Source organism: Sorghum bicolor, chromosome 4, assembly GCF_000003195.3.
Source record: "Sorghum bicolor cultivar BTx623 chromosome 4, Sorghum_bicolor_NCBIv3, whole genome shotgun sequence".
Lineage (NCBI taxonomy): Eukaryota > Viridiplantae > Streptophyta > Magnoliopsida > Poales > Poaceae > Sorghum > Sorghum bicolor.
In genome coordinates this window covers 8,687,753-8,758,665 of record NC_012873.2, presented here as the reverse complement: position 1 = coordinate 8,758,665, position 70,913 = coordinate 8,687,753, and the positions used below count along the sequence as shown (strand labels likewise).

The 70,913-nt window shown below is 43.5% G+C and overlaps 6 protein-coding genes and 1 long non-coding RNA gene across 11 annotated transcripts; 3 read left to right on the top strand and 4 right to left on the bottom strand.

Annotated features, from left to right (window-relative positions):
- Positions 19,298-20,116, bottom strand: LOC8073796. Its single transcript, XM_002451768.1, has one exon. It carries the CDS (start codon positions 20,114-20,116, stop codon positions 19,298-19,300), a length of 819 nt encoding a protein of 272 aa, XP_002451813.1.
- On the bottom strand, positions 28,486-29,183 carry LOC110434695. The gene is made up of 2 exons (XR_002452335.1): positions 29,097-29,183; positions 28,486-28,823 (listed from the first exon to the last, which is right to left on the bottom strand). It is a non-coding gene; the product is annotated as an uncharacterized LOC110434695 (long non-coding RNA).
- On the top strand, positions 29,008-30,525 carry LOC8073795. Its single transcript, XM_002453513.2, has 2 exons — positions 29,008-29,317; positions 30,111-30,525. Exons 1-2 carry the CDS (start codon positions 29,082-29,084, stop codon positions 30,388-30,390), a joined length of 516 nt encoding a protein of 171 aa, XP_002453558.2. The 5' UTR covers positions 29,008-29,081; the 3' UTR covers positions 30,391-30,525.
- On the bottom strand, positions 30,574-36,918 carry LOC8085544. 2 transcript variants are annotated; one of them, XM_021459362.1, is made up of 13 exons: positions 36,378-36,911; positions 35,957-36,208; positions 35,777-35,872; positions 35,150-35,324; positions 34,981-35,061; positions 34,795-34,895; positions 34,014-34,106; positions 33,275-33,346; positions 32,526-32,645; positions 32,392-32,442; positions 31,402-31,587; positions 31,001-31,262; positions 30,574-30,907 (listed from the first exon to the last, which is right to left on the bottom strand). In XM_021459362.1, the coding sequence occupies exons 1-12, from the start codon at positions 36,900-36,902 to the stop codon at positions 31,212-31,214; spliced, it is 1,803 nt and encodes a 600-aa protein (XP_021315037.1). In that variant the 5' UTR covers positions 36,903-36,911; the 3' UTR covers positions 30,574-30,907; positions 31,001-31,211. The 2 variants fall into 2 exon arrangements, with proteins under 2 accessions (XP_021315037.1, XP_021315038.1); XM_021459363.1 differs by lacking the exons at positions 30,574-30,907; positions 31,001-31,262; positions 31,402-31,587 and adding an exon at positions 31,588-31,702 and having other exon boundaries at positions 36,378-36,918.
- On the top strand, positions 36,881-44,331 carry LOC8073794 (pentatricopeptide repeat-containing protein At1g51965, mitochondrial). 4 transcript variants are annotated; one of them, XR_002452334.1, is made up of 4 exons: positions 36,881-37,712; positions 39,462-40,909; positions 41,620-41,715; positions 44,077-44,331. XR_002452334.1 is itself a non-coding variant. In XM_021459361.1 (2 exons), exons 1-2 carry the CDS (start codon positions 37,014-37,016, stop codon positions 40,662-40,664), a joined length of 1,902 nt encoding a protein of 633 aa, XP_021315036.1. In that variant the 5' UTR covers positions 36,881-37,013; the 3' UTR covers positions 40,665-41,586. The 4 variants fall into 4 exon arrangements, 1 of the variants encoding a protein (XP_021315036.1); XR_002452333.1 differs by lacking the exon at positions 41,620-41,715 and having other exon boundaries at positions 44,080-44,331; XR_002452332.1 differs by lacking the exon at positions 41,620-41,715.
- On the bottom strand, positions 44,885-46,583 carry LOC8085543 (ABC transporter B family member 2). The gene is made up of 2 exons (XM_002451765.2): positions 45,880-46,583; positions 44,885-45,804 (listed from the first exon to the last, which is right to left on the bottom strand). Exons 1-2 carry the CDS (start codon positions 46,002-46,004, stop codon positions 44,997-44,999), a joined length of 933 nt encoding a protein of 310 aa, XP_002451810.2. The 5' UTR covers positions 46,005-46,583; the 3' UTR covers positions 44,885-44,996.
- On the top strand, positions 49,270-50,734 carry LOC8073793 (abscisic acid receptor PYL2). Its single transcript, XM_002453511.2, has one exon. It carries the CDS (start codon positions 49,329-49,331, stop codon positions 49,941-49,943), a length of 615 nt encoding a protein of 204 aa, XP_002453556.1. The 5' UTR covers positions 49,270-49,328; the 3' UTR covers positions 49,944-50,734.

Below are 70,913 nucleotides of genomic sequence, written 5' to 3'. Positions count from 1 at the left end.
TTAGGAGTACTCTCACCGAGATGAGGCAGACGCTCTCCGTTGCCCGCCTTTTGTCTGCACGTAGCTGCGATCCGATCGAACAACCTGCTGACTTCGCCTTTTACAGATGGTGAGCATATTGCATGTATTCTTGTCTCCTGCATCTACATTGCATCCCTCTGTCTTGCTACCGTTCATGCATCTGTATGCATGCTCATTATATACGTCCAGACTATTTTTTGTTTTACCTCAAATCTCTTGTGGCATTAGTTGCAGCTACTGCGCCAAGCTAGGGCCCTTGCATTTACTTCCCCACGGCCAAAGCTTCAACAGGCACGGGCTATGGAGGCCACGATCTGCACAGGCCATGGTAGAAGATGACGCAATTTACAGTTTTGCCACTGAGATGAAATTAGCCACCGTTTATTCGTTTGGACTCCGAGTTAGTTTGTTCTTATCGCGTTAGATTCTCGCCGATATAATCTACATGCTAGCAGTGATGTTTAACCTGTCTCATGACGTGTTTATAATTAAGATATTAATATTAGCTTGATTAATTTGCATGAAACTAGTTTGTAATAAAAGCAACAATTAATATATGTTTATACTTGGTGTAAAATACATAAATATTAATGTGATTAATTACTAACATAAATATATTTCTAAATTATAATCTGTCTAGATTAAAAACACATCATATACAATCCATTTAGATGCTTTTACATATTTATTTAATTTGCAATGATAATATTTAACTTGATTAAATTATATGATAATGTTTGTAAACTAAACATGAGTAGCTTCAGCCCAACTTTTGAATTAAATTATGTTTTAACTAATATGGTCTGAATAATTTATTTATATGGTTTTACCAAAATAAAATAACAAGCATATGAGCTTTTCTCTTTTATACAATATATATAAAAGTCTCAGTAGTCGTTTCTTTTTACCGCGCTCTAATTAGCATGTTTTTCTCACCTGTGTGTGTTCGTAGTAATATGTAGATTAGTTTTAAACTTTTTTATTGATTGGTGTACCGTTCTAATTTATTTCTATTGTTTGCTCGTGTATGATTGCTTGGATGTTTGTGTGGTGCTCTAGGATCTTGTCTAGTCGGTGAGAAAGTACGTTGGTGATCAGAAGGAGTTGGTAATCAAGAAGAAGTAATTCGGACTAGAAGAAGGATTGAGTTTAAGGCAAATATAGCATTTGAGTTTTATTTCTGTGATCATGATCTTGTGACTTGATTAATGTTTAAGCAATTAATTTGCAACAAGGAAATGATATACGCCATTGGGAGGGTCCCTCGTGGCCCTACTCATGCATCCGCCATCACCGACAAGAGGCCCCATGCTGCACTCGTTCATGCCCCCACCGCAACTGCCAGGGTGCTCTAACGTCGGACCATTGCTAGTTCCCCTAGTGTCGGAGGGAGAGTCTAGATCTGAGAGGGCTGAGAAAGAGCCGATTGAGAGACAGAGGAGCATCCAAAACCTAACTCATGTATATATACGTGAATATAGGTATAGGCCCTCAGGGCCTCTTAGGCTTTGGGCCTTTTTTCTAAGATAGATCTCTTAAGGGGCATTTCTTCGAAAATAAAGGCCAACTTCGAAAGCAGACCTCCGTTAATATATTTTGATAGATAGACTATTTTTATGCCTCCGTAAATCTATTTTGACAGAAAGGAAGTTTGTGAAAGCCTTCGTAATAAAATGATCGCCTCTGAAAATCCTTAGGTATTTTATAAACACCTAAATTGCGTGACCGCCTCTGTTAATGATTGGCTAATGTCTCGCAAAATCATGTATATAGTAGTGTATCAATAAGATTAAATGGTGATCCATCTATGAAAGATCCTTATTGCACCCAACCTCCCCTAGCCCTAGCCTGCCCCTTTTAATTGAAAAATGTACCTATTATCCTAGCTATTTTTTATCATTGCTAATTTTTCTTTACAAAAAGCAGGGAAAGAAACATATATCTAAACAAATCCTAAAACTTTTTTTTGTCAATCATGGAAGCATATTCCAACTGAAATACTGAGAAAAAAATTAAACTTTTTTTTTATAAGAGCAAAAGTAAACTTGTCCGTTTACTCAATCTGGTTCGTTAGTGATCAAAGTCTTGTCAATCATTTAAAAATTCAACGTGCTAAGTAGTGGGCATAACAGGTACTCCTCCCTAAACATCTGTCATTTTTGCTTCTCGAGAAATAACTTTGATTAAATATATCAAAAAATATTAATATTTGTGGTAAATAATTAGTATCCTTTTTATAAATCAAGTCAAATTTACGACATATACACCAATAATGATAGTTATTTAGGTACAGAGAGAGTACATGAAAAACTGATGTATAGATGTATCGAAGCATGCAAAATCTTTTTGTTCCCATCATCAGTGCTCAGTTTGTGGGGTGGGCAGAGCAAAACCATGTGTCACAACAATAATAGCAATACTTTAATTTGGCGTGCTAATTCCAACTGGGCTTGTTACCACATCAAGTTTAGATCACAAAATAAGGTCCAACAAGGCAACATAGTAATGGCATTAATGAACCCCATTACTGTTGCTAATATGTAAGTGGTTTTGACTACATACCTTGAGATCGACGCCAATCAGAATTACTATCTTGCCTGATGCCCATGCTGTGAGATATGCTAGGCAGCTCATGATCTGCAATTAAACAAACAAACAAATATGGAGAAACTCACTAGGTAGTGCGTCCAGGACAAACAAAAGCCACCAAGGGCAAATTCAGTCTCGAGCTAAGGGGGCTCATGCCCCACCCCCACCATAGGCTTCACGTGAAGGTGAGGAACACGTTGTACAAAGATTGGGGCATTTCTTATAGCGTAGCCCATGCATTTTCTTCTCTAGTTCACTGCGCGTGCTCAGGTGCCCAGATTTTCGTTAGGCCCTTCGCCATGTCTTAACGTGGAAGTTTGTTGTACTTGCTGATTTCAGAACTTGAAAGTAGGGGCATGCTGATGTTGAAAGTAACATAAGTTTCACATGGTAATATTGTTCAGATTGACATAGCGCTGCTAAATTCTTCGTCCTGTTCAACCCAAGTATGTTAGGTTATAACTGAAATACTAAATTAGGTTTTGCAGCGCTATGTAAATTTGTACTTAATATAATGGATTTTACATATGTTTTATAGATATGAAACTCAAACCATTTTACTACTATGTAATGATGATTCATCGGGAATAAAAAACGAGAAACACTCGACTTTTCTACTTATCAATACAGTCACCTTGAAACATCAGTTAGTGACATATCTAACTGAAGATGAGTACTAAATAAACATAAATGTTAGGTGACTAAAAACAGGAGGATTTTGTTTATTTACAGTAATGAAATTATTGCCCAATCAACAATACCTATCCACAGTGATTAAAAAATAATTGATTACAGATCTGCCATGCTACAGCAATCCATTGTGCAGAACTAAATTTCAGTCATTGTTTGTTGGAGAAAGTAGCTTGATGCTGTATATTCTTGACTAACAGTACTATAAGTTTGTTTCTTCATAGGTCTATAATCACAGCTCGGCCTACGATTAAAGATAGTTGCATCCAACTCTGTAGAGAGCAGTTATAGGCCTGTAGCACATGAGATTTTTTTCTTTTTGTGTGTGTGTATTTGGGGGACGGGGGCATTTGGAATAAATTTGCGTAGAATACTCACCACGATAATTTGCATTAGTAGAATTCAGATCTCTGAGTTGGTGGCTCATGCAATGTGGCAGGAAAAGAATTAAATCGATGATATCAGATTATACCTGTTAGTCTGCTAGTTCTGATCCTTTTCTAAATTTTGATACTATGATTCGTTAGCATTAGTAGAATTCAGATAAAATTCATTAACAATTGCAGAGTTGGTTTCTTGCCCACTCCAAACAACTGAACATTTTGACAAAAAATACAACATTAGATTTTGCCAGTTTTTCTTCTTGGATGCATTATAGGCATATCACTGCCGCTACCTTGGCATAGAACTACTCCAGTGTCCACTGTGTCCTGTGTTCAGAGTTCACACCATGTATGAGTCGTCCGAACTCTCAAGCCATGTGTGCATGCCACACAGACATATTAGCAGAGGCGGAGCCACGGGGTGCCAGCAGGGGCCACGGCCCCCTATGCGGCCAAATTTTTTTTGACAACCCCTGTGCAGCCAAGCCCAGCATGCAGCATGGAAAGTTTCTCCAAATCTTCATCCTGTGATTTCCGTTGGAATTGAAAGCAAACTAGAAGAGGAAACAACATGGACGACAGGAGACTTGCGTCGCATTGTATTCGCAGTTTCGCACCGTATTGAGATGGACTGGCTGCGTGCTCATGCTCGGCCTTGGCGGCACTGGTCGCGTCGGAGGATCCACGACCACCTCGCTCTCCAGGCTCCGCCCTGACCTCAACATCCTCGTCGGAGGCAGCTACCATAGGTGCGCAGGAGAGCAGCCTTTTCTGTTGGGGATGAAACAAATTGATGCCATTTACAGGTGTTGATGTCCTATTTTAATCATGGACTAACTAGCCTCAAAGATTCATCTCGCAAATTACAGGCAAACTGTATAATTAGTTATTGTTTTTATCTATATTTAATGCTCTATGTATGTACCGCAAGATTCGATGTGACGGAGAATCTAAAAAATTTGTCAATTTTTTTGGAACTAAACAAGGTGGGGGCAGTCTGAGTTCGTCCAAGTTGACACCAGCAATGTAGGCACGCCGGAGGAAGCACTACAGGGTCTATGTTTAACTGTTGTCTGCCCCCCCCTCCTTTTATCATTTCGCTGGCTCCGCCACTGCATATTAGTGTAGCTAGTGGGCATTTAGATGTCGGTTACAGATGACAGGTGCTACAGTTTAGTATGCTTTTTATGTACTGTTGTTAATGTTTGTTGTACTATTTTTAATTATCTCCATTGCTTCTTGTATGTGCTAATGTGTGGTCGATGACGTTTAGGAGGAGAGGAAGAGGTGGTTGGTCAGTCTTTTGACGAGCTTGGCCAGCAGCTGTAGGATTCGAAGGCAAGTGTTTCCTTGATCATGTTGAGAATCTTGTTCACACTTAATTACATATTGCATGCATGTGTCCCAAACTGAGCAACATAAGGACTTTGTAGACTGTATAGTTATCCTTGTTGTCTGGTGTTTATGAAAGGGTATTGATCCTTAGCTACTGTAACTTTTTTATTTACTATGTATTATGTTGTTTATACACTGTTTACACACTTGGATATATAATCGTGTATATTCCAAGTCTGAGATGGTTGACTGACTTTTGTGTCTACACAGTGACATGTACTACCATGGCACCATGTACTACATGATTATTTGGCCCCGCCGTGCTATCCAATTTAAGTGTTGCTGTGTAGTGATAGAATTAGATACACAACATGTGTGAAAATAGCTTATTTGTGTTTGAACATGGTGCTATCCAATTTAAGCTTATTTTTTTTAGAAAGTGTTGGGCGATATGCTTGCAAGCCACCCACAAGTCCACCCCCTGGACTTGCAGTTGCCAGCAGCGCCTGTGGGTCTGCCGCCGGGTGTGTTGGCAAAGGACCTGCCCGGGATGCTAGGGACGCCTGGCGGCCTGTTTCTGTACATGATGCAGATCGCCTTCGCCACGGTGTCCCTGTTGTTTCTTTCCTACAGTATGAGCTTCAACACCTTGAAAATCTTCTGGTACGTAATTGTTGTCGCTCTCTAGTCCATTGTACTAAATCATCTAGTAGTAGTACCTCCTTTTCTAACACATTGATGAGTTGCACTTTCTTTGAAGGTACCTAGTTGCAGCAAATATTCTGATCTGTACATGGAGCCTTTGCATAGGCATTCTTGACTCTTATGCAGTTCTTGTTAAGCGCTCGTTCCGAAGCTATTGGGCTCTTGCTTTCTTCGCAATCGGAGACGAGGTAATTATCATGTCCTATCTTACTACAAAAATTCACTAGTTCAGTAGCCCAAAATATTTTGTAAGGTTTACAGACTAGTACAGCTAGGAGTGCATTTGTCTTTTGGTTTCCTCTACTCTGTTTAGTGACCACGGTTTTGTTGATTGTATAGATTGCTTGGCTACTAACCTTCACAGGAGCAAGCGCTGTGGCAGGTATCAGCCACTTTGTCAACAGTGATATCACGATATGCTCGGACAAGTAAAACCATTGTGGATCAGAGGCGGAGCCAGGGGGTGCGGGGGCCACGGCCCCCCTATGTGGCCAATTTTTTTTGACAACCCCTGTGCAGCCAAGCCCAACATGCAGCATGTAACATGGAAAGTTTCTCCAAATCTTCATCCCCTGATTTCCGTTGGAATTGAAAGCAAACTAGAAGAGGAAACAACACGGACGAGAGAAGACTCGCATCGCATTGTATTCACAATTTTGCACCGTATCGAGATGGACTGGTTGCGTGCTCATGCTCGACCTTGGCGGCACTGGTCGTGTTGGAGGATCCACGACCACCTCGCTCTCTAGGCTCCGCCCTGACCTCGACATCCTCGTCGGAGGCAGCTACCATAGGTGCGCAAGAGAGCAGCCTTTTCTGTTGGGGATGAAACAAATTGATGCCATTTACAGGTGTTGCTGTCATATTTTAATCATAGACTAACTAGACTCAAAAGATTCATCTCGCAAATTACAGGCAAACTGTGTAATTATTTATTATTTTTATCTATATTTAATGCTCCATGCATGTACTACAAGATTCGATGTGACAAAGAATCTAAAAAATTTTGCCAAATTTTTTGGAGCTAAACAAGGTGGGGGCAGTCTGAGTTCGTCCAAGTTGACACTGGCAATGTGGGCACGCCGGAGGAAGCACTGCACGGTCTATGTTTAAGTGTTGTCTGCCCCCCCCCCCCTATCATTTCGCTGGCTCTGCCACTGCTGTGGATCCTTCAATATTGCGGTAATAATGACCTTTCTGTGGTTAATCTTCAACTGGTATTCGATCGCATCCATTCGTGTCTAGCTAAAAGCTGAACAGAAAAGGAGGGTAGAGCCTCATAGTATTAGAATTGGAAGACGCTGATGTATAGATATGATGAGGGTTATTGCTGTGAAACCATGCATGCAGTTGTACTTATTATCTATTTCCTGTACATAAAATGCTTGGAACTGTTTGCCTCCTGAACCTTGTATATTGGATAATAGAGGAGATGTAATGGTGCATGAAGAATTATATGTTTGTTGAATAGAGCATGAAGAATGCATGCACCATCTCTGTATGAGGGTACTCTCCATCCCTAAACAGTCAAAGAGCTAGCTAGATGCCATTAATTTGGAACAAAAACAACAAAGGTTTAGAAGTTGTGTTGAGTAAAGAGACGGATGTCAAAATGCAAGGGAACTCAAGGAATCACAATTAAGCTTCCTTACTGAGGGCTGCACATAATATAAAATACATCCTCTTATGTGTAATTTGGAGAGCCGATGTAAGGACATCGTGAATAGATGTGTGATGTACAATGAAGTTGGAGAGGATGGTGCCCACCTCTTTTTTGTCAAGTGTCGATAATTTGGAGCTGCCTGCCCCGGCATCGATCTGGCGAACGCCTCGCAGACATCGCCCAGCCGGGCCGCAGGCCAATTGAAGTCCAACAAGGCTTGGTGGCCTGCAGCCCACACGAGGGCCCAGTCGAACCCTCAAGGCCTTATCCTCTCAGCTCCATGCGTCATATTCTTTTTTTCTACAGTGTCCTACCTCAATAACTTAGAAGGCCAAGTCATCTTGTTTCTACAGGGTCCTACCTCAATAGCACTAGTAGATGCTCTTTCTAGAAAATTCCTATTCAATAATATTTTCTGTTACACAAAAAAAACATCTACGGTAAATTTCAATACTCCAATCCTGAATCGTTGCTGTAAAACAAGTAGTGATCATCTTGAGTTTTCATGTCCTCCTGCATTCTATGATTGATCTATCTCCAGACCAGGCCACCTCCTCCCTTCCTTGTTTGGATTGTATTGCGGCCTAGCACCACTACTACAAAGCTTTGCCGCGGGACAGCCAGTGTTGGATCTCGTTTGGAGATCAATAACGTTTTTTTTTTTCTGGGAAGCGGAGATTGTCTTGCTTAAGCCGTGGGCTGGAACTTAAATTTGATGGGCCCTGGAACTGATCTTCACTTTTATTAGAACGGTATAATGGTATTTTCATTTGGTAAACTCATCATACGCATAATGTGGCAGCATATTTATTAAAGAAAGATGCAGAAAAAATAAGACTCCAGATTTTAAAACCTTAATGGGAATGGACCATGAAAATGATATAATTTCTATTTATAATTTATCCTTTCTATAGAACTTGAAATTTATAATTTATTTTACGATGACTATGATATCCATAATATAACTTAGTGCTGCCATTAATATGACAATGTCTTATTAGACACAGAAAAAAGATTTAAATTAAATATTGAGCTATATGACTTTTATAAGACCCATAAAATGTTTAATTATAGTCTGCAAGGAGTTATTTGCCAACGTGTCGAGAATTGGTTTATGCGATAGTGATTATAACGAGAGACTTCTCTTGATTTTTTATATAGCAGTCGTCCATTGATGATTCTAGAAATACATTTATTTAGACGGGATTAGACAACAAACCGTAACAAAATTTATCAAGATTTAGTTCATGGACTGTTGATTGATTTAGATTTTAATGATGATGCGTAAATGGGTCCCATATTGTTTCAAGTGTAAAAAAATTGCATTGACTGGGTATAGAGGCAATAGTAATGCCAACTTTCTGATGAACCATAATGGCACAAGAATCGTAATAGATCCAAATTAACCCTACAAATTTGGGTATCAACGCGGCCTTCGCCCACGCCGGCGACGCCAGATTCGCTTGTCGTCCCTTGCCTCCAACTTCAAGATGATGAAGAACAAGAGGCGCAAGGTCACCTCCACCTTCACGACACTGTGGCCACTGCACACCACCGTTGACTCCCTTCCCGACGATGTAGTGGCATGTGTTAGCCCATATTCCCAATTCACCACATAGAGCTGTCCTGTCCAGTTGGTTCATCTTCTAGCTGTTGTCTGTCCATTCAGCATCACCAGCCGAAGCAAATGCCAACCTTAATCTGTTTTGCTATCAAAAAAAAGGCTAGAACTGTCAGATAATGAATCCAAATATTTATTTAGGCCAGATGGTCAAAAAATCAATAGTATTTAATGGTATAGCTTCTATTTCAGCCAGACTACACAAACACTCTTCTAAAGTCTAAACAACAAAGTCAATCTAAACTGAATGATCATGCCAATTCATGTAGTCGATTCTTGTGTAAGCAACCATAAAAATCAGGAAGATGGCACATCACGCGGAATAAGAAGATGCAGAAAAAGGAACTAAAAGGTACCACCCAAATGGCTCATCAACGCAAGGACTTAGTATTGGTTCATCACACAGTTTTGCAGGGAAGTGAGTCACTGCTTCTGATAGCTTGCCGTGCTCTAATCTGAATTTTCTCTCTAAGCAAATTTTTCTCTCTGAAACTTATCTCAAAACAAAGGTCTGAAGATCCAATTTTGTCCCAAGAATCTGAATAACATCCATTCACTTTCTTTCATAAATCATAACTATGTTAGGACCTGTTGTTTATCTGATGAAACTGAAAATTCTAAACATTGTCCATTCAGTAACCTAGAATAATGGATCAATTTCAGTACATATTATTTATCTGCTAATTAATTCAGCAATTCAATCATCCTATCTGATTCACACGTTCAATATCTCAAAATTATGCACAGTGAATCCGGTTAGCTAGAGCATGAAGCCTGCACCTGCCAGGACCGTGCGGCTGCCTGGAGCCTGGTGAGGTGATGCTGCAACGATGAGACTCGCCACTCGCTAGCCGCCAGGTGCCGCCATAGCCCACAACAGAGTGCTCAGGCCAGGGACTCGCGGTCGCCGTCTAGATGCGGCCCCGAGGGACTCGTGCCTCCAGGGGAAGTCGCGCCGCCAGGGGGAAGTCGAGCTGGAGCTTGGTGCTGGGCGTTAGGGGGAAGGTGACGCCGAGGAGTTGTGCGTCGGGGAGGAGATGCTGCCGGGGAATCTGCGCGACGGGTGGGGACGCTCGCGGTTGCGCTTAGAGAAGGGGCGCGGGCAATGAATGAGAGGAAGCTAGACGCGGACGGCTGACAGCCGACTCACCGACGCTGGGCGAGGGAGAGTGGAGGAGGAGGTCGCCGGGGGACAAGGATGGAGCAAGAGAGTTGCGGGAGTCACACTGTCGAGGCCTTGAGGGAGACGCAGGGGAGTCACGTGCGGGGATGGGGGCTGGGCGGGGCGAAAGATTGGTGTGAACGATTGCTTTTGATGTACGTCGAAGGTGCGGGGACGGGGGTTGAGCGGGGCGAAGGGCAGGCCGAGACGGGGCAGAAGAAAATTTCGGCAGACTGAAATTTTCACAATTTATTAGTAGGTATAGATATAGATTACCAAGAGAAACTAAAGATATTGTTGTGACATCATAGTGATGTCATCATGCTGGCAGCAGAGCAGAACTCGCGGCGGCCGTGGCTGTGCCACGCTCCGCCAGCCCGGCGCCATGCGGCGTGTTGACGGGAGGCATCCAGTTGCTTGCTGCTCTGCTATCTTCAGTGCTCGGAACTTGCAATTACAAGCATAGTTATTAGGACCGGACCGGACATCGAACCGCTCAAGCTTTCGGTTTATGGTTTGGTTGGTCCAACCGGTTGAATCGCCGGTTTAATCCGGTTCAAATAGAATGAGAAATATTAGTACAAGAATGAGAAATACTAGTACAACACAACTAGTGTTGTGGCATGGTGGTGGAGAACTCAGCCTCTAGCCCTGTAGACCAGGGTTTTAGCCCCGACTGCCCCACATTTTACATGGTTTTGCTTCATTTACTCTGCTCTCTCCCACCAATTCAGGATGCAACTCTAAGCCGGTCGGTTTTCACTGGTTCGCTAACCGGTTTTATACCGGTTCGATTGCTTACCGGTCTTATAAGGTGAACCGGATCGGTCAAGGCTCTGGTTCGATCTTTTACCGGTCGAACCGTCGGTCCGGTCTGGTTCAAATAACTATGATTGTAAGGCGTGGGCGTTGAGGCATGCCGACAGCTGATAGCCCAATACACAAACACGTACAACATGGCGAAGGCTCTAGAAAGACCCGATGCACCGCCTGCATAGCCCCATCAAAATCCGACGATTGGAGAAACGAGGCGACGTGGCCCAATGAGTGGCCAAAGCTAGAGATAGAGATAGGATATGGATTGCTTTGGATGCACACAGTGCCCACGAGACATAGTTCGTCCTCGCCGTTCGCCATGGCTGGACTATGGCGTGTTACCTCTAGAAGCGGCAGCTACCGTTTATACCTGAGCAACTTGAGCCCAGTCCACAAGCTGGTCTAGACTCGACGGGTTTTGGTCCGCCCACAAACCTTACTCGATAGAGCCTGGGCGCAGATACTTCTGTTTAAATTTTTTTCTTTGGCCCAAGCGTGACTCTAATAAACTCTTTTTAGCTATTTTACATTATAAAATACGCAGAGCCTAAGCCCATTCTAGAAAAAAATAGACCCGACTTGTCTAGTGGGACGGTTATGGATGAGACCTTTTTGGCCCGAAGTAATCGGCCTTCTTTTCGGCCTAGCCCATAAAATGCTCAGATCTAAAAGTGAGGGGACAAACCCTAAACCCAAAACTTACAGTTTAGTCCCGGTGGCATCACCAAGAATGATTTCCAACTTAGGCACTATAACAACTTAACAAAATTGGCATACCAGTTATTTAAATTTTAGTACTAATTATTAGGCTTTATTAGTTTTCTCCGCTTGGACCTTTCTATGCCTTATTCCAAAAGTGAAGGGACAAATTAAATAGATGATATTAGAGCATCTCCAAGGGTTTGTCAAATTATACTTGGCAAATCTTGCGATTTGCCAACTCCCAAAAATATATGACAAGTAAAAAAAAAATCAGTTTATCTTCAAGAGTTTGGTATTTTTGATTTGGTAAAATTAAAAAAAGGACCCACAAACTAATTTCTAATTTGCATAGAGTATCATTCAGGCTTTGTTTAGTTCGCAAAAATTTTCAAGATTCCCCATCACATCGAATCTTTGATCGTATGCATGGAGCATTAAATATCGACGAAAATAAAAACTAACTGCACAGTTTACCTGTAATTTGTGAGATGAATCTTTTGAACCTAGTTACTTCGTGCTTGGACAATGTTTGTCAAATAAAAACGAAATGCTACAGTAGCCAAAAACAAAAAATTTTGCGAACTAAAGAAGGCCTCACTTCGTTTACAAGTATCATTCAATTGCAGCAGGTAGTTAAAAAAGTAATCACAGTTCACGAGGCCAAACAACTTTCATGTCTTTTCAGCAGAGGAGCCGTCCCTGGCAACATGGAGCAGCAGCAGCAGGCGATACAGACCAGCAGCAGCAGGCGGTGATGCGACCAGCAGCAGCAGCAGGCGATGCCCAGCAGGCGACGCCCAACAGCAGCAGCAGGCGACGCCCAGCAGCAGCTTGTCACGGCGACCGGAGGACGATACACGCACATATTTACGCATTTGGAAAGAAAATATACCAACTTTCTATTTTGTCAAGTTAGGTACCAAATTGTTAAAGTATGTTTTTTTTATGTTTTGCCAAAAATTTATGGATGCCAAGTTAAAATAACATACTCTTGGAGATACTCTAAGAACCTAAAAAGAGGAATTTGACTCTAAAATGGAACTGTATGCTCTATGTTCTTTGAAAACATGATATTGTAGCATGGTATTTACCTATGCCTACTGTAAGACCTTGTTTGGATGTTATTAGATTCACATCAATCAATATATGTTAGGTGAATTAAAGTGAAATTTAGTTTAAATTCCACTCCAATCTACCCGGCATGTTCTTGCCGCTGGTTTTTGAAAAAAAATTGCTGACGATGGTGGTCGTTCCAGGAAAGTATCGAAACTCAAGTTGAATAACCACAGGGTAGAAGAGAAGAAGAAAGGCCGTGGCCGGAAGAGGAAAGCAAAGCCACAGTACAATGATGTGAGTATGGGCTTCATACATTGTTCTCCATATTTTGTAGTTTGTTACATGTGGTTGCTGCAGTTTAGGATCATCAGGTTTTATCATATCTGCCCTACTAGCCTTATGTAGGTAACCCGAGTAAATTGGCAGCTGAGAGGATTCTAGGATATTGATGTGTGTATTATTATTCTTACCTTATGGTTTGTTAGCCTTTTGATATAATGAGGATTGCAGGATATGGGTGTGTCTATGGTCTTATTTTTGCATGGGAACGTGTGCCCAATCAGTCTCAACTCGGAGGGAACCTGATCAGGCTGTAACGACCCAATCAGCCCTGATAAGATGATTGGCAACCAATAGAAATGTAGAATGATGTGAAGATCACACTGAAAACACATTAATTATGTTATGGTCATACATGTAAACTTAAATTATTATGGAACTACTAATGTATGAGCAATCATTTGCAGTATAACTCCTTTTAATATGAGTTAGCTCAAGTGCATAATCTGACCTGTCATATATGAGAAAGGACTGCCAGATTTATATTCACAAAGTTTATTCTGGTCACGGCGATATATATACTCCAGGTGCATCAGGCCAAATGTCTAGGGCCCTCGAACTAGACGGGTCTGCCACTTTTGCCACATGTCGCAAATTAAACCTGACCTCACCTCACTGGAGTCAAGCATAAAATTATGATAATAACCACTAGGGACCAGATCAATAACCAGAAAACCCCGTAGCAAGCACCATCCTGAATTGGCTTCACATGCCGGCCGGCCACTGGGTAAGCGTGGCAAGTAAAGTCTTTAGTTGATGCATATGCAGAAATACCAAATAAACATGCCTAGCTAGGTTTTGTGCATATGAATAATTCTGTCCGTGTGCCCGGTGGATGTCCACCAGTTGGGCTCTCGCACACGCATTGTGCGCTGTACAGCTAGGGAGGGAAAGTGGTGTGGTGCACAAAAGGGAAAAATGGTGCACTGTGCTGTGCAGGGGCTTCTCTCCCGCAAAGACGGAGCAGAGAGTGAGCTCGCGGGCAGCGTGCGTGGCCGGCGCGGAGAGCGACACGGCGATCGAGCATGCGGCCGGCGCGAGATCCCTCGGGCGTCCGGGCAGCCACGAGCGAGCGGACTGAGGAACAGGATCGAAAGTCCAGTTTTTCAAGCGCGCGCACAGTTGTTTCTGATCGAATTCCCGAAAACGCCGCTTCTGCTAACGAGGTGAGTGGGAAACCCCGAAAACGCCGGCGCACGCGGCAGCAGAGCAGAAAACTAACGAGGTGAGTGGGCGGCAGATCGATCGAGAGGCGCAGGCGCGGGCGCGGGCGCGGGCGCCGCGACGACCCCAGACCCAGAGCGCGCGATGGAGCGAGCGAGCGCGACAGCACAGATAGCAAGCATGCGTGTGACGGCCGGCGATCCTCTATGGCAGGTAGTAGCAGGTAGCCTAAGAAGAAGAAGAAGAAGGAGGAGGTTAGGCTCATTACAGCACGGTATATGTATACCAAACATATTTATTACCGACAGAGCGGAGTATGATATGCACATGAAAAAAAATGTTGAAACTAAAGGCTTGTTTGGTATAGCTCCGCGCAGCTCCAGATCTCAAAAAAACAACTTCACTCCATATTTTTTTAACCAAACGATCTCAGCTTCGCACATCTGCTCGGTGGATCTACCCCAGCTCCATGGAGCACCTTAGAGGGTGCTCTACAAAAACCAAATTTCGTAAAGTTGGGAGAAATTACCCACCACTACCACTGGGGTTCATTCTATTTTCTGTTTCATCCTGTAGCGCCTTCTCCGTCCGTTGCGCCGTGTCTAGCCGGCCGCAACCTCTCCCCAACCCACGACTGCAGCGCTCGGCCACGCCCGGATGGTGGCGCAAGCTCCGCACGTGCGCTAGCGGGGTAGGGAGCGGCGGACGGTGGCGCTCCGCCCTAGCCCTGCCCATGCAAGTCCGCCCCCGCGTGCGAAGCTCGACCCCAACGCGGACTGCGGCGCTCGGCCACGCGGTGGCGGCACAAAGGGGTAGGGAACGGCGGACGGCGGCGCTCCGCCCCAACCCCCCCCCCCCCCCCCCCCCCCGCGCGCGCGCAGGTGTTGAAGGGAGGAAGAGGAGGCAGAGCCTGACGTGTGGGCCCTAGATGGAAGTGATAGAAATGAGAGGAATAATGGTGCTGGAGATCTACTAAACGTTTTACTAGAGTCCAGCTCCGTGGTAGAGCTACTCTGTAGTGGAGGAGCAGCTCTAGAGCTGGTTTGGCAAAGCTGGAGCTCTACCAAACAAGCCCTAAGTATACAGACTGTTAGGGTCGTGGCTGGGGTGGCCACCGGCAGCGAGGCAGGGGAACGGCGGCGTAGAGTTGTAGGGGCAGGCGCAGGCGAGGGGGCGGCGCTAGAGAGAGAGAGAGAGAGAGAGAGAGAGAGAGAGAGAGAGAGAGAGAGGTTAAAGCCATTTGGCTATTTTTTTCTTGATCCCAATAGTTATATGGCCTCTTGTATTTATAGTCTTGGAAGACTTGACACCTAATAAATTTCAAGAAATCCTTATAGTAATTGAATTCTCCTTTCCTAATAATCACAACTCTAATTCCGTAATCAACTAACTCTTTCCTGTTCTACTAAGACTCATTAAGGTAACTAGATAGCAATTTGATGATGAGGCGGCGACGGCGGCTGCGCCGCCTTCCTCCTCTTGGCATGTGCCCAAGCCCTAGGGCAGGGGTGGCAGCACCCCCTTGCAGGCCTTTGCCGGCCTGTTCCCGTCGTGGATGGTCGCAGCCTGTGTAAGACGTGTGATAAAACTCCCGCTTCTCCACTTGGTGCGTCCTGGTACCGAAATAGGACTTAGTCACTAACGTTTGTCGTGGGTAAGAGCTCCTACCGACAAAATGGCTGGAGGTTATCAATGTAGCCGAAGATGAATTAGATGTAGTCTCCCGTGTTTGTCCTTGTGGTGTAGCGACGAAGTTGTCGATGAGGTGGCCATCGTTGGATGCAAGGTAGTCAAGGGGCTGGTGTCTGATCGCTGAAGCATATCATGATGGTGGTGACGTTGTTAAGTGAAGCATGCTGCCGAAGATGAAGGTGTCTAAGTCAAACGTGCCTGGCGATAGACGAGTGTTGGGGTCGGGTTGTACAATGGCATGGTGTTGTTGACTCGGTCGAGGGGACGGTTGATATTATTGAAGAAGACCATGGTGGTGGTAGACACCATGCTATGCCCAAGGAGGATGGTCGACGGTGCACCTTTGTTGTTGCCGATTGCGGTGTCAATGTGGTGTAGTTCTTGCTGTTGGAGAATGGCGCGACAAAGATGGCCGAGGACTGTGCCGATGGTGTTGACATAGTTGAGAGTGTTGTGGAGGCAGAACTAGCTTGCCTGATTCATGATGTGGCGAGGTATATATATGTCCAACGGGTCGTGTCGCGTTGTACCGTAGATCGGTAGGCCGCTATAGGCTGTCATGGCTAGCGGGTCGTGCCTCTATAGGCTTCATGCTTGGCCTTCGGCCCAAGGCATGGCCTGCCGGCCAGTTTTCGTGTCGTGCCAGCCCACGGCCCATCAAACCGACAATAGCACATTTTCATCAACATTTTCACCAAATGCTAAAATATTTCATCATTTTTCATCAATTATTCATTATTTTCACCAATATAACAATTAACAGTATATATATACAAGTCATAACTATACCAACAACTCATTTTCACTGGGCCGCTACCGGGCCAACCGTTGGAACGGATCGTGCCAGTGCTGTGTCCACGTGCCTGGGTGGCGGCTCAGGCCCGGCCCGGTGGCCACCGTGTCAGACCGTGCTCGGGTCGGGCTAAATCATCGGCCCATGGGCCGGGCCACCGGTCTGTGGGGCTGCATGGCCATGTATGGCGAGGTAGCATTTATGGTGCCTGTAGTGGTATTGGCTGCTCCTGTGCTGCTAGTGCTGGTAGGGTGATGACAGGCAGGCTATGGAGCGCATTGAGGAAGGACAGTGGTGAATGAGATGGGTCGCTCGTCGCGATCGTACTATAGCTCCATTGCGAAGAAGTCCTCTACTATCATGAGGAGAGGCTGTTGTCGATATGCACGGCTGCTCCGGTGTTGTAGCTGACGAGTAGGAGTGTTGTTGCTTGTGTCAGGGTCGCTGTAAGAGGTCATGCTGAGGCGTGTGTCGTCTCACCCGGAGGGGCGTTGACTGTCGAGTACGCTGGGTAGTCGGAGGTTGGTGTTGAAGTCAAAGTTGGGGAAGGTTCGTGAGGTGTTGCTGGTTGGAGATGCCAGATACTTCTGAATGCGTGCCAGAGTGGTGGCCGTCTCCATCTTTTCGTGGTTGGTGTTGTGCAATTGTTTCCTGGAGCGGATCTCGCAGGCTAGTAATGAAGAGGACGATTTGAAGATGCTTGTTGATGATGCTGATGAGTTAGAGCATCTAGTGACACTTTGACAACCCCATATTGATATGAGTTTCACCCCTCTTAATAGTACGATTATCAATCCTGAATCACTCACACCCTTTATGGTGTCTTGAGTGCAAACCAAAAAGCTTCTAACCAATTATACATTTGCCCCGAGCTTTTTGTTTTTCTCTTTCTTCTTTTCCAAGCCCGAACACTTAATCACCTTGGTTCCACCATTACCATCATGATCATCACCCATGTTGCTCACCACTTGGAGTATGCTTTCCTATCTCATGAACACTTAGAGCAATAGGTTACCACATAGGATTTCATCAATTCACCAAAACCAAACTAGAGCTTTCACATATGTCCCCCCTAAAGGCAAATTTAATGCTATTATTAAAACATCAAATTTAGGAGAACTAGAGTTAACATGCAGGAGATTTATGTGGGCAAACTATGTAGAGATTCCAACTTATGAAAAGTTGGATTGGATTTTAGTAACAACAGATTGGGAATAAAAATTTCCATTAGCTTCTGTCCAAGCACTTACCCAAGAGATCTCACATCACACACCTCAGATTGGGCAGATTTTTGGTGGAGATGTTCTCTATGACCTATAATAATCTCCTACCACCAAATTTGAAGTATTTTGGAATTTGTTCGATAGTCTTTGTCTTTTTCTCCTCCGATGGCTGAAATCTGAAAATTAGCTCAAGTTGGTTTAGAAACTAGCTCAGGACGGTTTTCCAGCTTTCTCCCATTGAGCTGAGTTTTGGTGGATATGTATCTCATAGTGTTATAAACTCCACAAAATTTCATGCAATTTGAGGCCGGCGACTGTTTTTTTAATCACTCTTTGTCACTTGTTTTGACCTCCAATTGCATGCTTCCCCATCTTTCTAGCTAGCCTAGTTTCTTAGGTTTGTAGTACCGTTGTGACTACGTGATATTGGCTACCACTACTTGAGGGGTTCATGGATCGTATTTGGGACATAAGCTAGATTCTTGCGAAGAATTTTAATTGGCTACCATTTACCCCTCCTCCTTTATGGTCGTCGTCGTTCAAATCCTTCATTTAGAGGTGGCAACAACGTTCGTCTGAATAATCATCTTTGCTAATCATAGATTGTACAAAAGTAGTTATCTTGGTAGTCAGGAGACCAAGAAACTCTAGTTCCACTTCACCTTTAGCTTTGTATGTAGTCAGCGTAGTGTAGTTGGGAATTTGACTTGAGTCAAGCTTGCCTTAGGTTTTGGAAATAGTGTTTACAGTTCTAGTATAGCTCTTGTACCACTCTCTCTCTCTCTCTAAGACTTTGAGTTATTAATACGATTATTTTATCTGCTTTACTTAGTGCAATTACTTTACTCTAGTTGTAGCCTTCTGAATTTAGAGTAAGTTAGTGTACTTATAACTTATAGTCATCTTTATCTGAATTTAGCTTTGGCATGGGAACTCTACTCGCATCGAGTGCTCTAGTATTAAACGTTGGATTAGAGTAGTTATTGATAGTGTACACACGGTGTTTATGGATTAGTGTATCCATGGTGTTTAAACACACTCAATACTACTGAAGGACGGTGGTATAACTCATAATTTGTAATGGTACATATAAGAGGTGCTTATAGAAAGGACGATGGTTTTTTATAGCTAGGTCACAATGCTATTGAAGGAATTTTCTCGATACTGTTAGGTACCAGAGTTGGCTAATGGCGATATATAATTATATATATATGTACTGTCCCTAATTAAGCCGGAACTAGTAACAGCAATTTTGAAGGCAGCTGAAGAAAAAGATTCCACCAGGTTACCAGCAGACCTGATGCAAAGCCTCCACCTGCTTGCCATTGCCATCCAGTGTTTCATCACCTTGTAAATTGCATGACAAATGATGAGTCAGTCGTCAGAATGGCGTTGCACCTGCAGATGGGGCACGTCGAGTGGCCCTGCAGCCACTGGTCGATGCAGTGGCGGTGGAACACGTGCAGGCACAGCGGCAGCCGCTTCGCCGTCTCCTCTGCGTCCACTTGGGTCAAGCAGATCGGGCAGAAGAACTTGGACGGCCCGCCGTCGCTCCGTGGGACGTCGTGGTCGTCGTCATCGGCTCCGGCATGCGCGTTGCCGCGCGCGGCCGGTGGCTCCCGGGGAAGCGCGGCCATCATGCGACTAGTACTAGCTGATCGGTCTCCGTGGCATTGCGCCAAAGGCACGCGTCGCTGCTCGTACAACGGGTACAACGGGTACCGCGGCGGCAGCGGCGGGACGTTGCCATCATCGTCGCCACCGGCACGGGCTCCGCCGCGCGCGGCCGGCCGCCTTACCTCCCAGGGAAGCATGCGCGCGACAGGTGCAGGTGCCTGCCTTGGAAACACGTCGACGGTCACGAACGACGACCGCTGCGGCACCAGCAGCGAGGAGGGCTCGCCGCCGTGGCGGCCGCTGCCGCGGCCGCGGCCGGGGCGCAGGAAGCGGAGCCAGGGGACGAGGTCGGCGCAGACGCGCGGGTAGTAGGCGGCGCTGATGGTGACCCAGAAGACGAGGACGAGGCCCAGCGCGAAGACGGCACCGTACCGGCGCGCCGCGGCGATCCGGACGATGGCGTAGACGAGCGCGCTGGGCAGGCCGATGCACGCCGCCGTGGCGATCGCCAGCGCCCACACGCGGGTCACGCAGTCCGCCGCCATGGACGGATGGGTGGATGGATGGATGGATGGCTTATTCCTGGGAGGGACAACTGATGCCCTCCTCTGCTCTTGGAGTTGGAGGAGTCCGGTGGGGTGGGGGGAATAATGGCGAAGCTGCCGGCTGCCGCTGCCGCTGCCGCTGCCGCTGCCGCCGAGGGGATCGAGAGCGATCGAGTGAGTGAGTGGGAGTGACGATGTACTACACAGTGGAACACCAGTCACGAACGACGACGACGGAACGAGCTGCTTTGCCCCCGCTTCGTTTGCGTGTGGGACCCACGGAACACGGCATGCCGTCGTTAACCGTTTGGCTTTTCCCTGTCAGGCTTGCTTTGGGTTCCTTTCCCCGTCAGCAGGCGTGTGAACTCCATTCCTTTTATTTTCCACTCCTAAACTATGGGTTCAGTTCACTTCAGTGGAGTATCTGTCTCTCAAAAACGAGGAATGAGGGTTTAGCTTTAGCCGATCGAAGCACTAGGTACGTACATTGGGGATTGGCAAGGTGATACACTGCTGACACCTTCCTCCCTAATTAAGCTACCTTCTTTCCAGACAATCTCTTGCAGACTACTGTCGCGCACCTCTCGCTAAACTCTAGGCCCTGATCACAGCTAGCATTGCCTTCTTCTCCTCGCACAAAAAAAATAGCTAGCTACGCCCAGCTAGGTTAAGAAATGGTAGTGTAGGATTGAACTAGAGGAAAGTGTTCTGTTGCTCAAAAGAGGACGCGTTGGCGTTGGTACAGCGCCCAGTCAGGGACTCCACTTTAAACCCTCACTCATCCGCCCACAACGAAACAAAAATGGCATGGAGCCCTGGCCTGACCTGGCCTTAATTTCCTGATCAGGCACGATGCATGCAGAAAGATCAATGGAAGTACTACTAGCAAGCAAATGGATCAGGTTGTACGCAAATGCATGCGGATCGAGGTCGTCGTCAGCTCCTGTAGTTATCCGTACCCATTTCAGTTGTGCCGCGCATGCGCATTATTAACACATAATCCAACATTCTGAACTTCTCTCTAACTTTTCTTTTAGAGTTAAAACATCTCAATATAATTGATATTATTTTAAAAATATCTAATATCATAAATTGGGTTAAATATGTATACTATATAAATAATTAAAAATATCTAAATATCATAATTGTTATTATTTTATTATATAGTTTCAGTTAAACTTAAGATATTTTGACTTTTATAAAAAAATTAGATGACTTATAATTTAAGATGGAATGAGTACTAACTGGAGTGGAACGATTGACCAGACCAAAATTACAGATCGTAAAGCTCCATTCGGCACACTTGATAAACCTTTGAAAGAGATGCCCACGCATGTAACATCGTTGCAAGGAACTATTGTTTACTTCCACCTCAAAATCCAAAATTTTTCAAGATTCCTCGTCATATTGAATCTTTAAACGCATGTATGAAGTATTAAATATAGACGAAAATAAAAATTAATTGCACAGTTTGATCGAAATTTACAAGACGAATCTTTTAAGTCTAATTAGTCCATGGTTGGACAATAATTACCATAAACAAACGAAAGTGCTACAATATCATAAAATTTTTCGCTTCATGAGGAACTAAACAGGCAGTAAGTAAGTGTTTCACACATGGACTGGTGGACGGTAGACCGCTCCAACAAGGAGACCAGACAGACAGGGCCGGTGGATTGAACCGGAGGAGAGAGAAATAACTAGCGCTCTGCTCAAAAGAGGACGTTACCTTTTTTTTTTTTTTTTTTTACAAAGGAAAGAGGACGTTACCTTGATAGGTACAGTACAGTCAGCCAGTGACTCAACCACCCATAGTGAAACAAATATGGAAAGGCCATTGCCACATGCACCGTGCCCTGGCCTGATCTTTCCTAATCACGCGGCTCTGATCGAGAGCTATCGCCATCGCCATCGCCATCGCCCATCGCTCCAATCCAACAATGCATGCCCACCGCTCTGAAGTGTTCACAATACTTTCAGCACCAACAGCTACAGAATTGCTATAATATGTTGTCCCATATAATTAAAGCCAGAACTAGTAACAACAGCAATTTTAAAAACCTAGCTGAGCACATGAACTCATCGCCGCGACCGTCCAAGAAAGTTTCACCGCCCGTCTAGAGCTAGGAAGGCGTTGCATTGCACCTACAGATGGGGCACGTCGAGTGGCCCTGCAGCCACTGATCGATGCAGTGGCGGTGGAACACGTGCAGGCACAGCGGCAGCCGCTTCGCCGTCTCCTCCTTGTCCACGTCGGCCAAGCAGATGGCGCAGTACTTGGACGGCCCGCCGTCGCACGGCGGCCGCGGGACGTCGTCGGCACGCGCTTTGCCCGGTGGCTCCCGGTGAAGCGCGGCCATGAGACGACTGCCACCGGGACGGTCTCCTTGCCTTTGCGCCAAAGGCACACGCTGGTGCTCGTACGGGTACGGCGACGGCGACGGCGACAGCGACAGCGGCAGGAGGACGCCATCATCGGCGCGGACACCGCGCGCGGCCGGTGCCTCAGCCTCTGCTGCCTCACGTGGAAGCGCGCCGCTGCCAGCACGGTCTCCGTCGACTTGCGACGACGACGGCCGCTGCGGAAGGCGCAGGAAGCGCGGCCAGGGGACGAGGTCGGCGCAGACGCGCGGGTAGTAGGCGGCGCTGATGGTGACCCAGAAGACGAGGACGACGGCCATGGCGAAGACGGCGCCGTAGCGCCGCGCCGCGGCGATCCGGACGATGGCGTAGACGAGCGCGCTCGGGAGGCCGATGCAGGCCGCGGTGGCGACGGCCAGCGCCCACACGCGGGTCACGCAGTCCGCCATGGGACGCCGGGTCGCCGGCCAGACAGCTAGCGTGTCCTCTGCTCTTGGAGACTCCTCGGAGATTCCGGTGGAATGGATGGCAATGGCGATTGGTGACTTGTGTCAGCGTCAGTGAGAGTGCACTCACCACTCAGTCACTCACGCCATGCCTCCGTTGGCCGTTTTTGCTTTCCCTGTCATCAGGCTCGGTTTCCTTTATTCCTTCCTTTTCTTTTTTTCCCCGTCAGCAGGTGCGTGCGTTACAATTCTTTTTATTTATTTAGTCATTTTCCAAATCCCAAATCTGTATTCTCTCACTCTCTCAAATACGAGGAATGGGCTGACGACAGGCCCCTGTGCATGCATGGTGAGGATATTTTTGTTTCCCCCGGACCCCCTTTTGCTCGATCAAAAGAACGCGGGTTTAGCTTTATTTATTAAAGATTGGCAAGGTGACAGCACCTTCCTCCCTAAGCTACCTTTCCCATTGCAAACTAGCTAGCTACGCTTAGGTAGCTAGGCTAAGAAATGGTAGCTAGTGTAGTGGAGTGTAAGTCCTTAATTAATTTAAGGAGGAGAGGCTGATCACTAGCTCGGCTTCATGGAGTTCTCTCTCGATTTATCGGTGATGCCGTGATCGATGGCACCATTTGTAGTCTCGGAGCTACTGCACATTTGTGATCGGCCCTTCCCTGATCACGCGGTTTCGATCGAGAGCTTCCATGCCCCCCCCCCCTCCCCCCCAATGCAAGCTATCCGATCCATACCCATCTCAGCTCCTTCAGTTGCCACATGCGTGTTATTATTGTAAAAGATACTAGAATCGGCGCTCTATTCGCTTAAGCTTATTCGTCGAATATGCTAGCTATTCAGTAGTATTTTTCTCTCACAACAAATCAGCGAATAGTAGTTTCAGTCATGTCTTATCAGCCAAGTAAACAGAGTGATGATTGAGTTGATCAAAATTATACTAGCTTGGTAAACCTTTGAAAGACATGCCTACGCAAGCAACACCGTACCAAGAAGCTAATTATCCGCTCGATTCTCGGTGGCACAAAAGGTACTGTAGTGGGCCGAGAAAGCATTTATTTGAGCTCAAATACGGGTCCAATGGGCCTTCATTAGCTTCTAACTTTTTTCTTTGGTGGAAAATTTAGCTTCTAACTTTGTGTGTGTTCCGGTGTTTCTTGGATAATATTTGGGGTTACACATTTCGCTACTGGGTAGTAAGTGCTACAGGATCTCATAAAAAATACTAGTAAGTGCTACAGCCTACAGGAGATTGATGGCTGAGATAAAATGCAATTTTCCTCTAAAAAAAAGTAATAAGTGCTATAGGAGATCGCTAGTGCTCTGTTGCTGATGTTGCTAAAAAAAAAAGGGCGTTGTGTTGGTGGCACCTGTGCTGCTGTTGCTCAGGTTGGATCGAGCCTTGTTGATGTAGTGTCGAACTTAGTTGGGTTTAATCGAGCCTTGTTGATGTAGATGAACTCGATTGATGTAGTGTAGCAACTAGAAGCAGTGCGGCGACACTCCAAATAACGATGACCACACTCTAAATAACGATGACCACCAGAGCGATGTTTGTCGACGACGACGTTGGTAAGGATTAGTCAAAGTAGTACCATTACACTACCTGTCTTGGCCTGAAGACGACAACACGTGTGATGAAGAACTCAAGCAGTCACGCCGCTCTCCTAGTATAGGATCACAAGAACGAGAGGTTCCATTACCGTCTCAAGGGATGGAATGAATATACTACGATAATGACGCAAATAGAGAGATAGAGAAATTAGGGAAAATTCTATTTCTTAATCTCTGCGTATTCGAGAAAAAAACTATCTTAGAAATTCTCAAATCTAGCGGTTTTCCACATAGTACATCTAGTGCAACTTTTTCACGAGGGGTCGGTAAATACAAATATAGAGATGAACCTCCTATCTTCATGTCAAATCAAATAATAATATAATACTAGTTGATGTAGTATCTTCTACTTTCACTTATGGGCTTCTTAAAGCCCATTAAAGAACACTAAGCAATACTAGGCTTTGAAATTTTATTAGAATTTCCGCATATGAACAACTAGTTACTAGCCCATATATAAATTCTAACTACAAGTGTCGTCGTTGTCAGCCTCGTAGTATTGGCACACTCATCTCACCTCCTTCTAGTGGTAGAGCAGAGGTCAGGTCACTGGACCCTCTGTAACGCATGCGCATTATGTACATATATACATACATAACACACCCAATGTTCCAAATTTGTCCGAACAGAAAATATTAGGAACGATTGAGCAGCCCAAATTATAGAGTTCAAAGGTCCATCGAGCACACTAAAAACCTTCGAAAAAGATCCATGCTTACGCATGCAACAACGTACCAAGAAGCCAAATTAGTTACCCACACGTAGGCTGATAGAGCATAGACCGCCCTAAAGTATATTCTTAGTACTTTGAGCTCCATCAGCTACAGAAAATAAAGTAACAGGTGAAAAGTTATGGCTGAAAATACTGTTCACTGATTTATCATGAGAAAGAAATACTGATGGCTAGTAGAAAAAGTATAGCTTATGAGACAAGCGAACGGGCAGTTTGCCTGTAAGCGAGACGAATTTTTTAAGCCTAGTTACTTCATGACTGGACAATGTTTGTCAAATAAAAACGAAAGTGCTACAGTATTAAAATCTAAAAACTTTTTGGATCTAAACAAGTCCTTAATCCGTGAATACATGTGTTATTGAGTGTCCCCTTAAGTTATTTTAAAATTTTTAGAATATATTATATTACACGACAGATGAGTAGTAGATAAGACCTCGTCTATGCTGGCTCCTATCCTCGTTTATGTCTATTATTGAATCTAGCAATCAGCGAATAGGGTATTAGCATCGTGTTAGATATTGGCTCTTCATACTGACCCCTAGGTGACGGGCCGATAATGTGTGTTTGACATCTATGTTGGAAGAGCATGAGAATTTATTGTGGGGGTTAATAGAGAGAGTTAAGGTGAGAAATTGACTTTTAATTATAATCTCTTATTAAGTTCATGGAGGTAAATAAGAAAAGGGAGTAAAAGAGAGAATTTATATCCACTATTTGGTATAGCGTTTTTTAGGGAGAAATTATCTGACAAATTATGATGGACGGTGAGGATATATTTTCCTTTCATTAAGATCACAATTTCCACTCAATTACCACCCCTCCCCCAAAGAATTGGTTATTAATGAGAGTTGATTCTCTAAACCCCCATTTCTTTTCCCATTAAAACTCCCACTGCCACAAAACAAACAAAAGATTTCTAAACTCCTATCTCTAAACTCTCATTTTCTACTTTTAGTTACCCCAACTAAACGAGCCACGAGGGGTTCTTGGCATATTTCTCAACTTTCTAGACCCTCACACGTGCGTCCCATGTGACTAAAAACGGCACCATTGATGAAGTAATGATTAAAGATTAAAGACATGTTCTGGCCAGTGGATGTACACCGCATTCTACAAATCCCATTGGTTGGTGGCAGGGAAGATTTTGTTGCATGGCATTTTAATAGGAACGGTCTATTTTCTGTCAGATCCGCATACCACCAGCAATGGATGCACAAGTTCAATAAAAATTTGATTCAGGATCAAGATGGTGGTGCAGGCGATGAAGAGGTATGGGGTAAGCTGCGGCAACTTCAAATCCCAAGCAGTTGTCAAAAAAAAAAATCCCAAGCAAGATAAAAATTTTTGGATGGCGAACACTGCATGGTGCATTACTGTGTAAGGGAATCCTAGCAAATAGACATATTGAAAACTCCGGCAGTTGCCCTGCATGCCATGATGGTTGTGAAGATATAAAACATCTCTTGTTTACATGCAGCCGTGCCAAGGAGATATGGCAAAGACTTGGCATTTGGAGGAAGATGGAAAGAGTTCTGGATTCAGATAGATCGGGGGTTCAGTAATTGTTGCTGACCTGATAAAGATGTCTCGACCACTTGAAAAGTTGAATCATGTTGGCCTAGCAGAATTAATTTTAACGGGAGGCTGGTACATTTGGTGGGAACATAGAAAATTTGTTCATGGAGAAGTAATTCAGCAGCCGGTGTGTTCAGCTAATCTCAATTGCCACTCTGGCTATTAATTATCAAAGAGCTACGAAACAGACTGTCAGACAAAGGGTAGGATGGAAGAAACCTCCAGCAGGGAAAATATTAATAAATGTTGATGGAAGTTTCAGAGAACAATTGAGTGATGGAGGAACATGTGTCGTTCTAAGAGATTCAGATGGCGCCTTCATAACAGGCACATATACTTACAGAGAGCATGTTGTAGATGCACCTATGAGGCTATGACAAAAGTGATGGCACTAAAGGAGGGACTACTTTTAGCTCAACAGATGGGATGCAATGGTTTTATTATACACTCAGATAGTATGGAGGTTGTGGACACAATGAAAAGCGACATCACATCTACAGCGGGGGTAGGGTTTCACTCTAGATACTATATACTACCTCTACAAAATGCAAAGCTGTTTTCGAGGTTGCCTTCGTAATCTTATATATACTTTATTTTTCCAAAGAGTCGTATGGCTAAAAAGTCATAACTGAAAGTACGATCCGCTTATTTATTGTGACAGAAAAATACTGTTAAATAGCTAAAAAATTTGGCAAATAAACTCAAGCAAACAAGGATCTTATCTTCGGTTGAAAATATATGTATTGTAAAAAATCATCAATTTTTTCCCGGAGATAGTAACCCTGACATTACTGTAGAGAACACATTACCCAAATTTCTTTTTGTTGAGGGGAATTTCTCTGAAAAAAAGTGAGAGGATTGATTGGTCGAGCAGCCAATGTAGATTTTACAGGTCCATTGAGCACGCTGAAAACTCATTAAAAAAATGCTTAGACATACAGTGGAACAAGGCGGCCAAGCATTCTCTTGCTACCTGGTGTGGGTTACTGAGTTATCCATGTCCGTCCGGCACCGTCGTTGCAATTGTAAGCTTGCACGTAACGTTGCAAGTGCAGTAAGGGTATCTCCTCCCCTCCTTCAGACATTCAGGTCGTATTGTGGATGCATTTTCTGGCCGGCGTTTAGTGTTTCTGCAGAGAAGTCTTCAGTTACCTGGTCTCTGAAGGAAAAATGCAAAGCTTGTTTTCCATTTTTTATTGCTTTATGCTTGACAAACCATATACACAAAAATTATACGTGGCTTAATTGTAACGTGAGAATCACCCTTTGCACATAAGCGTTCACTCCTATAGGCTCCTAAAGTCCTAAAGCAATATGAATACAGATGCATCGCCCTTTACGCGTAATGCATCACCCTTCAGCAATATTTGTGTTACATTTGTTATATAATCAATGAGTTCCAAAAATGACCTACCCAAAAAATTTTTTCTCATCTTGCTAAAAAACAAGGATTAGAAAGAAATTTAGAGAACTCTTGGAGATGCTCTAACTAAGTTAGTAGATTAACAAAATAGGAGTGATTTATAAAAGCTTTATGAGAAGCAAAGATTTTTTTTCTCTTGTGCATACCGTAGGAGCAAACAACACCAGCTACCAATGTATCATCATTATTCCTGTGACTGTGTGCATGATAAGGAAGCATATCCATTGTTAACGATGACCTGACTGAGATCCAGCCGACTGTCTGAACTACCAGACCACAATAAACAAACTAATCTCTCTTTTATTTACCATTATTAACACCAGGCCTAGGCATGATCCCCAACCCCAAGCTAACAGAAAGCACCTTCTTGCCGCCATAATCTACCTTATCCTTCCTAATCCGCTGGGATAACTCTTTTCTTTTCTTGGCCTGAGATAAGATGCTTATCTGTATCAGCCAGAGGGCGTCGTTTCCACATGCTCCCCATCAGGACATCATGGATTTTATCCAAATAATAACTGACTGATGTCCATTCCTTCCTTCCTTCCTATCAACAACGAAGAGACAGAATCCATAAGTAATTCGATAGCACAAGAAATATCAATACGCTAATCTATCAAGAAAGATCACATGGAGTAAGGGTAACTATCACTCGCTCTTTGGCGCTGAGTTGACAAAAAACTATCTAACTAAACAAGACACTTATCTAACCATTTGAATAGCTCTTCCTTTTCCTCCTATATATATCCACATAAGCTGCGTCCCTTTGATGTCCAAACATTGAGCAGAGCTTCATATGAAATGGCAGAGCCTTACAACTTAGCATCTCATGCAGTACACTCCGAGTCAGCTTCCTTCTCGGGCGCGTCCAGTGGGTCCTTCTGCTCATCAGCTTCGAACTTGTCTGATGATGCAACTTCTTCCCCACCTGGTGGTCATCCCTCTGAGCTATCATCAACATCTTCGAGCACGTTGCATCTGGATGCCGAGGGTCCCCTGTATGAGTTATCCTCACTGCTAGATGAACTTCCAATCAGGTGCGCATACTGTCTTCGACCACACAACTGTAACTAATCTAGAGAAGACAACACCATGCTTGTTTATATTCCAGTTTCCTTAGGCCTTGTTTAGTTCCAAAGGAAAAAAAAATTCCGCGACACTGTAGCACTTTCGTTTGTTTGTAGTAATTATTGTCTAACTATGGACTAACTAGGCTCAAAAGGTTCGTCTCGTCAATTTCGACCAAACTGTGCAATTAGTTTTTATTTTCGTCTATATTTAATACTTCATGCATGCGTCTAAAGATTCGATATGATGGAAAATCTTGAAAAATTTTGGGTGGAAGTAAACAAGGCCTTAAAAAAAAGTCATGAAAGTTGTCCAATTTCTACAAATAAATCACAATGTGTCACCAGGCTTCACAAAATAGTTTAGTAACTTTTACATTCATGATAAAGGTAGAAATAGATATAGCCTCAAAATTACAAATGCTTGAATAAAATTTGCAATTTCTTTGTACTATTATCTTGTGCTATACTGGCAAGCTTCTGTCCCTACCATTTGTTATGAAAAGCTTTGCAAATTCACTTTCAGTTCAACAGAAGTTGATACTGCTCTGTGATAACTAGTAGAGGTTCCCCTTTGCGCAGGATCTATGATAAGTATGCAACAGAGTTCAACTTCACATGTATATTTGCTGAAAGGAAAAAAATGAGTGGATATAAACACAATGTCATGATTATAAAAAATGAATAGTCCACATTACTTTCATAAAATTTACTGCATATGCAAAGCATTCAAATTCATTTTCAAGTAATATAATTTCCACAGGAAAGGGCTGTCCAATTACTACCAAGGGAAGGCCCAATCATTCACATCTATTTCTGATGCTACAAGTGTTCAAGATCTTGCAAAGAAAATTTCATACAGTAAGAGGATGAGAGCAAGCAAAAGCTATTCAGTAGGATTAGACATGAACCAACGGTCAATCATTGTATCAAGACCATGCAACAAGGTGATTGCAAAGAGGCCCTCAAATGGTTCATTTGCCAGAGTAATGCCAAGAACTAACAACACCAGCCAGAACAAGAGAGATGCACACACATATTGATCTGTAACAAAGGGAAAACTAGGGCGACAACTGACAAGTCTCCACTTCCCATTGACCAGCTGTGCTTCGTGTGTGTGCTTTATACATGAAAATCTGAAAAAAAATGTTTGCTTCTACGATCAACCTGATTTCTTATGTGCTTCATTTCATGATCCATATGAAGATTGATCAATCAAATAGATGTAATGAGGAAGGGTGAGTCATAATAAACAAAGCACAACATGAGAGAAAATACAGTTATCTTCGTCACAATGCCTCCATCGAATTCCTACTCATCAATTATGTTTCAGCAGTCTTTTTATATAAACAAATATCAACAACGTGGAGGAACCATTAACACATTTACTTAGCAACATTTATCAGTGCTACACCAAACGAAACTATAAAAAAATTCTATGTAGGGTTAAAAATGGTGTTGCAGATGACTTTGGACAGAAGCAAAGGCCACATGGTAAGCTCCGGTTGCACAGGGATGTGGCCCATTCAATTCTCTTTCCATGCATCTCAACAAAATGATCTGTTCATAAGACAAGAAAGATATATATAGTATCTAAACTTAAAGGCAAGTTTCCACTGAAGTTACATACTTTGAACTTTATGTACGCATTACCTGAAGGAAATATCTAAATTGACATTCACCTTCCTTTTCCAAATATAAAAATGCATGAATTGCCAACTAAAAAGGATGGTGCTGTACACGGTTTTTGCAACCTTCAGAGCAAACATGTCCAAAGTGATAATTTCATTCCTTTGGCACATGCATTATGCCTACCATTCCATGTTTTTTTCTTAAGAATGATCCAGTAATGATGTCAGTTGAATCATTTGTTGCTCAGCCATCTGGTATAGTCTCCAACAGCATCAAGATCACACTGCATGGTGGTGGTGGTGGGGGGGGGGGGGGGTAAGCGACATTCATAAGAAATTTCTGATATCAGTGCTTCCAACAGATTGAGATAAGGCAAAAAAATGAACGCTAAATATAGTTCTTTTACGGGAATGAATTCTTACATCTTTTGTTATTCCAAGATGATCAAGTAGAATTCTTAAACCACCACTTTTTGAAGCATTGAGGGGAACAATATCAATTGTATCTTGATGCATTTTGATAACATGTGCTTTCCCTTTGGTCAGTTCTGAACAATGCTGCCTTAGGGCAGATGAATCCTCTTTGGTACTATCAAAAAGAAGCAATTTCTGCATGTACAAGTAAATAGTGTAAATTCAATATAAATTAAACTGATCTATTACCTATTTATCTGATTTGTTGAAGATGTTCGGAGTGCTGCCAGTATTAGTTATTCCGACAATTCTGCGTTAAAAAGATTTGCTAAAGACATTTTATTAATCATACTGCATTTCTTCTTTCATCTCTATTTACATAGAGAACCTCAACAATCTTACCTTATTGTCTATAAAGAGATAAAATAGGAACAGAACCTAGCTCAGTTGGTCACCCAGACCACCCAAGTTCAAGTCCTCATCAAGGCAGATTCAGGTGCCTATTTCTTCTTAACTAATATAACTCACCTAGTTCCTCCTAGGTTGCTCAAGGTTCTTTTATGTAAAGAAATAATAAGGATCCTTAGAAGCTGATATTCAGTCTGATAATTTGAACTTACAACCTAAGAACAGGTTGAGAGGCCTATCCTACTTAACTACTAATAGCGCTGATTCAAGGTTTGTGTTGGTAAGCAGGGCAGTCTTACTCCTGTTCCTGCTGCCTGCTAGTGCATTGGATGATCTACATAAATAGACCTACAGTTTGGACCATTCTGAAGAGTGAGGATGCTATGAGCTTATTATCTCATCAAATGCAACAGATTTACTAATTATAGTTTTTCTAATTATCATACTTCTGTGATAACATAAAAAAACTCAACTAATAAGCACTGGATACTAACAACATTGTCCAGAATAGTCAAAAAATAAAATCCTACCAGCCTTAAATAAATCATTATATGCTTTCCAAGATTAAAGTAAGAGTATAATAAGACAAACCTGAATAGATGAACATTCCAAAAGGTCCTCAATTGAATGCATCACTTTTACCTGATATGAACAAATTTTCCTCAACTGCCTGAAGCCTATCGTAGTTAGAACATACGTCTGTACAGCAAATATCTAGATCATACCTTGTTTTCATTATGTACAGTGTGCAACAAGTCAACAAATGGGTGTTCAAACAAGGTTAGACCTTGTTCCTCACAGTACGCGACAAGAGGAATTTTATGCTTCAAGGAGTACAGCAATGCCTGCAAATTGAACAAATGGACCTTGTTGTAACATGAATGAAGATTTTCCATGCCTAGAGAGTTCTTTAGCAAAAATGAACAAAATAGATACATACTCCCTCCATCCCAAATTATAAGTCATTCCAAGAATTATGGAAAGTCAAAGCATCTCAAGTTTGACAAAATTTATATGATAACATAATAACATTTATGATACCAACTAAGTATCATTAGATTCTTCATTAGTTATATTTTCATAGTAATATCTATTTGATCTCATAAATATTTCTAATTTTTTCTATAATGTTGGTCAAACTTGAGATGCTTTGACTCTCCAAGATTCTTGGAATGACTTATAAATAGAGATGGAGGGAGTAGATGTTAACAGAAGCGAAGGAAATATTGGTAGCAGAAGGAGCTCATGCTGAAGGGGAATTCATTCCATGCCTATATCATCTAAAACCAAATACAAATAACACCCCAATTAATTAAAAAAATGGACAACATCTCCCAAATAAAGGAATAGTGGGTGCAGAACTAAACCTTCAACAGGAAAAAAAACACATCTAACAAAAGAATATATGATAAAATTCGAGAATAAGTATAGATTGTACTAAAAATAATTCAATGGCATTATCATAAGTGATTACCTCCTTGCAGACATCTAAATCCAGTTCTGCTCTATAAACTTCTTTGCCATCCCTTCCATAGACAAGTGAACCCTGAACCAAATGTAGCAGAAATATAACTATTTGGGCACCAAGTCTCACTTGAGAAAAGGGTGATTTGATGATACCATTAGATGTTCAGATAAACAAAGGAAAACTGATGGTGACAGCTCAAAAGCTGGTACCATTTCCTTCCACATAACCCTTACATGATGGCATGAGAAAACATCTCAATTTAACAATATTATCATTTGTATGCGGCTCATGGAATACATATTACATAGTTGCAGAAACAACTTACATGGAAAGGAAAGAAGTTAAAGAAGATCAACTTTGCCTTGAATATTTTAAAATTTAAGTATTTAACCATGTCATATTCGCACAACAAAGTAACATTTTATTCCAACCCATGTAACTTTACAAGTCTTTTTTGATAAGACATTTATTTTCTAGGAGAAAAATGAATATCAAGCAAACAGAATTTGGTCAAAGGTAATGACAAGGAACTTAATTTGTTATGCTAAACCAATGAAGCACATATAGATATATATTGTGTGAAATAAATTGTACTTTGGGCAAATCCATTTGTCAATGTTACGTCTTCAGGACTATATCACAAGAAAAAACAGGGTAACATAAAGTGGCACACAAGTACACAGCTTTGATAAATAATCTCTACAAATCTAGAATTCTTATTCAAATTAAATTGGATATAATGTACCTGCAAAAATACACCAGGTGAAGTCTCTGAAATAAAATCACTTTTTTCATGGAAATCAAGAAGCTTGAAGGTTCTAATGGTGGAAGCCCGACTCTAGATAAAGAACAAAATATCAAGAACACATAATAAAAAAGTAATATGGAGTGATAAGCCTCTTGGATGTTGTTGACATGCTTTAATTCATCATTAATCAGATGATATTATATTAGTTATTATTGAGTTCAGTAAAAAAATAAGTAATTTTTGTATAATAGAAATTTTCTTTGACAGGCATACATAGTTACCTAATACTATATAAAGTAGAAGTTCCCAAAAGTACCTGTTTGGCTGTTTCATAGGTTTTCTCAAATCTCAATCAATAAAACATACTCCCTCCATTCCAAATTATACACGTTTTGGCTTTTCTAGATACATTACTTTTACTATGTAAGTATGTATCTATACATAGTGTAAAGTGCATATAAAAAACCAATATATCTAGAAAAGCCAAAAAGTCTTATAATTTGGAACGGATAGAGTATGTAACTAACCTGTAACCTATATACAATTTAAGAGAATTAGGAAGCAATTGACATAATAAAATTCACTTAAAGAACTAAACATCCTCTTAACTATCAGCTTTCATGAGAATTTTTCAAGTGTTCCACATACTGTCTGTTTTGGGAAAGCTGGCATAGGATTGGTAAATGTTAAGTTCAAAAACTATTCTAAGACTAGCCACCACATCAGATCAGTGTCATTAGCATTGCATGAACAAATACCATGACTGCATAGAACCCACCTTTCTAGTAACCATGATAATATTTACTCCCATTGCAATTGCCTCTCTCAAAGATCCTATTGATTTTTCATGCAGGCCTCCTTCATAATCCACAATAGTACCTTACCAAATTTTCGGAAGAAATTATACACTAGATTGGCAAGATCCAATACAAGCCAAATATTTCTAGGCGCTCAATCAACTCACCATCTATATCACAAATGATATGGCTTAGTTTGGCTTGATGTTTCTCTTGTAGGATCGCTTCCTCTATACTGCTATCAGCCTCTGTGAGTGAATCCATAGTAAGTGACAAGAAATAGATTGACATTCATTTTGTTTTCTATAATGGTTAAAATGTGAAGAGGAAACTTACCAACAGAATTTTGTAAATGTTCCATGCCAGTAGCAATATCATAGGCACTCTTAATTAATCCCTTTCCACTCCATTCAAGAGTATTTAATATATGTTCTTCTTCTTTCTCCATCTCTTCTTCAGCCACCTTGCTGACTTCATGGTCAAAGCCCAATAAATGCAACAGCCCGTGCACCTATTGAAGTTTAAGTCAGTTAGCATAAAAAAGTGTGCAAGTTCTTTGGCAGGCATATGCACCACAAATTACAGCAGTAATAGGCTAATAGCACAGAAGTATGCATAGAAGCATTCAGCTGTTGATACAGAATGGACAATGGAAATAAGCCTCGCCATGACCTGTAGTCTCTACTTTTGCAGGCAGCTTTTTAAATTTCAGATACTGCTCCATTAAAATAGTGCCCTAAGCTTTTTATGCCTTTGATACAAAATTTCTTAATTGTGAAGGTTCAAAATGCAGTGTGAACTGAACATCACATTTGCCTATTATGGAGGTACAAATTGTAGCAAAGCTGAACATGACTATATTGATAAATCTGACAACAACTACAGGACTATTGATCCATTGATGCAACTGGAGAAGTTGCAGTTAAACATTATTAAGAAATAAAGAGAGGAAAACCAACCAACCATGAGAATTCTTATCTCATCAAGAAGTGTGTGGCCCCTTTCTTCTGCTTGCCGTCGAGCTGTTTCAACAGAAATTACTATATCACCCAACTGCAGCTGTCGAAGAAAAACAGAACATGTAACAAAAAGGGTCAAAAGAAGCATCCAAAATAAATAGACTCATTTGGTAGGATGCCATACAATGGGAATATCAAGCTCTGGGATATGCTGAGACATCGACAGAACATCCGTAGCATGATCCTCATCCCTCCATTCCTTGTTGAGCTTCCTGATGAAATCATCATCGCAAAGCAGAAGAGAGACCTCAATGCTAGCATACTTGTTTACATTGCATACAGAAGGATCTCTGGTAATGTAATCTGAGCCTTCAAGGTCGTTGAGGGCCAGCTTCACTGCCTTCCCAACATCTGTCCGAAGAGTTTCAGCAATGCCCTGCACAGTAATTTGCAGTGAGAAGGACATATCTATAATCCAATTTAACATTACGTACAAATGCAAAGAGAAATACCACAGAGTGGCTTCAAATGCATGCTCAATTTGTTTTGAGAAAAACCTGCTTCATCAGTTCAAAACTGCAAAACTAGGGGCCCAAAGCTATTACCAGGATTTCAGGATCGTCGGGGAGGGCCTCCTCAATGCCAATTTGCACGCTGAGCTCGCCAGGGCCCTTCCGCGTCGGCCTCCTCGCTCTCTTCCGCCCCAGCAACACCGGCGGCCGCGACGAGCGCCTTCGCCTCCCGAAGGTCGACGAGGCGTATTGCCGCGACGCCGCTACGATGATGGGAAGCAAGGTACGACCGTGGGGAGGAGGAGCAGGCGGTGGCGACCGGGGACGGAGGAGCAGCCGCGGGGTGGAGCGGACGCCGGAGGTGGTACAAGGGAGGATTTGGTGAGATGCGAGCGCGCGAGAAAGGAGCTGGTGGAGGCGCACCATCGAGAGAGCAGCAGCAGATTGGCGTGGTGCGCGCGAGGCGTCTAGAAGGTTCTGGAAATTTTGGCCCCAGGGTGGCTGGGCGAGGGAGGAGCTCGACGGAGGCCTGGGAGAAGCAGCGAGGAAAAATGGAAGATAGGGTTTAACCGTTGAACCCCAGCTAAGAAGGGCTAACTTGATAAGACTCACTGACATGTGGACCCAGACCTGGCGAAATCTACTTGGCCCCACATGTCAGTGAATCTGTAGAAGCTGTGTGACTTCAGTTCTCAGGCGCCCCCAAACGCCAATCCACACCGGCCCAAAATGCCCCGCCGCCTGACTACGACCTACGCCGGCCGCATCGCGGCGGCGACGCCGTCCCCCTCGGGGCCCTCTCTCACCGTCACCATCTCGCCGACGCCGGCCCCCACCCCGCTTGACACGCGCGGCTACTCGCTACCGCGCCGCCACCTCATCTGCGCCGTCGCCCGAATCCTCCGCTCCCCGGCGTCCCCCGCCCCGCTGCTCGACCTCGATGACTACCTCCGCTCCCACCGCCTCACTCTCACCTCCGCCGAGGCTTCCGAGGTCATGAAGGCGCTCGCCCCCGACACCTCCCTCGCGCTCGGCTTCTTCCGCTTCGCCGCCACCTCCCTCCCCGGCTTCCGCCACGATGCCTTCTCCTACAACCGCATCCTGGTCCTCCTCTTCCGCAACCGCGCCGACCCCGCCGAGGCAATGCGGCTCGTCGCGGAGATGGAGCGCGACGGCGTGCCGGGCAACATCTCCACCGTGAATTTGCTGGTCGGGATGGGCGTGGAGGTGGGGAGGTGCCTGGAGCTGGCGAAGAATTGGGGGCTGAGGCTGAACGGGTACACCTACAAGTGCCTTGTGCAGGCCTATCTGAGGAGTCGGGAGGTGTGGAAGGGGTTCGAGATGTATGAGAAGATGAGGAGGAAGGGCTACAAGCTGGACATATTTGCGTATAACATGCTGCTTGATGCGCTTGCCAAGGCTGGAATGGTATGATAATGATCACAAATCGCATATATTTAGCTATGTTTTTTGTCATGCTGTGCTAAATTTAGGAAGTAGGAATGGTTGTGTTAAAAATGTTGTTGGTATGATTAATTCTGATCACTTAAGCACAGCATATTAGGAATCACAAGGATGAGAGATAGCTTACTCAAATATTTCCTAGGGACAAAATTTGTGCAACTTAGATGGTACTTGCACAGTATGTAAGTATGAGCTGCTACTGTCTGTGGTCTTTAGGTGGTTGGTACACTAGTTTATCTGATTGTGGATTCTAGCTACTCTTGTGCTGGAAGACACCATTTAATAATGTTCTACACGGGCACTTGCATGTCTGGAAGAATTCAAACTTGTAGAAGAGCTTGTTTCTGCTGCAATTATGTTCCACAAATTGTTGATTGTTAGTTTCTTGCTACTCGCTACATATAGATGTCCCTGATGTTTGAGTTACTGGTGTGGGGGAATCTGTATACCCAGTGGAACTGACACACCCTATTTGCCATTGCTGCTATATTCATCCTGTTCAGTATCCTTTGCCCTGCTCTACTATCATCCGGCACTGCAGTCCCTGTGTCACACTGCTCATGCAGCCGAATTAGGCCCTCCCTGGACTGGTGGAGGTGGCTTCACTTAGTGGCATATTGGGGCTAAAGAGGATGCATGACTAGGAAAGTGAAGGATGAGGAGTCAGGAAGAGGCGGTATGATGTTGTTTTGATAAAAAAACAAAGATAATTTCAAGTTCATATGCTTGCTAGGTGTATCTGTTAGACATCGTAAGTTAATATGCCTGTGGTGAGGAACCAAGGGGTAAGGAAGGGGCTCAGGATTTCAATCAATTTGTTTGATCCTTCCTTTAGTATATGTTGCTTCCTTTTATGCCTTCATATACACTTACAGGCAAGCTCATAAATGGCAGATAGCGGCTTCGCAGCAGATTAGTGTTTGCACAGAGGATTGTGGATAGTGGACACTAAGGCCCTTTTTGGTAGGGATCCAGATTCTAGGAGAAATGTTTCAGATTCAGTAGAGAAACATTTCTCTGAGAAACGGAATCACTTACTAAAATCATTTGGCTAGCTGTCTGGATTCAAATTCTAAAGAGAGGAGAATGTCGTAGACTAGACTAAAATGTCCTTTGCATATGATGAGTTTTTCTTCAGTTACTACAGCAAAATAAAAACATTTATAATCATGAGATTGAATGTTACTTGAACCATTGGATACAGATACATGTATCGGTATCGGAAGGATGCGGTTTTCTTACCATTGGAATTATCCACAAATGTCACTTGAACCATCCACATAGTGAATAGCAGCCTAACAACAGTAATAGCGGCTTGAAATAGCGGACGCTAAGTGCAATAGAGGCTGCTAAGTGCAATAGCGGCCGCTAAGTGCAATAAGGGTCGCTAAGTTCCAGCACACTATCTTTGGTCCGCGACCTTGTAACGGTAGCGGTAGAGGGCTGCTACCGCTATAGCGTTCACTGTTGCTGGCGCTACTAATGCTATTTAGTACTATGCTTACAGGTGGGCCATGGGCTAACTTGCTTTGACATAGTGTAATAGTAAGGGAGGTGGAGGGGTTGGTGTACCATGAGTCATCATTTTAGTCCTTTTGCAGCAGTAAAAATTTGTTTCTAGAAACCCTGAATTTTTGTTCCTTCCCAAGAAAAGGTTTCACTTTCACCTAACTGCATATAATCCATTAACAAGTAAAAATTTGTTTCAAGCAGGTTGACCAAGCTTACCAAGTCTTTGAAGACATGAAACAAAATAACTGTGATCCAGATGCATACACATACACTATACTAATTAGAATGTCTGGAAAGGCTGGGAAGGCCACTAAATTTGTCTCATTTTTGGAGGAAATGGTGTCCAAAGGATGTGTTCTTAACTTGATTGCTTATAATACTGTTATTGAGGCTCTTGGTAAGAACAAGATGGTTGATAAGGCGATTTTTATGCTTTCTAAAATGATTGAGAGTGACTGCCAGCCCAATCAATTCACATATAGCATTATGCTGGATGTTTTAGCAACAGGGGGACAACTCCACCGGCTGAATGAGATTCTAGATATCTGTAGTGGACATCTGAATAGGTCAGTTTATTCTTACTTGGTCAAGGCACTCTGCAAATCTGGGCATGCAAGTGAGGCTCATAGTGTATTCTGTCGTATGTGGAGTTCCCATGAAAAAGGAGACCGGGATGCTTTTGTATCAATGCTTGAGGCACTATGCAATGCAGAAAAGACAGCAGAGGCTATTGATCTACTGCATATGATGCCTGAAAAGGGGATTACTACAGATGTTGGAATGTATAATATTATCTTTTCTGCTCTTGGGAAGCTGAAGCAGGTGTCTTTCATGAGCAGTCTCTATGATAAGATGAAAGCCAATGGGGTTGCTCCTGATGTTTTCACGTACAATATTATGATTTCAAGTTTTGGTAGGGTTGGCTTAGTTGATAAGGCATCTGAACTTTTTGAGGAAATGGATGATAGCAGTTGCAAGCCTGATGTAATCACCTACAATTCTATGATAAATTGCCTTGGAAAAAATGGAGATCTCGATGAAGCCCACATGCTTTTCAAAGATATGCAAGAGAAAGGATATGATCCTGATGTCTTCACCTACAGCATATTAATTGAGTGCTTTGGGAAATCCAATAAGGTTGATATGGCATGCAGCTTGTTTGATGAGATGATTGCACAGGGATGTGTTCCTAATATTGTAACCTATAACATTTTACTAGATTGTTTGGAGAGACATGGGAAGACAAGAGAAGCTCATAAACTTTATGAAACTCTGAAGCAACAGGGATTGGCTCCAGACTCGATAACTTACTCAATACTTGAGAGATTGGAAAGTAGATCTCAACGAACAGCAAGAATACGAAAACCAAGTCGGACTACAGGTTGGGTTATAAGTCCAATATGATAACCTACCCTGGTTCTTTCGGTTGTATACGGTATACCTCCGGTGTAGTGGAGCTGAGGGCAAATAGTCTATATGCAAACTTGCAAGTGTATTGCAGGTCAATGATGTCAACAAATGATTGCTCAATTACCGTGAAAACAATCTATTTGTCTTGACTCATCAGAATGATAAGTATAAATAGTATTGCATGGCTTCCGATGTCTTGGTTCTGAACAATTCATGGATGATGGACATCTTGAGAAGAGGTAAAAACATCTCTACTTTGTCACCTTATTAGAAGAAGACTGGTTTCAAGATGTGAGGATCTATCTTGTAAAGCTCAGAGTTAGTACCTAGATTCATAGTTATTAAAACTGGATCAGGCCAGCAGTTTAGCTGGGAAAAAATGGAACCAGAGATCCAGTTCATTCTGGCCTCAATTTTGGTCTTTGGGTCATTTTTATATGCATCTAAAAAACTAAGACTGGTGGATCATAGATGGAAGGTTGTGTACTTGTGTGCACTGTGGAAGGGGATTGTGAAGAAAACACGTGCCATCCTTTTCTCTTTTGTGCAACATTGCTGTAGCCTTGACAGTTCCTTTTCTTCTGTGAATGTATGTGGGAGAGAATGCCTGAACTGTTCCTGTTCAGATGAAACATAACATTCTCCTTGAATCTGCCATCAACAAGCTTTAGCATAGCTATGGTTTTCTTTAATATTTTGATGTATACAATTATACATTAGCCTAGGAAAAGTTTCCCCTTGAATAGTGGAAAGGAGCTGTGTCATCAGCAAGCATTTTCATAACACCGTTCCATTTGCTTTCATATGATTTAATATAAAGTCAGGTCTAAGGTGTTATGAGAAATGACTTTGCCCTCAGTGCACTACTTGTTCAACTACCTAGCATGGCAGCATGCATCAATTTGTTGAGGTGCCACTGTCTATGTCACCTATGTCATTTTTCTTGCAGCAATTTGATGCTTCATTGTATTGTATCATACTAATATGATCTGGAATCAAGCTACCAAATTAAATGAAGTGGTCTTTTTTTTTGTTGAAAAGAAAGGTACTCCCTCAATCCCAAATTATAAGTCGTTCCAAGAATCTTGGAGAGTGACCAAATTTATATGATAAAACAATAACATTTATGAGACCAACTAAGTATCATTAGATTCTTCATTGATTATATTTTCATAGTATATCCACTTGATCTCATAAATCTTTATAATTCTTTCTATAATTTTGGTCAAACTTGAAATGCTTTGACTCTTCAAGATTCTTGGAATGCCTTATAATTTGAGATGGAGGGAGTAACTATGATTTGTATCCATGGTTTTGTGGGCTGATAGAGTGACAGGATCAGTGGTGTAGCCGAGCACCTGGCTTCCCTAGCTTTAGCCCTTGTCCAAGGCCCCCAAAACAATGAAAATCCACTCAAAACACATCAGAATGTCAATTGTTCGAAGGACATGTCCTTGTATTAGCACAGTATTAGTCCCGGGGCCTAGCCTATTTCTGGTTCTGCCCCTGGACAGGGTATAGATCTATATCCCCATTCACCATCAGTAAGTTGGAAATTGCACAATTTAATACAAGATTAAGGACCACCAGTATACTTTACTCTTTATAATGTGAAATTGGAATAAAGTGGCATTGTTGCAACTGCTTGCATCACATAGATAATGAAATTGTGTGGGAACACATGCTTATCGCAATGGTATGCCTGGAAGAACATTCTCAAATCTCAACACTGTACTAGAAAAGTAAATATTGAATGCATCATGCATGTCAGTATAAATGATGGTTTATATGCTACTATTCCAAAAACTGAGTTGGAAAAAATCATAAAGCTATGTTATTACTAGTTGAACAGCGTATGGTCGCAAACCAGGCCCTCAAATTGCTTCAATTTTGCACTTCTCACTTTCCAGAGGAGTATAGAAGCACTAGTTGAGGAATAGCCTGACTTGCTGAAGCTCCAAACTTCTGTGTTATCCACATGCTTATGGAACGTTGATAGGTTCTGCATCCACCAGTTCCAAGTTGATTAACTGCCATTTATGGTCATAAATTCTCTAATTTGTGTCTAACTAGGGTGTGGTTGTAAGATTCCCAGCCATTAGAAGTTACCAAATGGCTGTCCTTTATGGATATAAGCTGCCAGACATACTCGTACCAACCTACTCTTGGTACAAATTTGTCTTCTCTCAATGCAAGACATTGAATGACATTCTGGGTATAGGTTTGTATCCTGGTTTTGCAGAATTTAGATGTATTAAGTTTTGAATTTTGAGCCATATGTTAAAAATTAAGAAGTACAGATTTATATTGAGCTTTGATATGAAAGGTAGAATGTGAATTTATAGATATAAATTATATGTCAAAAAAAAACTAAGTCGAATTTATTGTTCTGAATTCAGATTGATGTTTAACACTTAAACTAGAATTTAAATTTTATAGTTTCAAGATTGTTTTCAGTGTCAAATCGCTTAAAATTTTACATACAATACATGTTTTATGATAATCATAACTGAACTATTCTACTTTGAAAATTGGAGTCCATCGTTCAAGAATGTTTAGATTGATCCATTTTGCAGTATTTTTTATTTGTAGAGCTTGCCTATGATGTTTACTTTTACAGATACTTGGAAGTAAAAGAATCTTAATTTTTACCCTCGGAAATTATACTCCTGTTTGAATTATTTTTGGAATTTATGCATTTATAGCTGTGTGTTACTCTAGAATGGTATTTTGATTGTTTGCGATTCAATAGGAGCTTTAGTATAGAAAGTTGGAGATAATTCCATTTAGGAGGCCGTCTTTTCAGGGACTCCCTCTTGAGTCTTGACAAGGCTATGTGCTGGTTCAAATGGGATTCATAACCATAGATGCATTTTTCTGCTTTTTTATATATTTATAAAATAGTGCAAAGCCCACTTAAAAAATGTAGACTCCTTATCAAATATTCTGATTAATTCAATCTTCCCTGCTCTATTTAAGAGACATAGGCCTCTTTGTGTTTCTAATTCTTTTGGACTTCAAGTCTACTGAGTGATAAAAAAAATATCATTTTCTGTGTGCACCCCTCAGCATATTTAAGGTGCTATCTTTCTTTGGTTTGCCCAAAGACTTCAAATGCAAAACAGTTTGATTTTTTTAGGCCTGTAGTGTAGCACGTGGCAATGCACCCTAAATCTTTTGTTTGGGGATCAGGGGATGTGTTGGAGGGAGGAGGGGAACCTTGTGCTATATAGGAGAAAGTAGAAGCAACAACAGTTTATGATGGCTTTCATGCATATAACCTCTTTGTTTTCTTACTTGTTCGTCATGGCACCCTTTCTCATGCAATATATTGCCAGTTTACAAACTAATTTCTATCTGGATCCCATACTTTTCCCTTACTATGTTGTACTTTTGACAACTTCAGCAGTTAGACGGCCCTGCTTGAAATCCTCAGTATTTGGAACAGCTCCATGTTTCTTTGGAAATTTATTGCCGAAGGGTGTTCATGTAGCTGTTCCCATCATCCCATGACACTGTTGCTTGGGGTTATTGATGTACTGGATGCCTTCAAAGATGAATATGGTGGAGGTGTGGTTAAACCTAATTCCCTTATCAAATAGGCAAATACATCAAATGCATCTGCTGCATCACTCCAGTCCTGTCTTACTGGAGTCAACAGGTAATGTGTGCAAACATCAATTAAATAAATGGATATATAAATATATTGATGGGTTTCTTACTTCAGCAAAAAGGTGGGGGTCTGGTTGAAGATACTGGAAGATCGAGCTGATCTAGTTCCTATACCAATACAGGCAAGTCATACTTAATACTTTTGTGAGGAAAAATGCCCCTTCTTTGATTATTGTTCCAGTTATTTTTGTTGAAAATGCTACCTTCAATCTCATTTCTTTCCCTGGATGGTTATATGTCAATTGTTGATTCAGCATTTTAAAATCCCTTGATTTTGTAACTTATGTTAGACATATATGCTATCTGCCTTTCAGGCTTATGGAAACACAATGCTTACAACTTAAGCTTCAGAAATCCTATCTATCGTTTCACCTCACAATTGATGAATCTGATATTGAGGCTACAGTGGCACTACTCGTCAAGATCCAGATGCTTTTCAGATTGAATTAGATGGTTGTGTTTGTCTTTTCACTGTTAGAAGAAACGAACACTCTTGGCCTTTCCTTTTGCAGTGTGGATGCCTGTAGATGAATTTCTCAGCCAGCCGTTCCATCCCAATTTTTTAAAATTTAGCCTTTTTTTTAAAAAAAATTCTCTTTTGGATCTCTGGAAAACTTAATCGCAGTTTTGGACCCAGAGAGTCGACGCCATGCTTCATGGCGTCGAGGTTACACGCCTCGACGCCATGGAACACGGCGTCGAGGTTTCTGCGCAGCGTGGCTTCTGACGTGGCGGTTTACACGACCAAAAAACAAAAAAAAAACCTCGACGCCGTGGATCTTGGCGCCGAGCTCGACGCCGCAGATCACGGCGCCGAGCTGTGTCATCCAAAAACCCGACGAAGGCGCTGATGGAGCAGTATCGACGGGTTCTCGAGATCGCGATGCGCTGGTTCTGGCCGCCGGAGAGCTGTATCCCTCGCTCGCCGACCTGCGTCTCGTACCGATCAGGGAGGTGGTTGATGAATGTGATCGCCTCTGACAGCTTCGCCGCGTGGTTAATCTCCTCCATAGTGGCGTCGCCTTTGCCGTAGAGTATGTTCTCGCGGATGCTCGTCGCGAACAGGGCCGGCTCCTGATTAACCAACCCGATCTGCCGGCGCAGCCACTTGACGTCGAGCTCCTTGATGTCGTGCCCATCAAGCAGAATGGAGCCGGACAGCGGCTCATAGAAGCGCTCGATGAGCGAGACGACGGTGCTCTTGCCGGACCCGCTCCCGGCGACGATCTTCCCGGCCGGAAAGTCCAGGCTGAACCTATCGAGGATGACGACGTCCGGCCGTGACGGGTAGCTGAAGTGGACGTTGCGGAACTGGATGTGCCCGTCGACCGCGGGCAGCGTGCGGCCGATCTTGGAGCTCGCCTTGTTCACGGTGCTCCTCTCGATCATCTGGAAGATGGGGTACGCCGCCGTCCTCGCCCGCAGGAACGTCGAGATGTTCGGCGCCGCCTGGCCGAGCGACCTGCCAGCCGCACGCGCATAAGAATTTTCCAATTGATTGCTCGGCGACGCAGACCGGTAAACTCTGTGCACTCACAGGCCAGCAATGACGACGTTGAGCATGGTGGTGAAGGACTCGCCGCCGTTGGAAATCCGCTTGTGGACGACGACGCTGGTGAACCAAATGAGCAGTGCCCAGGAGAGGAAAAGCACAGAGTGCATGGAGCCGAGGCCGAGGCCCTTGGCGCCGTGATCTGCGGCGTCCAAGATCCACGGCGTCGAGGTTTTTTTTTGTTTTTTTGGTCGTGTAAACCGCCACGTCAGAAGCCAGGGACCTCGACGCCGGGATCCATGGCGTCAAGGCGTGTAACCTTGACGCCACGAAGCATGGCGTCGACCCACTGGATCCAAAACTGAGATTACGTTTTCTAGAGGTCTAAAAGAGAATTTTTTTCAAAAAAATGGCTAAATTTTAAAAAATTGGGCCGTTCCATCAAGATCGGATCAAATAAAATGGGCAAGCGGTGGTAGAGCACTTGGACACGTCGCAGCGGTGACCGTCCACCGCTTCACTAGAAGCAATCTTCCCCATATGGGACATGTTTGGCAAAAATTCAAATAGTAATTAGCAAGAAGTCACTATTCATTTAGCACTGTTTTTCTCCGCTGAGCCTGTTGCTTTCTTATCAGTCGAATCTATTATCCATTCAGCTGTATTTTTCTCTTACAACAGATTAGCAAACAGTAGTCTCAGCTATGGCTTTTCAGCCAAGGCTTTGTTTAGTTCCGAAATTATTTCGGATTTTGGTACTGTAGCACTTTCGTTTTTATTTGACAAATATTATCTAATTATGGACTAACTAGGCTCAAAAGATTCATCTCGTGATTTACAGTCAAACTGTGTGATTAGTTTTTGTTTTCGTCTATATTTAATGCTTCATGCATGTGCCGAAAGATTCGATGTGATAGGGAATCTTGAAAACTTTTTGGATTTCGGAGTGAACTAAACAAGGCCCAAGCAAACAGCCATGGTCTAGTCAACTGTATCAGTTATCAAACAGTGTATGAATGTCATATACGTTGACACTGACGGTAAGGGATGGAGGTGGATATATTCATGTAGGATGTATCGATCATTTTTTTATTATTTTTTGCAAATTTACAATGCAAAGCTACATTCTCATCACTCTAATCAATATGCACTGACACTTATGGTACTAATCGTGCCATGCTAATTGCTAATTGGAATTTGCTGGTACTCCAACAACGCTAGGAGAGAGAAAACAAGCATGATACCGATCCTAGTCCAATCATTTATTTGGAGACTTTTTTTTAGTTAGTTCCGGCTTCCCCAATTCATTTTCTATGGACTGGTAGAAATAGCAGGGCTTAAGCAAGTGATAATAGTTGGTCAGCGGCCACCCGCTAGCAGCCGCAATCAGGTTCACGTGCCCTACAAATGTCACGGCTTCTCCTCCCTTTGGAGTTTGGACTGCCTCCGTATGCACGTGTGCGTCTGCTGTTTTCCTCAAAGTGCATCACCTGGGCCTGTTTGGTTACGGGCTGTAAAATTTATCATCTGTTATATTAAGGCCTTAGATCCAAAACTTTTTTAAGATTCTCTGTCACATCAAATTTTGCGGCACATGTATGAAATATTATATATAGATAAAAATAAAAACTAATTACACAGTTTGTCTCCATGATTAAACAATGTTTATCAAATAAAAACAAAAGTGCTATAGTGTCGTTTTTCTAAAAAATTTTGGAACTAAACAAGGCCTAAATATTTGGACACATATATGAAGTACTAAATGCAGATTATTTACGAAACTAAAATCATAGCTAGAGAATAATGTGCGAGACGAATCTTTAAATCTAATTAGTCTATAATTAGACACTAATTGTTAAATAAAACGAAAATGCAAAACTTTAACAACTCTGACCAAACACTAGTTCGGACCAAAGCTCCCTTGCATACCCTCCTTGCATTTGTTCAATTGTGCATATTGCTGTGTGGATTTAAGAAAACAGTTGTTTCCATATACTGGTTTCTGTAAAATATACTGTTTCGATATGCTACTGTTATCCTTAAATTATCATATACAAATTTGACATAGCACAATAAAATACTCCATGTGTTCCAATGCAAGTTATAGCTGTTTTAGCTTAATTTGTTCCAAGTCAAACTTTTCTAGACCAATTTTATAAAAAGATACATAAATATCTATAAAGTCAAAGAAGATTCACCAGATAATAAACTACAAAATATGCTGTACTTTATAGTGCATTCCTCTGATGATTATAGATGTTAATATAGTATCTATAACTTGATCAAAATTACATAACGCAGGTTTTACCTACGAAATTCAAAACAGATCGAGGGAAGTATTTTAATTGGATGATTGTTTATGTTGCGACCAACCAAAACGGGTTGAGTGCCTTTTTTTTAGCAGTGAACAGCGATGGTCAACTCTAAACTGTGTCGCATCATACGTACTTCCTACTAGAAGCAGGTTAATTTTATCAGTTGAGTGAAAGGTCTCCCCCTGCCTGTCACATGCATGCACAATGAGCCTGTAGGATTCCGTGAAATGTGTTGACTTTCTCCAGCCTTCCACCCTCTCTCGTGCATCGCATCTCTATCAAACACTTGCCTTTATTCCCAGCCTCACGTTACGAAGACTGAAACGCATAAGGCCTTGTTTAGTTCCGAAAAGTAAAAAGTTTTCGGTACTGTAGCACTTTTATTTGTTTGTGACAAATATTATCTAATCATGGACTAACTAAGATTAAAAGATTCGTCTCGTGATTTACAGCTAAATTGTGTAATTAGTTTTTGTTTTCGTCTATATTTAACGTTACATGCATATGCCATAAGATTCGATGTGACGGGAATCTTGAAAACTTTTTGGTTTTTAGGGTGAACTAAACATATATATATATATATTTGGCCCTGTTTGAAACAGTTGATATTCTCAGTAAAGTAATCCGTACGAATTTCACATGCAAACAAAAGGGAAGTGCTCCTGATCGAGCACAATATTTCCCAACCATGGGCCTTTTCGATAATCAACTATATATGCAAACCAAACATGCTTAGCGGAGGGGCACGGAAAAGTGCCGGCCTCAACCAACATTATCTCCAAAGTACATACTCCGTCCGTACCATAAATTTAATGTTTTAATTTTGTTCTAAGTACAAGTATCTTAAGCTTAATCAAATTTGTAGAAAATATATTAACATTTATGACACTAGCAAACTATACTTCGAAAATATATTTCATGAGTCCAATGATAATTGCTGCCGGAAGGGGAGTCCAATGATAATTATTTCAAATATAAATATTAGTATTCTTATGTATATATATATTTGGTCAAACTTTAGATAATTTAATTAAACAGGACCCAAACGAGGCACCACCCACTTGAAGAAGAAGAAGGCAGCCATAAAATAAAAGGGCAGACACCTCCCTGACCTGACCTGACCTGACCGACCTCCCAACGTACACCCAATCAATTAATCAATCTGCTTGGTACCAGTAGATGGAGCCTCACATGGAGACGGCGCTGCGTCAGGGAGGCCTATCGGAGCTGGAGCAGCGGGAGCTAGAGCCCGTGGTGCGGGCGCACCACACGTTCCCGGGGCGATCGCCGGGGACGACGTGCACGTCGCTGGTGACGCAGCGCGTGGACGCGCCGCTGTCCGCCGTGTGGCCCATCGTGCGCGGGTTCGCCGCGCCGCAGCGGTACAAGCACTTCATCAAGTCGTGCGACCTCAGGTCCGGCGACGGCGCCACCGTGGGCAGCGTCCGCGAGGTCACCGTCGTGTCGGGCCTCCCGGCCTCCACCAGCACCGAGCGCCTCGAGATCCTCGACGACGACCGCCACATCCTCAGCTTCCGCGTCGTCGGCGGGGATCACCGCCTCCGCAACTACCGCTCCGTCACCTCCGTCACCGAGTTCCACCACCACCACCAGGCGGCGGCGGGACGGCCGTACTGCGTCGTCGTCGAGTCGTACGTCGTCGATGTACCCGAGGGGAACACGGAGGAGGACACGCGCATGTTCACCGACACCGTCGTCAAGCTTAACCTCCAGAAGCTCGCCGCCATCGCCACCTCGTCGGCGGCGGCGGCGGCCTCCAATTCCTCCACCTAGCTAGTTCGTTGCTTGTGTACTACATACAAATGCCTGCATGGTGACGATCGATTATGCTTATTCTTGATTGCTTTTCATTCTCGATCGTTTTTCGTTTTCTCTTTGGAACAAACAAGAAGCTAGAGAGAGAAAATGTATTATTTGTCCAACAGATTGCCTCTTTTTTTTCCTTCTTTATTCATCCTCTTATTAATTAATTAATTCAGCCTTTTGTTATTGCAAATCTGATGATAAGTTGGTGATGACATCGAAAGGGGGGTGCAAGTTGGTGTTATTTTATCCGGGGTTTTTATTTCTTTGTAAAAATAAAAAAAATATATAGATATAGTACGTCGTATCTGCTCTATCCTTATCCCTGCAGTGTCATAATACCGTTGTTTTGTCATCAATCAAGTCCGTCCGGGTAGTTGGTACCCGTACTTTTAAGACATGTATTTCTTTTCTTCGGTTCTTTCATGCACTTAAATGTTCTTGTTATGGCACATTATTAATTATATATGTATAGATAATAAAGTGTGTTCATGTGCTTCATCTGAGACTTTACCTTTCTTCTTCCCTAGCCAGCCTCAAGTCAAGTGGATCATGTGATGATGCCTGGATTATCTAGGCAAAATTGCTACGGGTACAAATTAAAATGAAGGACTTTCGGGCAAGGGCCCTTCAGCCTTCACCTTGGTTTGGTCACCTCCATGCATGACTGCATGGGCCTGTTTGGAACATAGAAATTTTACGATTTTCTTGTAAAGTAACTTTAAAGAAATTTGCTACTTTAATTCAGTTTCATAGGAAAAAAAAAAGTAAAAGAATAAGAAAACTTTCCGCTCGCGTTCCAAAACCAGACTTTCCAATTGATGAAGCTCTACTGATCCTGTGATCGCTAATGGAGTGCCGCTGTTTCACCCTCTCCAGCTATGGCTCACTTGGATCACCGCTTTATGGCATGTTGCCCCCTAGTTGTTCTGCCACCCAACATTGCTAATGTCGACAAAAAAGAATATAACATCCCCTTCATTAAAAAAATAAACGATAAACATATCTTATATAAGGAAAAGTCAAACTTTGTTCAACAAAGTATTTGAATTGAGAACTTAAAACTTGCATCGATTAGACTAAACTTAAAGTACCTCTGAAATGATGTACAGAGGTGCTTAAAGCCAGCGGTGGAACATAATTTTTACAGGTGTGGAAAGAAATTGGCTTACCCGACTACAAAACCGCCTTACAGGCGGTTTTTCCTAACAAAACCGCATGTAGAAATCATGTATTTCTACAGGCGGATTTCTTAAGAAACTGCCTGTAGAAATTGATTTTCACATGCGGTTTCTTAAGAAATCCGCCTGTAGAAATAATTTGAACTTGAATTTTTTGAGCTTTTCAAATGATCTCGTTTAAAAAAACTTTCAAAATGAAAGTTGTAGATCTTGAAAAGTTATGAAACTTTGTAGTTGATAATTTTTTCATTTGAAATCATCTTGTCATCGAAAACTACGTTTGAATTTCTCAAATTGGAAATTCAAATTTTGTAAATAAACTCGGATGAAGGAACTACCAATATAAAAGTTGTAGATCTTAAAAAGTTGTAAAACTTTGTAGTTGACGACTTTTCCATTTGAATCCGTTTAGGGCCTCAAATAGTCAATTTATGCTTGGTTTAGGGCCTTTCATGAGAACATATCATAAAATGCAATGTAGATGCTCCTTTCAGTCTCCAAGATGGTCAGGGAGCATCATAAGCAGTGTTACGAAACTTGCGGGGGGATTTGAGTGTGGTTGCGCCCATTGGTACCCCCGTGGCTTGGATACCCTGATGATAGAAGCCTTTGCCTGCAGAGATGGAATTCAGCTGGCAAGATTGAAGGGAGTCTCAAAATTGCTAGTAGAAACTGATTGTGAGATGCTAGCCAAGCTGTGGGAAAAGAGGACTTTCATTAAATTCTTTTGAAAAAAACACCCTACTTTGATTAGACATTAACCATTTGATTTTCCTCTAAAGTTGATTTTCTACATAATGTAGCTGATCTTTACGCAACGCATCATCTTTTAAGTTTAATAAGTACATGTAACAAAATCTAGTACAATTATCTATAAGTGTCATGAAATATCTTTTACCACCTTTGGTCAATACATGAAATGAAAAGTTTTAACAATGCTAGGTCCCTTTAAACCTGAGCATGCAGCCCACGAGCCTTAGGCACGGCCCGAAGCACGGCTTTGAGGCCCGGCCCGAGCACGGCACAGCCCAAAAGGAAAACGTGCCCGTGCCGGCCTGAGGCCCGTAGCAGGCCGTGCTTGGGCCTTTGCCTCGGCACGCCGGGCGGCACGGCACGGTCCGTGAAAAAGGGAGGGGCATGGCGCGGCCCGTGGCATATATAAGTGCCGCGCGTAGCCCCCGCCCTCCCGCAAACCCTAATCCCATTCGGTCGCTCCCTCTCCCCTCGCAGCCGCAGTCGCAGGAGCTCGGGCGCTCAGCGAACCCTAATCTCCTTCCCTCGCCGCCGTCGCCGCCACCGAATCTTGCACTCCGGCGAGCTCTCCACCGTCAGATCCTGCACTCCGGCGTGGCCGTGTCGCTCCCTACCCCATCCCCAAACCCTAATCCCCTTCCCCTTCTCTCTATCGCTCGTCTCTGTCGCTCTTCTTCTCAATCTTCTCCGTCTCCGTCTCCATCGCCGTCTTCTTCCCCGTCTCTGCCGCTCGTCTTCTTCAGATCTACGACGCCAAGCTCCGTCTCTGTGCAGGTAAGTCCCCTAAACCCTAGATCTCTCTGTTTTCTTCTTCTCCATGTTCCTAACCAACACTCTCTTGTTGCAGGTCGCCGGCTAGTAGTTGGTGCCGCCGGAGCCGTTGAGGAAGGCGCCGAGAAGTGAAGAAGAAGAATCTGACGCGGTGCGGTGTACATGGACAACCGTGATGGTGAGGATGATTACTCTTTCTTGCCGAGCTTCGACGATGAGCTCTGGGACTGTGGCATGCCCGGCGAGGATGAAGATGACATGACTGATGCAGCTGCCCTCTTGTTCGGTTCCGTGCCAGCGGCTATGGCTGGTGGTAGCCATGCTGCTGCGCCAGGTGTTGGCCGCGGCCACGGCCGTGCCCGTGGCAGTGGTGCTGGTGCTGGCCGTGGCTGTGCGTTTAGTGCTCCTGCAGTTGCAGCGCCCGACGCTCCTACAGTTGCAGCGCCAGGTGCTCCTACGGCTGACGCTGATGCGGCCCCCGCCCCTAGCGATGCAGCTTCTCTAGCATCATCAGCCAGCAACAGTAAGCGTCGATCTCCTGTCTGGGCTCACTTTGATGAAATTACTGAGAATGTTGATGGAGAGGATCGTGTTATTGCTGTTTGCAAGATTTGTAGGTCTCGTTTGTCTACTAATTCTGCTAATGGCACTGGTCATTTAAGTAGACATCATAAATCATGCCAAAAGAAATATGATCATGCTAGTATGGTTCAAACTAGGCTTTCTTTAAACCCTGATGGATCTTATAGAAATTGGGAATATAAACCTGAAGTTGCTAGAGTTGAGCTGTGCCGGTTGATAGCTAGATTGGATTTGCCTTTGTCTATTGCTGATAATTCTACTTGGGATGAGTACATCCAGCGTGCACACAATCCTAGATATAAGAGAGTATCTAGATTTACTACTGCTAGAGACCTGGCTAAGAATTTTAATGAGAAACTGCACCATCTAAAAAATGATATTTTTCCTAGTATCTCTTCTGTGTGTTTGACATCTGATATCTGGTCTGGTAATTCTAAGGAAGATTATATAACTGTTGTTGCTCACTATATCACTAATGATTGGGAGCTTAAAAAAGTGTCATTGGTTTCAAACTGATTGAAGTGAGTCATAATGGTGTTAACATTGCTGAAGTTATCTCTGGTGTGCTTAGAGATTGGGGCCTGCTTGACAAAGTTTTTGTTGTTAGCCTTGATAATGCTTCTGCTAATACCAGTGCTATGCTTGTTTTGACTCCTTTGCTTGATGGTTACTTGGGCTACGATGTGGCTCCCTTTGATCCTGCTAAAAAGTTATATCATGTGGTACATCAGCGTTGTGCTTGTCATATAATTAATTTGGTTGTTAAATCTGGTTTGAAAAGGCTTAAAACTTGCATAGAAGTTTTTAGAACTGCTATTAACTTCCTCAATTCATCTAATCAGCGTATTGCTCAATTCAAGAACTATTGTCTTGCTAAGGACATCAGGCCTCGTAAATTCTGTCTTGATATGGATGTTAGATGGAACTCCACCTATCTTATGCTTAAACATCTGATGCCATATAGATTTGTCTTTTCTGCATTCATCAATTCTCAATCTGGCTATGCACTATTGAATGAACAACACTGGTACATTGCTAAAAAGGTGTTGGAATTTCTTGAATTGTTCTATGAGTCCACTGTTGCACTTTCTGGTGTTTATTACCCCACTAGTCCATTGGTACTGTATCACATACTTGAGATTGCTACTCATCTGCAAAATTATGAAAATGACAACCAACTTGGTGATGTTGTTGTGCCAATGAAATCTAAGTTTCTCAAGTACTGGAAAAAAATTCCACTGTTATATTCTTTTGCATTTGTTCTGGACCCAAGGGCTAAGATCAGAGGTTTGCAAAATGTGCTTGACTTGCTTGCTCAGTGTAACAATATCAGTTATATTGCTTATCTAGTTGAGGTTAAAGCTGAATTGCATAAATTGTATGATAAGTATGAATGTAGATTTGGTGCAGCTAGGCCAGCTAGGACCACACATCCATCTGGCCTGACAGGTAAGAGGAAGCAGGCATGGGGCAGGATTTTTGGAGGATCAGGTTCTTCTGGTACTTCAATTAGTACATCTGTTTCATCTGGTGGTATATCTGAGCTCACTGCTTATCTGGACAGTGACAATGTTGTGGCCTATGATGATGATTTTGATGTACTCAATTGGTGGCATGAGCACAAACTGACCTTTCCAGTTCTCTCTATGTTGGCTAAAGATATTATGACTGTTCCTGTGTCAACTACTTCTTCGGAGTCTACTTTTAGTTTGTCTGGCAGGATAATTGAGGAGCGGCGACGACGATTGGGCGCTGACACTGTGGAGATGTTGGTCTGCACCAAGGACTGGGAGCTTGGTGAGGAGCATGGACAGCATACTGTGGTGGACAAGGAGTTAGAAGACTACTACAAAAACCAGTTCCTTGATGAAGATTCTACTACAACAGTTGATTGAAAGACAAGGATTAGGCAATGACTAGTGAGATGAGATTATGAGACTCAGTCTCTAGACTTGTAAAACATTTGAATCTTGGGCTTGTAATAACTTTGACATTTGAACATTTTTTTGAGCTGGCCGTACTCTTTTCCTTGCTAGGGTTTTTTCTCACGAGGTGTGAGTTTTACCTAGCAAGGTTTTTAATGAGGCGGCATTGCAGACAGCTCTATTTAATCAATTTGGTAATATTTACATCTTGGGTCGCCTTTTGGTCTGTTTCTGTGATAGTGTGATTTGGGATTGGATTTGAATCTTAAAATTGAATTTGGAATTAAATCATGTGTTTCTTAATTATACGGGCTGCGGGCTGGCACGAAGGCCTACTGGGCCTCGTGCTCAACGGGCTGGCACGGCCCGTAATACGGCCCACGGACCATGCTTGGGCCCTCATTGTCACACCCAAATTTAAGGATAAATTTGAGTACAATAATCTCATGTGCGCCCCAGGAATAGTCGCGCACACAAGTCGACAAATTACAAATATATCATAACAAGTGTCTTACAAAACGTTATTACAACACAAATATATCAAAGTCTGCGACAAACGGAAAATAAACTCATACTAGCTACGAAAGATAACTCCAACACAGGGACGACCGACTGGGGGATCGCCAACCTAGAAGTCCTCAGGAAATTCCTCGTAGAAGCTGTCATCTGCTACCCATCCGGGATTTTGTCCAAAAAGAAAGATAAAGACAAGCGTGAGTACATCTCGTACTCCGCAAGCATAATATAGGATTTTATGCGGCTCAAAAAAGGTCAGACACTGGCTACTGCAGTTAGCATTTTAATTGGTCAATGTTTTAATCCTATTTAATCTTCAATTATGCTTAAGCTCCCGATTAGCCCAAATGAGCACATGATAATAACACCGTTAACCTTCACGGCTAACGTCATCACCATCACGGTTAAACCACATTAATCATCACGATTAAGGCGTCAGATTTTCATAAGTTATTTCTCATAACCATCCACACCCAACTATTCCGTAAGGGTCCAAAGCCGCTCATGTCCGAGAGCACGGCTAGTATACCAGTTTGATCAAACTCTGCGCAGAGGTGTGCACTTTTCCCGTAAGTCATGTTACCCATATGCCCGGGGTTTGCAAGACCCACTAACACTACCAAGGTGAGCGGGCAGGGAACACTATGAAGCCTTCCATAGGCCACGCCTAACCAGTTAGGGCCGCGAGGTTTCCTCGGCAGGCAGATATAGAGAACCCCCCTTTCCTATGGCACATTTCCATCACGGCTATACACATAGGAACAGAAGCAGTTCTATACCCAAAGTGGCAAGCCCCTCTTGCGCCCTTTCGGGTAACCTCTAATCAGCTAGATGAGACCCTATTACTGAGCTAAAGTTAGAGCCATATAACCATCACGGTTGCACTGTAAGTCCCGGATTGTCGCTTACAGAGAAGTCCTTACGGAGGGTCTAGGTCAACCCGACCGAAGTCAATTGCACCATAGCCCTTTTTCCCCACATTTATCATCATATTCATTAAAGTCAGAGTGATAATAAATTCTCAATTAATTAAAGCACTAGCAAAGCTACCCACATGCATTCTACCCATAGGTGTCATAAATATATAGTCAGGTAGCTAGGATGTCCTTAGGGTTACCAAATTAGACACATGCAGATGCGTAATTAATTAAGTGAATAGGTGTACAAGGGAAACCCATGTTATACTTGCCTTCAGTGAAGGGGAACTGGTGCTGGTCCTGCTGCTCCTCGTAGTAAAATGGATCACCCGCGGACACGTCACCGTCTGCGCTCGATCGGTACCACACAACAACACGCATCCAGGTTCATTCATACACGCAAACAATCATTTAATTAGAACAGTACACCAACAGATCAAAAATGAAATAAAATACTTAAAAACAGAACCTACGATTCGCTACGATCACATAGATACGAAGATCACGAAATTCAGAGCTAAAACGACCAAGTTACGACTTTTCGGCGATTTCCTATAGGCAATTAATTAATTAAACCTAACCCTGAAAATAAAAAGTGGCAAAATACAGAGACAGTGGTACTATCATGTAGAGAATTTAATTACGAATCTAACGCAATTTGAACGGGTCAAATCGGAGCTATAACAAATATTCTACGGCCAAAACAAGTTCAGTGGCAATTCTGTAGTTTTCTGAGAACGTAATTTGACCTAACCGACGGGATTTACGCTTTCTAAAAGGCAAAACGTATTTCGCTCGAAGGCGCTAAGGACTGCGGCCGAATTTGGAAGTCTGGGAGGGGCTCTTTAAGCAAATTCTCCCCCGAAGGGGTATCGGGCGTCTCTGGCCGTCCGATTTGAAATGGACGGCCAGGATTAGATCCTGGGAGGGGGAAGGGAAGAGAAGGGGGCCGGCCGCCGGAGGGGGAGGGGACGGCGGCGGCGCCGCCATTGCCGCGGCGAGGAGGTCGCCGGAGAAATCCGACAGGGCGCTACGGGGCGTGGTTTTGCGAACCGAAACTACCGGGAGAGAGAGGAGGGCAAGGGGAACTCAATCCCGGCCTTGGCGTGGCCGGGGAGAGCCCGCGCGGCCCGCTCCATGGCCGGCGGCCATGGAGCTCGCCGGAGCTCGCGGAAATCGGCCCTAGAGAGCACCGCTACGCTCGGAAGAAAACCGAAAAGGTAGAGGAGGACGAGGCGCGCTCACCGACGCGAAGAAGGAGGGCGAAAATGGCTCGGACGGCGGACTTCGCGCGGAGGTCGCGGCGGCGGTTCACTGGAATTTTTGGCGAGTTCTTGCGCGCTCAGGACGAGAGCAGAGCCGGGGAGAGAGGGGAAAATGAGGAGAAGAGAGGCGGCTCGCACGCGGGGCTCTTCAAATGACCGAAGCGCGGGGGGGGAAAGGGGATCGTGGGCGCGGGGGCTTCGGTCCGGGGCGGTTCCAACCGAGAGGAAGGAGCGGGGCGTCGGTTGGGAGAAGAAGGAGCTGACAGGCGGGCCCGGCCTGTCAGCGGGTGAGAGAGAGAGGGAAGGGGGAGGGGGAGGCGGCTGGGCCGCGGCCCAGGAAGGAAATGGCGCGCGCGCGGGTGTTGGGCCAAAATGGCCGAGAGAAGGGGAGAGGAGGAGAGAAAAACTTTTCATTTTTATTTTCCAACCAAATTTTCAACTCTTTTCCAAATGAGTTTTTGAATCCAACATCCTTTCTTCAAATCCACTCATCACATAAATAGATGCACCAGCATGTATGCAACAAAGTATTGACCTAACTTATATTTAATTTTATTTTCTCCAAATTTATTTATTTTCCTATATTGAAAATGCTCACAAAAATTATTTAGCAAAGCCAAATTCATCTATTTTGAAAAGAGTCAAATTTTGGGTGTTACAATTCTACCCCCCTTAAAAATAATCTCGTCCTCGAGATTGAGGTGGTGCTTACTCAAAGAGATACGGATAAGATTGTCTCAGCTCATCTTCTCTTTCCCAAGTGGCTTCTTCTTCTTTATATCGGTGCCACTGCACTTTACACATCTTTATAACCCGACTCCGGGTGATTCTTTCCGCTGTTTCTAAGATCTTGATTGGATATTCCTCATAAGTTAGGTCTCCTTCAACTGTGAATTCCTCCAATGGAATTTGTTCCTCAGGCACTCGCAAACATTTCTTCAGTTGCGACACATGGAACACATCGTGAATACCCGACATACTCGCAGGCAACTCTAACTGATATGCCACTTCTCCACGTCTCCTAAGAATTCTGAACGGTCCAACGTACCTTGGTGCCAATTTTCCTTTCATATTAAATCTCCTGACACTTCTCATAGGTGACACTTTCAAGTACACATAGTCGCCTATCTCGAATGCCAAATCTCTTCTTCTAGTATCAGCATAACTCTTTTGCCGAGACTGGGCTACTTTCAAATTGTCCCGTATTTTCCGCACTTTTTCCTCTGCATCTCTGAGAACATCAGGTCCAAATACTTGACTCTCGCCAGTCTGATTCCAAAACAGAGGTGTTCTACATTTCCGCCCATACAATGCTTCAAACGGTGCCATATCAAGACTTTTCTGATAACTATTATTATATGAAAATTCAGCATATGGTAAACTAGTGTCCCAACTGGTACCATACTGTAACGCACACGCTCTCAACATGTCTTCTAGAATCTGATTTACTCTTTCAGTCTGCCCATCAGTTTGGGGATGATACGCGGAACTAAAGTTCAACTTTGTTCCCAATGATTCATGTACTTTATGCCAAAACTGAGATGTGAACTGTGTACCCCGATCAGACACGATCTTCTTCGGAACTCCGTGCAGACTCACGATTCTATCCATATATAACTTTGCCAACTTTGCACCATCATAGTTGGTCTTAACGGGCAAAAAGTGAGCAACTTTAGTGAGTCGATCCACTATTACCCAAATTGAATCATACCCACGCTGGGTGCGGGGCAATCCAGTGATGAAATCCATACCTACTTCTTCCCATTTCCACTCGGGCACTTGCATTGGCTGCAACAACCCTGCAGGTCTTTGGTGCTCGGCTTTCACCCTCTGACAAGTATCACATAACGCTACATACTCTGCCACATCTCTCTTTAATCCATACCACCAATATTTTTCTTTAAGATCTAGATACATCTTGGTGCTTCCGGGGTGAATTGAATATGCTGAGTCATGTGCTTCACGCAGGATTGCATCTCGGATGGATTTCACTTCTGGCACACATATTCTCTTCCCAAACCATAGTGTACCATTTTCGTCTAACTTGAAACCCGGTGCTTTTCCAAGCACTACATTCTCTGAAATTTCTTTTAGTTTCTCATCTTCCAACTGACCTTTGCGGACTTCTTGCTCTAAGGTGGGCTCTAACTCCAATTCAACAGTGTTGTTCACTAAACCCAAATTGAGATGCGCTATTTCAGCTAGCAACTCTGTGGGAATGAAGGTCAATTGCAGCCCATTGGCATAACTCTTTCGGCTAAGTGCATCGGCAACAACGTTTGCCTTCCCGGGATGGTAATGCACTTCCAGGTCATAATCCTTTATTAATTCTAGCCAGCGGCGCTGCCTTAGGTTCAGGTCTGACTGTGTGAAAATATACTTCAAACTTTTGTGATCCGTATAAATATCACACTTGTGTCCAATTAGATAATGCCTCCAAATCTTTAGAGCGTGAACCACGGCAGCTAGCTCCAAATCATGAGTAGGATAGTTCAGCTCATGTTTTCTCAACTGCCTGGATGCGTACGCCACTACTCTTCCTTCTTGCATAAGCACACAACCAAGGCCTAGGCGAGATGCATCGCAATAAATAGAGAAGGTTTTGCTCAGATCTGGTAAGGTCAACACAGGGGCTGTGGTCAACCTTTTCTTTAGCTCCTCAAAATTTTCTTGACACTTATCTGACCAAATAAATTTGGCACTCTTCTCTAGTAGGGCTGTCATGGGCTTTGCTAACTTAGAGAAGCCTTCAATAAATCTCCTATAATAACCAGCTAGTCCCAAAAAGCTACGGATCTCACTAGCATTGGTTGGAGGCTTCCAATTTAGCACATCCTGCACTTTACTAGGGTCTACGGCTATTCCACCGTTAGAGACCACATGTCCCAAAAATGAGACCTCATCCAACCAAAACTCACACTTGCTTTTCTTGGCATACAATTTATTCTCTCTAAGCTTTTGCAAGACCAGCCTCAAGTGTTCAGCATGTTCTTCTTTGGTTTTGGAGAAGATTAATATATCATCAATGAATACTACCACGAACTTATCCAAATACTCCATGAACACCTTGTTCATCATATACATGAAGTATGCAGGCGCATTGGTCAGCCCAAATGACATGACTGTATACTCATACAAGCCATACCTTGTGGTAAAAGCTGTCTTAGGTATGTCAGTTGCACGGATTTTCAACTGGTGATAGCCAGATCGAAGGTCAATTTTGGAGAATACACATGCTCCCTTCAGTTGGTCAAATAAGTCATCTATTCTAGGCAATGGGTACTTGTTTTTAATAGTGACTTCATTTAATGACCGATAATCCACACACATCCTCCTAGTGCCATCTTTCTTATCAACAAAGATTACTGGTGCACCCCATGGTGAAGAACTAGGACGAATAAACCCTTTTTCTTGCAATTCCTTAAGCTGTTTCTTAAGTTCCTCTAATTCATTTACCCCCATTCTATATGGTCTTTTTGCTATGGGTGCAGTTCCAGGTAAAAGCTCAATAAGAAATTCAATGTCTCGGTCTGGTGGCATACCTGGCAACTCATCCGGGAAAACATCGGGGAACTCGTCCACCACCTGGTCTTCTTGATTACCACCACTCAACTGATTCACTGTAGCAGTCGGCTGAGGTTGCACTGCCACATCCACACTTATTCTATCCCCACCTGGGGATGTCACCACCACAGCCCTCTCTTGACACTGTATTACTGCCCCATGCTGCTTCATCCAATCCATACCAAGTATGAGGTCAATTCCCATGGTTCTTAGCACAATAGGTTTCACCTTGAAATCTACCCCCCTTAGAGATATACTAGTGGAGGGGCTCCAGTAATTAGCTGGCATGGTGCCTCCCGGTGAATTTACTAGCATGGAATTTTTCAGTGCACAAAGTGGGATGCTATGCACTCTAACAAAAGCTTGGGAGATAAAAGAATGTGAAGCACCAGAATCAAACAGTACTGTAGCGGGGATGGAGTTGATGTTGAACGTACCCATCATAACCTCAGGTGCTTCCTGAGCTGTGTCAGTGGACACATGGTTCACTTTCCCAGAGAACGGAGGTCGAGCAGGCCTCTGATTGTTGTTCTGATTTTGCTGGGATGGTGGATTCTGCTTCTTGGGGCACTGGTAGGCATAGTGTCCCACCTCTCCGCAGCGGTAACAGGCATTGGGATTGCCGCTGGGTGCTGCACTCTTGCCAGGAGCATTATTGGGCACTCCTTGGCGTGGTGCCTGATTGCTGACCTGATGCTGGGGGCGTTGCTGATTTTGGTGATTGTGCTGCTGGTAGTACTGGGGACGCTGAGGAAACTGACCACGGTTCCACTGATTCTGTGATCCTTGACTGCGCTGAGGGAATCCCTGCTGAGGGTACGCACGTGGGCGAGTGTTGCTGCCCAACGGCTGCCCCTGGAGCTTTCTCTTCTTTGCATCCATCTCCTTGCGCTTGTTGTCGATGACAATAGCGCGGTTCACCAATTCTTGGAAACAAGGGTAGGTGTTGCTCATCAGCTGCAGCTGCAGTCCATCATACAGACCCTTCAGGAAGAGACGCTGCTTGTCAGAGTCCCTGGCCACCTCATATGGAGCATATCGTGACAGTTGTGCAAACTTGTCACGATACTCACTGACTGACATCGATCCCTGCTTGAGAGACCGAAACTCTTCTGCTTTTAGTTCTATCAGGCCCTCTGGAATATGATGGGACCTGAACCCTTCCGTAAACTCCTTCCAGGTGACTGGCGGAGCATTGTTCGGGCGTCCATATTGATAGGACTCCCACCACTCCTGTGCAGGTCCTTGCAGCTGACCTGATGCGTACAGCACTTTCTCCAGGTCGCTGCATTGGGCAATGTTCAGCTGCTTCTCGACTGCTTTTAACCAGTCGTCTGCCTCCAGTGGATCAGAGGCATGGGTGAACACCGGAGGGCGTCCTTTCAAGAACTCCCCTCGCTTGTCACGGACTTGAACCGGCGGTGGTGCTGCTACTGGTTCATTGTTCATACGGTTCATCATGGCTTGCATCAAATTAGCTTGCATACCCATAAGCTGCTCAATAGTCATCGGCGGCGGTGGTGGTGGTGGATTCTCAGGTACACCACGTCCACGGCCACGACCACGGCCACGGCCACGTCCACGACCAGCGGCTGCTCCTTCGGCGTCCATCTGCTTCCAACAAAGATTCAGGGCTTTTAGTGATCTTCCAAAAATAATTATTCATCGCTTATAATGAATAAAAACAAGTCTAGCAGTTTTCTGGACAATTTTCAAACTCAGCAGGTCAGTAATCCGTGCTTATCTCAGAACCTACAGGTCCAAAAAGGAATATGGTATACATCGTTGGAAAGGTTAAGAAATTCTCTACAAACTTTGTTCAGACCACATTTACTGATTCCAACAGTAACATAATCAAAATTATGATTTATCAGGTTCTGCTCTGGTTCTCAGTCTGCGCAGGTACAGCAGATTAAAATGGACATATCTCACAGATCCGAATAGATAATGAGGTGATTCCAGTTGGAGATGAAAGATATAGCAGTCTAGTTTTCACCATAAAAATTTCGTAATTTTTGACTGAACCGATAATGAGATACTGAATAAACATCACAGACTACTCCAGAAACAGCATGACTGAGACAAAATAAAGTAACCCAACCTCGAAATTAAACAACATTACTTCTAAGATTAAGGTTTAGAAACATGCGGCCAGGCCCACATGTTTCCACAATCAAACAAAACTCCAAATCATAAATGTTCATCAACACAGACAGCAACTCACTAAAGTTCACATGCCACACATTACTGAAATACTCGTGCTAGCGTCAATCTAGAAAGTACTGGGAAATCTAAGGAGCTCTATCCTGGAGAACGAACTTGCGGGGCTTCTTCTTGTAGATGGGTGGCTGTCCAAGCTGACCACGCAGCTCATCCACCTGACGCTGGAGGCGCTTCCCCGCCTGCTGCGCAACACGCAGCTCCTGTCTCAGTGCCCCATTCATCTCCTGAATGGCACTGACGTGTCTCACAGTCGTATCCAGGGTAGGGTCGCCGGCAGGAGGTGCCAGAACATGCCATGTCTTGCCATCTGGGTCGTTGCGGGGAAGGAACCGGTACCTGTCCTCCTGCATGGCCTCAAAACGGCGGCCATGGTAGTGAAAGTACGCGGCCTGAGCTGCATCCTCCATGCTCTCGTAGGCGGAAGCACGTCTAACCCTGCTCTCGTGGATGGACTCCACCTCGTCCGAGCTGTCGACATTGTTCCGAGCTGTGATGATCACCTCGGCCTTCCAGTAGGTGTTCTCCAACGGGTGCTTGTGCTCCGAGCAAAGGTAGCGGACGGTGGCCGCAAACTCCGGGTAATAGCTCGCCAACACACCCGTGAGCAGAGTGTGGTAGTGAGCGTCCTCGTCCGCCTCCATGAACTTGTTCCTGGAGGTCCATCCCATCTCCGGAACAACCTGAGGGTACTGAGGCGTCGGTGCTGAACCCGTCGACGCGTGGGGTGCAGGCGCAGGTGGTGCAGGTGCAGGTGGTGCAGGTGGTGCAGGTGGTGCAGGTGGTGCAGGCGCAGGTGGAACTGGAGCGGCAGCCTGCGGGATCGGTACCGCCACTGGTGTAGGAGCTGAAGGCGTAGGCGTAGGGGACCCCGTGTCCATTGGCTCCTCCTCCTCGCCGCCACCAGAGGCGACGACCTCGGGCTCAGGTACGGGTGCTGGTACTGGTGCAGGTGCAGGTACTGGAGCTGGTGCTGGTGCAACTGCCGGAGCACGGGCGGCGACGAAGAGGGCACGGTACGCGGCTGCGCTGCGACGAGGCATCTATAAATTTTGTTTTTAAGAATTAGAATCAATATGTTTACATAAGTAGAACAGTGAGTAAGAATATAAACTTTTAATAAAATAACAAGAAAGTAAAGTGAGCAGTGAAATAAATAAAGTGAAAATAAGAACCTAAAATCGACTGTTTCTACCTAGGTTTGCGTCCTACAGTCAGCCTTGCTTTGATACCAATTTGTCACACCCAAATTTAAGGATAAATTTGAGTACAATAATCTCATGTGCGCCCCAGGAATAGTCGCGCACACAAGTCGACAAATTACAAATGTATCATAACAAGTGTCTTACAAAACGTTATTACAACACAAATATATCAAAGTCTGCGACAAACGGAAAATAAACTCATACTAGCTACGAAAGATAACTCCAACACAGGGACGACCGACTGGGGGATCGCCAACCTAGAAGTCCTCAGGAAATTCCTCGTAGAAGCTGTCATCTGCTACCCATCCGGGATTTTGTCCAAAAAGAAAGATAAAGACAAGCGTGAGTACATCTCGTACTCCGCAAGCATAATATAGGATTTTATGCGGCTCAAAAAAGGTCAGACACTGGCTACTGCAGTTAGCATTTTAATTGGTCAATGTTTTAATCCTATTTAATCTTCAATTATGCTTAAGCTCCCGATTAGCCCAAATGAGCACATGATAATAACACCGTTAACCTTCACGGCTAACGTCATCACCATCACGGTTAAACCACATTAATCATCACGATTAAGGCGTCAGATTTTCATAAGTTATTTCTCATAACCATCCACACCCAACTATTCCGTAAGGGTCCAAAGCCGCTCATGTCCGAGAGCACGGCTAGTATACCAGTTTGATCAAACTCTGCGCAGAGGTGTGCACTTTTCCCGTAAGTCATGTTACCCATATGCCCGGGGTTTGCAAGACCCACTAACACTACCAAGGTGAGCGGGCAGGGAACACTATGAAGCCTTCCATAGGCCACGCCTAACCAGTTAGGGCCGCGAGGTTTCCTCGGCAGGCAGATATAGAGAACCCCCCTTTCCTATGGCACATTTCCATCACGGCTATACACATAGGAACAGAAGCAGTTCTATACCCAAAGTGGCAAGCCCCTCTTGCGCCCTTTCGGGTAACCTCTAATCAGCTAGATGAGACCCTATTACTGAGCTAAAGTTAGAGCCATATAACCATCACGGTTGCACTGTAAGTCCCGGATTGTCGCTTACAGAGAAGTCCTTACGGAGGGTCTAGGTCAACCCGACCGAAGTCAATTGCACCATAGCCCTTTTTCCCCACATTTATCATCATATTCATTAAAGTCAGAGTGATAATAAATTCTCAATTAATTAAAGCACTAGCAAAGCTACCCACATGCATTCTACCCATAGGTGTCATAAATATATAGTCAGGTAGCTAGGATGTCCTTAGGGTTACCAAATTAGACACATGCAGATGCGTAATTAATTAAGTGAATAGGTGTACAAGGGAAACCCATGTTATACTTGCCTTCAGTGAAGGGGAACTGGTGCTGGTCCTGCTGCTCCTCGTAGTAAAATGGATCACCCGCGGACACGTCACCGTCTGCGCTCGATCGGTACCACACAACAACACGCATCCAGGTTCATTCATACACGCAAACAATCATTTAATTAGAACAGTACACCAACAGATCAAAAATGAAATAAAATACTTAAAAACAGAACCTACGATTCGCTACGATCACATAGATACGAAGATCACGAAATTCAGAGCTAAAACGACCAAGTTACGACTTTTCGGCGATTTCCTATAGGCAATTAATTAATTAAACCTAACCCTGAAAATAAAAAGTGGCAAAATACAGAGACAGTGGTACTATCATGTAGAGAATTTAATTACGAATCTAACGCAATTTGAACGGGTCAAATCGGAGCTATAACAAATATTCTACGGCCAAAACAAGTTCAGTGGCAATTCTGTAGTTTTCTGAGAACGTAATTTGACCTAACCGATGGGATTTACGCTTTCTAAAAGGCAAAACGTATTTCGCTCGAAGGCGCTAAGGACTGCGGCCGAATTTGGAAGTCTGGGAGGGGCTCTTTAAGCAAATTCTCCCCCGAAGGGGTATCGGGCGTCTCTGGCCGTCCGATTTGAAATGGACGGCCAGGATTAGATCCTGGGAGGGGGAAGGGAAGAGAAGGGGGCCGGCCGCCGGAGGGGGAGGGGACGGCGGCGGCGCCGCCATTGCCGCGGCGAGGAGGTCGCCGGAGAAATCCGACAGGGCGCTACGGGGCGTGGTTTTGCGAACCGAAACTACCGGGAGAGAGAGGAGGGCAAGGGGAACTCAATCCCGGCCTTGGCGTGGCCGGGGAGAGCCCGCGCGGCCCGCTCCATGGCCGGCGGCCATGGAGCTCGCCGGAGCTCGCGGAAATCGGCCCTAGAGAGCACCGCTACGCTCGGAAGAAAACCGAAAAGGTAGAGGAGGACGAGGCGCGCTCACCGACGCGAAGAAGGAGGGCGAAAATGGCTCGGACGGCGGACTTCGCGCGGAGGTCGCGGCGGCGGTTCACTGGAATTTTTGGCGAGTTCTTGCGCGCTCAGGACGAGAGCAGAGCCGGGGAGAGAGGGGAAAATGAGGAGAAGAGAGGCGGCTCGCACGCGGGGCTCTTCAAATGACCGAAGCGCGGGGGGGAAAAGGGGATCGTGGGCGCGGGGGCTTCGGTCCGGGGCGGTTCCAACCGAGAGGAAGGAGCGGGGCGTCGGTTGGGAGAAGAAGGAGCTGACAGGCGGGCCCGGCCTGTCAGCGGGTGAGAGAGAGAGGGAAGGGGGAGGGGGAGGCGGCTGGGCCGCGGCCCAGGAAGGAAATGGCGCGCGCGGGGGTGTTGGGCCAAAATGGCCGAGAGAAGGGGAGAGGAGGAGAGAAAAACTTTTCATTTTTATTTTCCAACCAAATTTTCAACTCTTTTCCAAATGAGTTTTTGAATCCAACATCCTTTCTTCAAATCCACTCATCACATAAATAGATGCACCAGCATGTATGCAACAAAGTATTGACCTAACTTATATTTAATTTTATTTTCTCCAAATTTATTTATTTTCCTATATTGAAAATGCTCACAAAAATTATTTAGCAAAGCCAAATTCATCTATTTTGAAAAGAGTCAAATTTTGGGTGTTACACTCATCTAGGCACGATAGCCTGTTTCGGCACGGCACGGCGGCACGCGTGCCATACGGGCTCGTGCCCAAACGGGCCGTGCCGTGCCGGGTCGGCCCGTTGCTCAAGATTAGGTCCCTTGCCTCGGCAGCCTTGTGAGGATTGCACACACAAATGTCATTTAGAAGCTTTGACCAAATTAAATTTTGGGGATTATACTCATACTAGCTAAATGCGGCATACAACCAAAAATTAATACAGGGGAGCCATGAATGCCAAATATTTGATTCATCACCGGTGCTTACATGATTCACAAGGGAGCTAGAAAAAAGTAGTTTCTCTTGATTCACTTGTTGTCGCACAAAATCACCTTTCACCTATAGTTTATCTTAGATAATCCAAGATAATTACTTCTCTCAAAGAATCACTTTTCACAGAGAATCTAAAACTGGAAGAGCTCTACCAAATAGGTCAAAATATCAGCTCGGTGAGTCGGGTGGGTACTTTGACTACAAACAAAAGGTAGTTAAATATTTTCAAAACTACTATTCATGGTGAAACTAGTAACATCTATCATATACTGCAAATTATGCAGTTCTTTATATATTATTAACCAAAGTTAAAAAGGCTTAACTGACATGAATTCTACAACAACATATACTTAATTTTCAATTGAGTGGAAGCACCTACATATGTTAATATTGGACAAACTTGTTATAGACATATCATAGCATAACTTAATCTTTATTTAGATCTTTTTTCATAAGAATAAAAAGAGTTTCCATTGCATGGTATCATTGCTTTCGTAATTATAGGGGAATAATGCCACTACTAATATTGTGTGCCCTTCTGGTGTGGTCACCTACTGATTTTTCAAATGTGTTGACTATCCTCATATATGTGCACACATAGCAAAGACAAGACCTAAAAAATAATAAAAAAGGTACTGCGAATCCAAATCTAGCTTTGCAGGTCCTCTCCCTTTGACAAGTAATAAGCTTTGTAAAAATAAATTGTATAAATAATATCCATTCGAAGATTATATATTGTTTTCAGTGCCTTTCAGATGGAAACTATGACCTAACAAATCATGTGTGTACATCCCAAAATAAGGGCCAAGTTGCAAAAAGTTGTGGCCAGCATTGCTTGGTAAGCGAAGCAACGCAATCGCAGGCGCAGCGGCAGTGCCCCAAAAGAAAGACCCTGAAGAAAAAAAATAAAAAATATGTATTTTTCCTACACAACACGGGACCCACCAGATGGTCAACTGCCATGACGACAACTGCTTATACAGTACGCATGAAAAGAATACACATATAATTTATACAAAGTAAATGTGTCTCGATGTCTAGATAATAGGGTTAAACAACAATATGAAGCATCTAGAAACATGCAACTTGCGTTATAATGAATTAATAAGGTCATCGTGAGAGGAGTTCCATGCATAATAATGCAAAACCTAAAGACAAAGGAGGCAAACATTGCTGAAACATCTAATGTTATGGTTTCCTGCAGTCTAAATTTGCCGAACCTATCCAAGCCAGGAGCTTTTTCTCTTTCCAGGAGCTTTTTCTCTTCATTATTTGTATGTTGTTTTCGTGGCTCTCGCTTTATGATATCGGTCAAACTAGCTCATGTTTAACCATATTTATTATTCTAAAAAATATTTTTAAAATATATTCTATAACTAATCTAATAGTAATTATTTTCTATCATTAATATTAATATTTTTTATATAAATTTAGTCAAAGTTCACCCGTACAGTTATATCTCGTTCATGCCCTCTTTTAATTTACTGACCGTTTTTAGATGCGTCCATCTTGTGTTTTTTTTACTTGCATGCATGTTTGAACCAGTCATGAGTTTGCTTTTTTAATTTCAAATCGATTATTTAAGTATTTTTTATTTCTTACGTGGCAGAAATCTTTAAAGGACTTCTCTGAATCTTGACTGCGGGGCAAGTAGCATATTTTTTGCAGGTTTCCTGTGGGGGCTTTAGACCTCTAGGAACAAGACGGCCATTGAGAAAAAGTTTTCAAAAGCTCTAACTGATGTGATGTATCTTGCGCTATCCTTGTTGCATAATTGAAGTGTTCTGCTAGAGGAGGTGGACCAGAAGCGGATAGCGAAGGTTAATCCTTTATTCCTAGTTGTAGGGAAGAGGGGATCACTTAATTATTCTCAACATCTGGTGAAGGTGCTCTAAATTTTGTTTGCTTCACCCTGTTGTATATGTTTGTATAGTGCCTTTCTTAGCTACCGCCTTTTTAATACAATAGGCAGCTCTCCTGCCGTTTCTGTTTCAAAAAAAAACTATATTTGACCACCTCTAATTAATTGGGTTTGTTGAAATTGGTTTTGGTATTTTGTTTGGTTATAACTTGGTTATGGCTAGTTCTATTAGGCATGTTTGAAACTAGTTGATGCTATAGTCTAGTTCCCCATTTGGTTTTGATTGGTTCAAAGTAGTTTTGGGTGGAACTTGTTGCTACTGGATATATTTTCCAATTAGTTCTATCTAGCTATATATGTTGGTGTGTTACCAACTGGATTCTTGTTGGTTCTAACTAGTCAGCTTAGAGCATCTCCAAGAGACTTCTTAAAGCTCATTCTCTAAATCATCATTTGAAAAATCATTTAAATAATGCAATTCAGTCTCTAAATCTTTTCACCCTCTAATAGCTTTTCTATGTGCAGGACTTGGATCGACACATTTCATGTTCTCAGTGCCTCAATGTAACACCCTAAAATTTATCTCCTTTTTGAAATAGGTGAAATGATTTAATTTTGTATTTTGGTGCTCATGAAAATATAGGAAAAATAATATTTTTCACTAAATTAAAACTTATCATAGGATGTAGAAACATTTGTGTATAATCATGCTGGTGCATATGATTTTGATATGAGTGGTTTGACTAAGGTTCAAAAGTATTTCAAAGTGATTTTTAAATAGATTTGAAAATGGGTTTTGGAATAAAAGAAAGGAAAAGGAAAAAAAATAAAGACACCCCTCCTCTCTCTTTTGGCGCCCCAGCCCATCTCTCTCTCGGGCCCAAGTTCCCCCTTCTTCCCCCAGC

Coding starts and splice junctions, on each gene's coding strand:
- LOC8073796 (XM_002451768.1), bottom strand. CDS start 20,116: ATGGCGGCGGACTGCGTGACCCGCGTGTGGGCGCTGGCGATCGCCACG.
- LOC8073795 (XM_002453513.2), top strand. CDS start 29,082: ATGGCAGAGCCTTACAACTTAGCATCTCATGCAGTACACTCCGAGTCA. Junction 29,318..30,110: donor CTAGATGAACTTCCAATCAG/GTGCGCATACTG, acceptor TAATTTCCACAG/GAAAGGGCTGTCCAATTACT.
- LOC8085544 (XM_021459362.1), bottom strand. CDS start 36,902: ATGTCAGTGAGTCTTATCAAGTTAGCCCTTCTTAGCTGGGGTTCAACG. Junction 31,588..32,391: donor TGGAATGTTCATCTATTCAG/GTTTGTCTTATT, acceptor TTGTACATGCAG/AAATTGCTTCTTTTTGATAG. Junction 31,263..31,401: donor ATCTTGGAATAACAAAAGAT/GTAAGAATTCAT, acceptor ACCACCATGCAG/TGTGATCTTGATGCTGTTGG.
- LOC8073794 (XM_021459361.1), top strand. CDS start 37,014: ATGCCCCGCCGCCTGACTACGACCTACGCCGGCCGCATCGCGGCGGCG. Junction 37,713..39,461: donor CGCTTGCCAAGGCTGGAATG/GTATGATAATGA, acceptor TGTTTCAAGCAG/GTTGACCAAGCTTACCAAGT.
- LOC8085543 (XM_002451765.2), bottom strand. CDS start 46,004: ATGCACTCTGTGCTTTTCCTCTCCTGGGCACTGCTCATTTGGTTCACC. Junction 45,805..45,879: donor AACGTCGTCATTGCTGGCCT/GTGAGTGCACAG, acceptor TGCGGCTGGCAG/GTCGCTCGGCCAGGCGGCGC.
- LOC8073793 (XM_002453511.2), top strand. CDS start 49,329: ATGGAGCCTCACATGGAGACGGCGCTGCGTCAGGGAGGCCTATCGGAG.